This window comes from Melitaea cinxia, chromosome 2, assembly GCF_905220565.1.
Source record: "Melitaea cinxia chromosome 2, ilMelCinx1.1, whole genome shotgun sequence".
NCBI classification, from domain to species: Eukaryota; Metazoa; Arthropoda; class Insecta; order Lepidoptera; family Nymphalidae; genus Melitaea; species Melitaea cinxia.
The window spans coordinates 42,386-114,474 of record NC_059395.1 but is presented as its reverse complement, the minus strand read 5'-3'; the positions used below and the strand labels follow the sequence as shown (position 1 = coordinate 114,474).

At 46.1% G+C, this 72,089-nt stretch overlaps 2 protein-coding genes across 2 annotated transcripts; both read left to right on the top strand.

The window, feature by feature from the left end:
• Positions 1-21,246: 21,246 nt before the first annotated feature.
• On the top strand, positions 21,247-27,954 carry LOC123659548 (thialysine N-epsilon-acetyltransferase-like). The gene is made up of 4 exons (XM_045594760.1): positions 21,247-21,459; positions 26,816-26,867; positions 27,176-27,381; positions 27,651-27,954. The coding sequence occupies exons 1-4, from the start codon at positions 21,361-21,363 to the stop codon at positions 27,825-27,827; spliced, it is 534 nt and encodes a 177-aa protein (XP_045450716.1). The 5' UTR covers positions 21,247-21,360; the 3' UTR covers positions 27,828-27,954.
• A 6,024-nt stretch (positions 27,955-33,978) lies between these two features.
• LOC123666764 lies at positions 33,979-41,504 on the top strand. The gene is made up of 14 exons (XM_045600821.1): positions 33,979-34,648; positions 35,003-36,207; positions 36,285-36,402; positions 36,542-36,835; positions 37,189-37,344; positions 37,426-37,597; positions 37,674-37,814; positions 37,893-38,085; positions 38,275-38,539; positions 38,684-38,861; positions 40,265-40,407; positions 40,595-40,724; positions 41,047-41,104; positions 41,210-41,504. The coding sequence occupies exons 1-14, from the start codon at positions 33,979-33,981 to the stop codon at positions 41,261-41,263; spliced, it is 3,777 nt and encodes a 1,258-aa protein (XP_045456777.1). The 3' UTR covers positions 41,264-41,504.
• Positions 41,505-72,089: the final 30,585 nt, after the last annotated feature.

Sequence of the window (72,089 nt, the reverse complement as noted above, 5' to 3'; positions counted from 1 at the left end):
ACGAAACCACTGAAGACCCGAAAAGATCACCCCCTCGTTACGTAAGCGCGTTATCTTGTGACCTCCCGACGTAAACACTTCTTATCTCAACGCTACTTTTTAACGACGCTACGATGGAACTGGACTCAGATAACATTATTAGAGATGGCTCATTATTACCATTCATGAACACTAATCTATACGCGAACGCATCGCTGATTGCTAGATATTCAGCGCTTGAGGTTGACCGGTATCGCCGATGTACAGATCATCGTTATGTGTTACAGCGCTGATTGTGGTCGTGGTGTGTCATCTGAGCGAGTTTACTATACGTATACTCTTCACGGATGGCATCGCCTCGACAAAAGTTATTCCGAACACTTGCAAGTAAACTGCGCTTCATATATTCGGTACACTGAGCAGTGTGGCTTTGTCGCACCGAAGACGTTGCTGCTCGTCTTCGGCCTGTGTAGTTCAAAGCCAGCAGTTGGATGGTTATCCCGCCTTCGGTCGGCTTTTTAGGTTCCAAGGTGGTATTGGAACTGAGTTATCCCTTAGCCGCCTCTTCCGACACCCACGGGAAGAGAGGGGGTGGCTATATTCTTTAATACCGTAACCACACAGCAGCAGTGGTGACTATGGGCAAAACACATGAGTTCACGCCATTTTTGGCGCTAACTTGTAGAGGCCTATGTGCAGCAGTGGACTTTATTAGGCTGAAGTGATGAGCAGTGGTAGGTTTTGCCAACAAAAGACTCAATATAAATTCATATTCAGTTAATTGAGGGAGGCTTTGCGGATTTTCTTTTAAATAAACTTCAAAGCATGGTTCAACAAAGAAGGAGAAGACGAAATAATACAAAATGATGTGACCTCGACAATTGTATTTAAAATCATGGGTTGAGCATCTTTGTAATATTAAAAGATATGTATAGAATTAGATATTAAAGATATAAAGGGCTGGTGCATTATTGCCTTGAGAATCGAGGTAGCGAGTCAATCAAATACTGCTAGTAGTCTTGGCACTATTCCATTCCTTTTTTAAGTTTTAAGTGAGAAGAATAAAGAAAATTTGCTTTGCAAGCTTTACATTTGCAATAATTTTAAAATTGTCAAAAACTTAAACAATATTTACAGCAAACAGGATAACTTTAAAACACTAGATGAGGCCAGCTTTTTGTTGAAAACAAACCAGGAACAAATTCTAATTTCACATCTTTGTACTTAGATTTAAAAAACAAAACTTTATTTAATTTATTTATTTATTTTGGGAGGAACAACAGCTGAGAAATACAATGTACAAAATTATATAGAAATAAAAAGCTACCAATAGTTCCCCACTGGTAGTCGCAGAATATTAAAAAGAAAACTTACGCTACATATAAGCCGTAGTAACAAAAACACGAATAGATTACAAAATGTGGTTAGTGGAATGACTTAAGCAAACAGAGTTAGGTGCAGTCCAACTTTAGATACAATTATAAAACTATATTCATAAAAAAATATAAAACTATACAATTACTTATGAAAGAAAGAATTACTGATTAGGTTTCTTGCAGCCGCACAGCTAGTGTTAAATAGATCTAAGTCAAATTTTTTAGAATATGCATTAAATTGACTACCCGCCTGCCAGACAAATGAGTTCTGCGTATAGTTTGTGGAAACTAGTGGTGTGTGTACTAACGGGTTATTGCGAAAAAGTTTAGTAGGTACTCCTATGGAAACTTTGGCTAAAAGATCAGGGCAATCTATTAAGTTACTTGTAATTTTTAAAAGATAGATTAAGTCACTAAGTTCACATCTTAGTTCAAGGGGGAGAATATGAAAATTTTTGCAAAGTTGTAGATAGTTTATCGAGTTATATGGTTGATTTGATTTGAAACAAATGAATTTAATAAAAAAAAAATTGTATGTTCTCAAGACGCGCGATGTATGTACCGCACTTGGGGTTCCAGGCCTCGGAGGCGTACTCCAGATGACTTCGGACTAGTGAGCAGCAATATTTTTATAGTTTTGATTTCTTCTGAAAATCTTATCCGACTGAAAAGACTTTCTTAGTTTTTTTGCTAACCGTTTAAAGGATTATTATATTGATTGATATTTTTAGAAGTATTATGTTATGAAAAGCATAAGTTCAATCAAATCTGAGCTTTAGACAAGGTTTTTATTAACTGTTGTGAAACGAACTGTCTGATTGAAAACCAAAAATGTAACCAACGAACAATGCGTCATTATGATTAGCTCAAAGGTTTTAGAAACTTAATTTAGAAGTAGCAACTTCTTTTAGTAACTCTTTGTACACTTCCTAGAAGATACATGGAAGTGACCGCTTTGAAGCGATACCTACGCCAGCCTTTGTAGACCTTTTTTATTTGTAACAATCATTGTCCTTTTTCAGTGTTGTGCAACTTCGGCGATTTGTAAGCAAATATGAACAAAGAAAGACGGATATGATAAAAAGGGAAAGTTTTTTTTTACACTTTTTTTAGTTATAACTAAAATAGTGACGGATACTCGTTAATAACTTTTTTATTGCTGTCACAACAATAAAAATGAATAGTAATAAAACGCTAAGAATAAAAAAACTTTTTCTAACAAGTGAATAACTTTTCTACGACCCTTCTGAAACTAACTATTAAAACCGTCATATAAGAAAGAACTTCAACAGCATTATTAAATAAAAACACCGCCAATAAGTATGTAATATTAATACCAAGGTATTTTAAATAAATATGCCTGAATGTTTTAAAATGTGTTAATATAATCTAAATATTGTAATTATAGAGGCACGAATTAATATTTAATTGAAACATAATAATGTAGATAACATATGTCCTAGATAGATGAAAGAAGAATATGTTTGATGGTCTCGTCACTTAAATAACCATATGCGAATACCTGTAAATGGCTTAGTCGAAATGTTTGATTTGTACTCATATAATGTCTTATGTGCTATTGGTGTTCCAAATAAAAATAAAATAAAATAAATGGAATAGAGGAACATAAGAATGATACGAAGTTTCTCTACGTTCTAGTTTTGATCATTACAATGATCAAAACGAACATAAGTAAATAAAACTGGCTCCGACCGCGTGTCACAGTTTCCAACTTCTACGTTTTATTAATGATGGAGGAATGCGCATACATTGTTTACGAACCGTACATAACATCGGTACGTGCTGCGCGGTGGAAATGTTTGCCGTGGAAAATGTGTAGTTGCTGTTTGTGAGAACAGCGCGTTACGTAACGTATTCATAGTCGGAAACATTTTCATACTACGAAGCTGTGTGTTTCTGTAAGTGTAGTAAGACAACATTGGTAATTTTAAATTGTTACACTTTAGATAAAATGAGAATAAAAGAAAGTTATTTTGATATGAGAAGCGAATGCACATTAACATCGTTCGTCAGGAGCCATACCCGATGAGATGTATCGACGAGTGCTAGCGCTGGCCGCCGCAGCTATTGCGTATTGTGTTATCTCTTGGTCGCTGAACATTGTGTGGCGCACGTTCTTCGCAGGAACCGCGCTCGTGTCCGCCGCGATCACGTACCGGCTGAGGCAACGTGTTGCAACAGCCTCCGTGACCGTGACGACGCTACTCGCTACCGCATCATTTTGATCGAATTTAACAATTGTATATTTGTTTTATTCGCCGTCAAGACCGGCTCCGAGGTCGGTCGCAAGAATGGAAGAGCGCTGGTAGTGTAACAGTGGCGGATAGCGGTGGTCGCTCGCGATGCGGGTCGCGAGGCGCGGCGTAGCGCGGGGGTGCGGGCCGCGGGGCGGGGGTCAGCGCGGGCGCGCTTATCGCTCGCTCCCCTCTCCTCCCCACCCCCCACGTCCCCGCGCCCCCGCGCCGCTCCGCGCGGCCGCTGCCTGCGCCGGCGCCGAGTTAAAAGTGAATCAGGTCGACGGTCGACATTTATTTCTACTTGTGTCATAAATTTATTATTTTATATAAAGTACCAACTTAGTACTAATAATTATGTACATCGCACAACACTACGACGCAAATTCAACTAAAACTCTTCTTTCTGTAGCCTTACATCTGAGAGTCAGAAGCGACATTGTTATGACACTAAATTATATGACAGGTGCTTGTAGATAATTATCAGATAATTTTATACGCTATAATCTTTGTCGTTATTCATGCACGATAGCAATTTCTTTTATTTTCCTCAACTTGAACAAAAACTCAGCGAATTTTTAAATAAAAAAATTGCACCCGTTTAATATCGTTACAGCACCGAACAAGTCAGTTATCTCTAAGGTTTAAATACTCCTCACGTGAAATTAGAACAAAAATCGTAAGAACCTTCGACGGTTCTGTTATTTAGGTATTTTCGCAGTGCCATGTTTAATTACCTACGCATTTATTTAAATTATTAACTTTAGAAAATATTGAACGCCTGAATCACAATAATTTAGTTATTTCTACGTGACACATGCATGAAATAACAATAATTACTACTTCTTACGTGACATCGCCTTTACAATTGACTTGTTCGTTACATCTTGCTAAACAGTAATACAGAGGCGTGACAAGAAGTTTATATGTATATATATATATATATATATATCGAGAGGTATAGAAGATCATATTCCGCGTCCCTTCGTCTGTGTGTAAAGAACTCAAAGCACACGTCTGCGACACACATAACACTCATTAACTACACTTTAACAACCGTTAACGACTGACTGCGTGATCCAATACTAAATATTTACTATTTGGTTTAAAAAAATAAAACAAATATTAAATACTAATTAATAACTGCTCTACAGATTTATAAATCAAAATTGTTAAAAATAAAAAACGAAAACGGCGTGAGGGGTCTATGGAACGCCGGTTGGAAGGAATATATCCTAAGGGACTCCTCAGACAGTCCTCCTGTGACCATGGTACAGTATCCGAAACGTCGGTCATCTAAAAAACCCTAATAAACCGCGATAAAATCCGAAAAAGTAGTTTCATTATAATGAGTGAAATTCGCGTAAACGTTAGAAAACAATAGAATTAAATTGAAAAATTTCTAATGAAATATTTTGATTTCTATGTAATGATTGAATTTAAAGCGTAAATAAAGGCTGTACGTAAATAGCACAAAGCTGTACATGGAATAAATAAATAAAATTAAAATAAAAACAATGATAAGTTAAACACTAAACGATAGAGGAAAATTAAGTTAATAACAAATATTTATTTACTATAAAAACTAGCTTTTACCCGCGATATCGCTCGCATTGATTTTTTTTTTTTTATAAAATGTATCCTAATCTAATACTTCCAAGAATATGTGTACATTTAATGATGATCGGTTGAGTAGTTTTCGCGTGAAAGCGTAACAAACAAACTTACATTCATACTTATAATATTAGTAGAGATAAACAAAAGTTAAGATATATTTAATAATCATTAATATAATAAATAAATAACCTAACTTGATGCTAACTTGATAGCAACAATGTCGAGAGTCGGTTTTGTTACGCTTTTTTCGATCTCGCTCCCATCCCGCTCAGTGCGAGTACATCGCGATAAGGGATTTCGTTAGCATTTCGTTTTCATTTATAACATGCTGGTCAAAAACTTTGAAAATGAAATAAAATTTGTTAGTGAGTAATTTTCTACGACACTGAGATAGAAGTGAGTGGACGGGTGAGTAGAACTGGTCTGTAGCGTGAGTTAGTGACGTCGGAAGATTCGATTCAGTTGCAATAACACTGCAACTTAAGCAGATATGGACGGTATTATTCGAATAATAACATCCTATTTATGTTAGTTTTAAAATTTATTTTTTATCATACCAACTTTTTACGCCTATTTTAAATTTGTTACTTATAATCAAAGTGCAATCAATCCTTACCAAATTCTTTATTTATTTATTTATTTTACACTTTATTGTACACCACAAATATATTACAAACAAAGCATAAAGATAGTTAAAGACAATGGGCGGACTTATGGCTAATGAGCCATTTTTTCCAGACAACCCATTACCGAAATTACCGAAAATATTCTTGGTAATCTGGTAAGGATTGATTGTAGGCACTTCTAATTGTATTGTATTATTGGGCTGAAAGGAGATACTTAGCACTACAACTTTAAACCGACGAGACATGTTTATTAGAAACATAGTTCACAGGCAGTAATAGCGCGGTTTCTATTCTGCAACTTCCGATACCTCGGCGTCGTGCCACATTACTCGCGGTAAATCTCGTGGAACAAAAAGTGTTCATACTGACCGCGGAAGTTTAAAATTGTGTGTACGGTGAAGTAGTGACCGGGAATGCGCAGCTATAGGTGCGCTCCTACGGAGTAAGAGTATGAATGAAGTGTAACCGGAGCCGGCGGCTGCGTCGCCTACTCGGAAACCTGAGCGACAACTGATGCTCTGGGAATTGCGCGCAGACGCAACTCGCGCCGGACAACTGACTCGCCTATAAGCTGACGACAACTCAAAAGGCGGATGAATACTTCTCGATATAAAGTTGCAAATAAACGGCTTCAATGCAATCATTCAAATTCGTAATTTTATGAGAATATTTGTTACTTTTTTGAGCAAAAGTTTTATAGTTTGAAACGAGTGCAGCCGCTTTCCCACGGTATCGGAATGAACGCGGGTGAAACCGCGGTGTGAAGCTAGCCATGTTTTGATAGATTTAGAACGACAGATTATCGCTGACTCGCTGTTGCACGGCGCGGAGCTGGATCAGCTGACTGCTGACACCTCAGGACACAAGCGAGGTGTACTCGTCTGTCAACTGACAATAAATATTTCTTGTGCCTTGCCCTAGGTTTTAAAGAAAATATTTTAAACTGAGGCTTTAGCGTATGACTTTCTTAAGTGGAAAGTTAGGATGTTTCTAGAACACATTTTGGTTAAAAAATTCAAGTCTAGAATGTCAAAAATAAAGATGGATAAAATATAAATATTGACATTAACAAGCAGCGCAGGCGATGGTTATTTATTTCATTACATATGTATTTATGCAGCTTATCTGCAGTTGCCCCTCGTGACCTGTCCAATTAAATCAGTTATATGACGTAGTTACAATAAAAAATCATTAATTTTGAAACAAACACTCGCGGTTATTATGTAGGTACTGCGTTAGTTTATTTTAAACAAATTGAAAATACCTACTTACCTTCCTTTAGACTATCGTAGCATTATATAAAAATTACAATATTAAAAGTTGAGGTCTTGCGAAAATTCTAAACAATGTAAGCATTTGATTATTTTCCTAAGGAAAAATAAAAAGTCGAGATTGCTAACACATCTTTACTTTTAGCCACTGTCTGCATTTGTATTACGTTTGGCATTTTTATTTTCACTGTAATCGCAGTCAAAGCAGTAAAGCTCCACGAAAGACAGTTGTCATAGCGGGAGTATTTAGGACGTGTTGAGATAGAGGCGTGGCTCTACATTGGATCTGACAACTTTTTGTCAATACGGCTCGCATATGGTTTCGTCTGGGCAACATTTGAAAAATGTTGTTGGTGGTATTATCTATTTTCTAACGTTTAAGTTATGCTCTGACGACGGGTATGCTTAGTGGGCACACAGCCCTGGCTGTATGTACCGAGGCCATACAGTAGTTTGTTGTGGTGAGAGTACTGTGTGTGTGGTACACTGCCAGACCGCCGACACAGCAAGTTTGGTATCCCACAGGCACTGTTGAGCTTGAAGCTTTACATATATTATACAGCGATATTTTATTATCAAAGTTTTAAGTTACTACAATAACCCAATAAATAAATAATAAAAAGTGCCTACATATTAATGTTTTACACGAATATATTTTAATATTCTAATAAATCTATTTAAAACATAAATCATATGACTTTGGTATGTAGGCGCGTACTCTCTGAATAGTAACATTTTGTACTGAGGACTAACCACAACATGGACCCTTAAGGTTTTATATACCTACGTACTAGCACACCCCGCAAACGTTGTTTTACCATATACATATGTTATTAACCCCCTTAAACCCCCTCTTATAACTTAGGGGTATGAAAAATCGATGTTGGCCAATTCTCAGACCTACCCGATATGCGCACAAAATTTCATATTTTATCCAGCCGTGTCGGAGGAGTATGGTAACTAACATTGTGACACGAGAATTTTATAAATAAGATGTAGTAGGCATTCTAGCTGCGTCACCTGCTACTGCTGGTACTGCGGTCACCAACCCGCCTGCCCAGCGTGGTGACTATGGGCAAAACACATGAGTTCACGTTATTTTTGACGTAAACTTGTGGAGGCCTATGTCCAGCAGTGGACTGTATAGGCTGTAATGATGATGATGAGGCATTCTAGCTATAATATTATGGAAAGGGATATGATCGCCATAATTTTCAATTAAGAATATAATAAACTCCTCAACTGCCAGCGGAATAAACATTCTGTGTCGGTGGTCCGGACATTATTTATGACTACTAACTTGACTTGTCGTTCATATCAAAGTTTTTAAGGAATGCTCTTTCACATTTTTCTAAAAATGTTCGATGTTCCGGACAGTATATTCTATAAAAAAACAGGTAGGATTACAGCGTGCTACTACTTGCTCACTGTCAAACGTTCCAAACTACTTCAAACCCAATTGAGAGCCTTCAAACTCCGTCCTTTGTTTGGTAATGTAAGCGATCACACTCCTATAAGTACGCAGACAAAGGAAACCCCTGTCACTCAACAATAATATTATGACGAGTGATTTCTGTTTGTTGTTTCCGGTTTCTGCAAAAACTGCTAATTCGATTGTCCCGCAACAACAGATAATAATATAAATAGGCTCGGTCGCAAGTGTGGCTGTTTGTTTTACGAGATATTACTCTTTGTACTGACGTCGCTTAAGAGACACTTGTCTAAAAATAAAAATAATGAGTTATGATGAAATTGAAGGATGTTTACTGTATCATATTCAAAACAGGCTGAACTTAACCGACGCAGCTATTCGTCGAACTTTTGTGATGATCGTACCGCGTACTGTAACAGCGGCATCTGTGTTTACACCATCGATGCCTTAGTTACTGACTTACAATCATTATATTTTAGATTATTTCTATATTTTTATTAATTATATTATAAAATTATAATAATAATATAATAAAATATAAATAATTTAAATTATCATTAATAAATTGAATTCTATTTGCCGTTTTCTATGTTTAACTTCGTAAAACGAGATTGTGAAATACCCGTGAGTTCGCGACATTTCGTTGATATTATCTAGATGGTTAAATGACAGGTGATATCCACATCCCGTCGCGAAAGGCCGTCATCACAGCTTATACAGCGATGACGTCAGCACGTTCACTTGATACAGCGGCAGGGCTATACATACTACACGGGTATACGATATACGTGGGCTCTATGTGACTACATAGACGATACATTAAGTTCGCTAAACTGCTGCGCCTTGAAAGTGCAAGTCAAGTGTGATCGGTATTGCAGCCAACACATAGAGGTCTTACATTGGTATCTTACACCTTATAAGTTTTAGCATCGTATGTTGGATAAATATAACTCAAATAGGAATAGTAAGTATAGTAGGTAATTAGAAGAATCGTTACAAATGAGAAGTGACGTTTATTTGTCATTACGTGACGTGGACCTGTGCACGTTCCGCTTATTATACATTAAACGTCATTAGCGGCTGAAATGTTAAGTGATAGTGAACGTAGGATACCATTGATGCAGCGTCAATATGGAAACAATGGTTTAAAGAAGTTTTCTATTTAAACATCATGAATTATCGAGTGTACACGTACAAAATGTAACAGTTACTTCCCTAATATATTATAGTAGTATAGTATAGACGAGCTATATTGCTCAGGCTGCGGCGGTTATCAAACTGAACGTACGTTTTATGCGTGAGCGCCGTCCAAGCGCAGCTGCGGCCAGCGAGTGCGAGCCGCGCCGCTATCAGCCGCGGCAGCCGACGCTCCGCGCTCCGAGCTCATCTGCTGCAGTCCGCACAGTCACATTCTACGGAACATCTCACCTCACACGCGCCGGTCGCCGGAAAACATTCGGAGTCGGCCCTTTTTCCATTCCATTGATTCCCTGGCATATTTCCTATCGTGAGTCCTCCGCGCACGTTGTTAACGCAATTAAATAGGCATTAGCGCGATAACGCGGTGCGCGTGCAGGTGCAGCGCACAACCGGGTCAGCGGTCGCCGGTCGGCGGTCAACACTCGCTAACAATAACAAGGAAGCTCGTAACGCAGGCGCGCGGCCCGCGAGCAGCGCGCGCGGCCGCCTACTGCCGCGCGCTGACTTTGAGCGATTTCGCTTTATCTAATCGCCGGATGATAAGCGCTGCGACTCCCGCGTGTCAGTCCACGCGCCGCGCGCTGCACTGCTGGACTCCGCGAGAGCGAGCGAGCGGGCCCGGCTCCTGGGGGAGCTGGACACGTCTGCACCGCTCTAGTGCGCAGCGCACACCTACGGTACACCTGTGCGCTCGCGCTGTACGGAAGCTCAAATCGCACTCATATTAGAGTCTGATGAGCGCGGGGAACAGATGACTGCGACGGAGTGATAAGGGTGTTGGACAGTGACACCGTGAGATGCACGCAAACGAACTCTTCCGTTATGAACAAAAATATTGTCTTACAATTTCATGCTCGGCGTAACTTACGTTGACTAAAGTACACACATACTTAGTAAATATAATTTTTCTTTTTAATTCGTCTCGTTCGGAAACAAACATCTACGTGACGACCTCGCAAAGGAATTGTTTTTTTTTTTTAGATTTGTGTCATGGTTATCGTGTTTTTAATTGGCTCGTTATGTTAGTAAATGGGTTAGTAGTAACGATTGACGTGCATGGAGAACCGCAGCGGGCGCACGCGTGGAGTGAAGTGCGGGTACTCACCGAAATGATACTCAGTCTTGGTGGTGGCCATCGCGGTGTGGCTGGGGGCGGCTGAGCGGGGTCCGGCGGCGCGGCCGAGTGGCGCATGTCCGGCGGCACAGAGCGGTGCGCGCGCGGCGGAGGACGGCGCGCGAGTCCCGCCGCCCAGCGCGGCTCCTCGCCCGCCTCGCCGCCGCGGCACCACGCCCGGCGACACCCAGAGATCCACCGCACTGAGACTACGGGTCGCCGGTTGCGGATAACGCTATTTGACAGATAACGGTATCCAGAAGATTAAAGTTTCTGATATATAATATTTATTTTATGAATAATAGATATAAACTATCATTACATAGTATAAAACAAAGTCGCTCCCCGCTGTCTGTATGCTTAGATCTTTAAAACTACGCAACGAGTTTTGATGCTGTTTTCTTTAGTAAATAGAGTGATTCCAGAGGAAGGTTTATATGTATAATAAATGCATAATATAGTAGAGAAACACTGATACTTTTTGCAACCGTGCGAAGCCGGGGCGGGTGGCTAGTATTAATATAATTAAACTTTATTTATGAGATTTTTCTCTTCGTAAATATGAATCTAAAAGTTATAGTTTATTAATTGGAGAGAACCATCGGGTCCTAATGGCCTCTTGTATCTTCTGCTGTAAAGGTTTATTTATAACTTATTTGCAGGATAAACTACTGGGGGAACAGGCACCTCTTGTTTTAATACGTTTTATTTCGTTTAGTTACTAGCACAACCCTCCCTAGAATTTAGGTTTATTGAAACTATTACGTGCTTACAACCTTGTACGTATTCGTAAATGATAAACTTCTGGTAATAATTTTAAAAAATGTTTTCCACGCCTCAAAACTGCTGCTCTACTCTGCTCGAGATCGATCTTCCCGTATGTGACTCTAGTTTAAAAATCCTATCGCATAGGCTTTGTAGTCACGGACCGCATCCAGACGCTAATGAAGTAAACAGATGTTACTAGTCACAGCTCCCCGATCTATATATTTGCGAGTCGGTGTTCCACAAGGCTTTATTTTTGCCTCTTTTTTATTTTTTACTCTCGTGTTTCTTACTCATGGAAATTTTATTTCATAACGTGTCAAAAATAAATAAAAGCAACTGAAACTCAACAGTCCTTTGTAGAATGAAATTCCTGTGCTGGAGCCTGGAAGTCCGAAATCACACTCAGTATCAATACAAAGGTCACGTGTCATGAACCATCATTGAGGCAGGGCACAGCAGGATAAGATCCTGCTCAAAATCTGGAGCAGCCCGACTGGGCAAGAGCCTCAACCTTATAGAAAATCATAGCTAAATATTTATACTCCAGTCACCTTGACCTCGAGACTGCCTTGGATGCAAGAGTTGCGTATGCAGTTAACCCTTTAACATCTAAGGTTCTTCATGTCCGCATCTCAAAGCTTTTGTGTTTGTCAAGATAGTGATGGCCAGTTTATCTACTTATATATATAAAAATTTCGTGTCACGATGTATGTGGGCGATAAACTCCCAAACAACTGAACAAATTTTTATCAACTTTTGTAAGCATCTGTAATTTGGTCCAACTTGGGAGATAGGGTATGTTTTATCTCAATTGGACCCGATAGGTGGCGCTGTTATCATTATGTAACTCCGAAACTACTGAACCAATTTTTATCAAATTTTGTAAGCATCTGTAATTTGGTCCAACTTGGGAGATAGGGTAGTTTTTATCTCAATTATTGATCTCAATATTTGTTATTGCAAATTAAATGTTTACTATACGACTTTAGTATTTATCGGTTAGTTCTATTAAATCCTAATAGATGGCGGTTTGGTATTCAGGTAGTGGGTTGGTCAGCTTATCTCCATATAAAAAGATCGGGCAGATGATATTTATTTAGTCCTTGTGCTTGAGAAGCATGCTGCGGTCACCGGCCGTAACTGTAACCTTCCTCCAATTGGCCCAAGCAGCGATGACCTGAACTCTATGCTCCGGGACTATTTTATGACGGACCCAAGTTACCTGGCTGGTAACGGCGGTTCAGGATAAAACCAAAATCAAAAACAGCTTTATTCAAATAGGCTCCAAAAGCACTTTCGAATCGTCATTTTACAAATTAAAACTTTAAAAATAAATTATTATATTTGTAGAAGTAAAGCTACCACCGATTTGGAATATAGATTCTGTACAGAAGAATTGGAAAGAAACACCGCAGCTACTCTTTTGAAAAATAATATATAAACTGTGTTTTAGTACAAAATTAGTAACATGTTGCATAAAATACAGCGTCACTAAGTCCACACATGTTTATCAACTATGCAGGATTACTGCACCGAGTAATAAGCTTTATCTATAATTTTTTATTAATAAAAACTTTAAATTTTTGTTGAGACAATTCCAAAATTGTTTGTGAGATTTTATTATACATGCGAATACCATAACCCAGAAAGGAGACGTTTACTTTGCGCAGTCAGAAACTTGCAGTTACAATTTTGTTATTCCTTCTCGTGTTTACAATGCGATTGCGATATCTGGTGAATATATCTCTACCTTTTGGAAAACATCCCGTATGGAGACTCGAGCTTCAAGATCGTAAATACCGCGAATAGCCCTTTTTTGCAGGATAAATATAGTTTCAATATCTGCAGCATTACCCCACAGTAACAGGCCGTAAGACATAACACCATGGAAATAGCTAAAATATATTTAGCGTGCAGTTGCAACGTTGGTCAGATGTCGTACTTTTCTAACTTCTTTTTTGAGTTCAAATGTATCCCTAAGAAAACTGTAGTATCAGTGACAATAAGCCTCTCGTTATTTATCATAAAATTATAATATGGATACTTCACATTAGGTAACGAAAACACAAAGCACTTGGTTTTTTTGGCGTTCAAAACCAACTTGTTTATTTTAAACCAATCTTGAATTCGCGACAAAGAAGTGTTCACGTCATTATAATTAACTTTTTTCCTATTAACTTTAAATATAAGAGATGTGTCATCTGCATATTTGCACTATACGCCCATACTACACATTGTGCACTATATCACAAATATATTTAACATAAAATGGCAGGTCATTTCTATATATTAAAAAAAGAAATGGATCTAGAATCGACCCTTGTGCAACGCCCATTTTTAGCACAGATCCAGAAGACTTCGTTCCGTTTATTAATACGTGTTGAATTCTATTAGATAAGTATGAAGCAATTAGATTAAGAGCTTTACCATTAACGCCGTAATACTCAAGTTTACTTAATAAGATCCCGTGGTCCACGCAATCAAATGATAGGTTACAAAATACACCAATAGCATTTTGTGATCTTTCCCAAGCGTCATATGTATGGGTGTGGCGTAGCGTGGCGTGTGGCTACAGCTGGAGAATATCATAACGGATCAGAAAAATACAATTCATGTTTAGTAAAAGTATCATGGTTTTTTAGTTATCGGCCATTTTTTAAAAATCTATAAAAATGACACCCTTGCTCACTAATTTTAGTGCCACAGTCGCAAAAATATGAATTATCACTATCAGATTTTTATTTGTTAAACTTGAATAGTTGTATTATCAAATGTATCATGTCATTTTTGTTCTCCTGCCTATTTTATTTTTAAAAATGCTACCGAAAATTTTTTTTCTTTCAATCTTTTTTCTTTATGTTTGATCGCTCATATCGTAAAAAAAATGTATGGGGACTTGACTGACCAACTTATAAATTATTAGCCTATTTAATCGAGAATGTAAAAAGATATAACACACGGTATTTGATCCTTTGATTTCAAAGAATTTTTATAATTTACAAAAAATAGAGCCCATTTATTGTTTTAATCACAGGTTTTATTTAAAAAAATTTAACACTATTTTATTAATTTATGAATTAAATTTAAAGGAGTTGAAAGAAAAGAAGGTTGTCTTTGTACAGTTTATTCTTTGCTTTTACAACAAGTGTTCAAAATGACCACCACGAGCTCTAATGCAGGCCCTGCACCTTCTAATAAAAGATTGTTTTATTCGTTGCGCGTGGCCCGCCTCCTTAATTTCTTGAGCAGCGGCAAATATTCTTTCGCGCAAATCTTCCACTGATGTCACTGCTTTGTTATAAACTTTCTCCTTTATACAACCCCAGTAAAAAAATTCCAGAGGGTTAAGGTCTGGTGATCTTGGAGGCCAAAAAAAATATCCCAAACGGCCAATCCATCGTTGAGGGAATGTCGCGTCTAAATATTCGCGAACGCTACGGGCATAATGCGCAGGACAGCCATCGTGCTGAAACCACATGTCCCCAAAAGCCCAGGGACATCATTTTGTAAAAAATGTAAGTAACTCTCGGCGGTTAACGTGCCTGGTAGCTCGAACGGGCCGATAACTTCTCCATTAAGGATCCCAGACCACAGATTTATTTTGAATTGTTACTGGGATCTATCTTCTCTAACCAAATGTGGGTTAGTCAGCTGCCAACTGTGCAAATTATGCATATTAAAATAGCCATCTTGTCTACAAGAAGATTCGTCACTCCATAGTATTTAGTCAAAAAAATTTGGTTCGTTTCTTATTTTTCGTAATATTCTTCGACAAAATGCTAATCTTAAAGGGTAGTCCCTGGGCAGAAGACTTTGTACACGTTTATAATGAAAGGGGTGAAGCTTCTCGCGTTTTAAAATCCTGTTTACAGTTCTTGTTGACATGCCAATGCGACTTGATATTTTTCGCACGGAGTTGGTAGGATCAGCTTCAACCTCAGCAAGGACTATGTCGTCGTCGTGCTGGCGTGTGGCGTCGGAGCAGGTAATAAAGCGGGTACAAAAAGTTGGGTTTTTTTTTTACTGGGGTTGTATAAAAGAGAAAGTGTATAAAAAACCAGTGACATCAGTGGAAGATTTACGCGAACGAATAAAACAATCGTTTATTAAAAGGCGCAGGGCCTGCATTAGAGCTCGGGGTGGTCATTTTGAACACTTGTTGTAAAAGCAAAGAATAAACTGTACAAAGACAACCTTCTTTTCTTTCAACTCCTTTAAATTTAATTCATAAATTAATAAAATAGTGTTAAATTTTTTTAAATAAAACCTGTGATTAAAACAATAAATGGGCTCTATTTTTTGTAAATTATAAAAATTCTTTGAAATCAAAGGATCAAATACCGTGTGTTATACCTTTTTACAATCTCGATTAAATAGGCTAATAATTTATAAGTTGGTCAGTCAAGTCCCCATACATTTTTTTTATGATATGAGCGATCAAACATAAAGAAAAAAGATTTGAAAGAAAAAAAAATTTCGGTAGCATTTTTAAAAATAAAATAGGCAGAAGAACAAAAATGACATGATACATTTGATAATACAACTATTCAAGTTTAACAAATAAAAATATGATAGTGATAATTCATATTTTTGCGACTGTGACACTGAAATTAGTGAGCAAGGGTGTCATTTTTATAGATTTTTAAAAAATGGCCGATAACTAAAAAACCATGATACTATTACTAAACATGAATTGTATTTTTCTGATCCGTAATTATATTCTCCAGCTGCAGGTGAAGGATTATCCATTAACTACGCCACATCCTGTATATGTTTGAGAAGTGCCACACCAGCATCTGTCGTAGAGCGACCTCTAGTGAAACCATATTGTTCACTGTGAAAGCTTCCATTAACTTTAACATGGAAATGAAGTTGATTTAGGATAATTTTTTCAAACATTTTACTTAAGGACGGTAGGATTGAAATGGGTCTATAATTACGGGGATCACTTCGACTTCCCTTTTTTATAATTGTGTTTGCTCGCAAACGAAAAAAAACCGACTTCAATTACATCGACGAGTAATACAACGTAGATCGACGAAAAAATAGTCAAGTAACTACGCGTTATCAAAGATTACTCAAAAAGTAGTTATCAGATCTCAATAAAATTTATATGTGACCACTTGACAAACATCGGCTTTCGATTAAATTTAAAATTATTAAAATCGGTACACCCAGTAAAAAGTTTTTTTTGGATTTTCAAGAGTTTCCCTCGATTTCTCTGGTATCCCATCATCAGATCCTGGTGTCCTTATCATGATACTAAACTAAGGATATCTTCTTTCCAACAAAAAAAGAATTATTAAAATCGGTACACCCAGTAAACAGCTATTGCGGATTTTCAAGAGTTTCCCTCGATTTCTCTAGGATCCCATCATCAGATCCTGGTTTCCTTATCATGCTACTAAACTTGGAATATTTCCTTTCCAACAAAAAAATAATTATCAAAATCGTTTCATCCAGTAGAAAGTTATGCGGTATAATACAACGTAGGTCGACGAAAAAAGCGTCAAGTAAAAACGCATTATTAGATATAGCTCGAAAAGTACTTGTTAGATCTCAAATAAATTTAAATGGGACCAATTGGCACACACCACCTTTCGATTAAAAAAACATTTGTCGAAATCGGTCCACACGGTCAAAAGTTCTGATGTAACATACATAAAAAAAAAATACAGTCGAATTGAGAACCTCCTCCTTTTTTGGAAGTCGATTAAAAAACGAATGATTAAAACTTTTTTGTTGGAAAGGAGATATCCTTAGTTTAGTACCATAATAAGAAAACCAGGATCTGATGATGGGATCCCAGAGAAATCGAGGGAAACTCTTGAAAATCCGCAATAACTTTTTACTGGGTGTACCGATTTTGATAATTCTTTTTTTGTTGGAAAGAAGATATCTCTAGTTTAGTACCATGATAAGGAAACCAGGATCTGATGATGGGATCCTAGAGAAATCGAGGGAAACTCTTGAAAATCCTCAATAACTTTTTACTGGGTGTACCGATTTTAATAATTTTTAATTTAATCGAAAGCTGATGTTTATCATGTGGTCACATATAAATTTTATTGAGATCTGATCACTACTTTTTGAGTAATCTTTGATAACGCGTAGTTACTTGACTATTTTTTCGTCGATCGACGTTGTATTACTCGTCAATGTAATTGAAGTCGGTTTTTTTTTTCGTTTGCGAGCAAACACTGTTATTTAATATTAAGACTCTTAAATGCTTTTAGAATATCTAAAGAATCAACTTGCGAGAATGAAAAATCAACATTACATTTGCTTACGTTATTTTTAATAAGTTGGGTAGAATCAGTTGAAGATGAATTTAGTCGAGAAGTTAAGTCAACGGGTATTTTATCGAAAAAGGCTTCAAAGACGTTTGCCAACTTGTCATCCGAGCTTACAACAGCACCATTTATATTTAATTCAATTAGTATAGTTTGCTGATTACGATTCCCACAGATACTATTGATTATATTCCATGTGCATTTAATTTTATCATCAGAATTAATAATTTTATCTTTGATATATTTTGATTTAGCAGCCATACTAATAGTTTTAAAACTCTTAGAATATTTTCTTACATAATTCAAAAATCTATAAAAATCTATAAAAATATAGTGCTCGAGTAGAATTTTCCCAGTCGTGGTACGTCTTAAGGTTTACGCAACGCTTCTGATAAATACTGAGAATCAATTCATTCGACAAAAAGAGCTAACAGTGACATTTATGGTCGTGGACTTAGTCTCCTTACGTACGAGATATTTATTTTTTAATAAGATAGGCATAGAAACCATTGCGTCACAACTCACAGTGTAATAAAATTAATATTGTGTATAATCAGAATTATTTTGACGCAAAACAAAAACAGTAATGAACGCAGAGTAAACACGAAACGAAATAACAAAATATTTACCCCGAAGTTCCGACTGCCAAAATAACGGTTATTTTAAAAAGTATTTAGCAGCTAAAGGATATTATACGGTTGGAAATTATTTAAATTATAAAGATGCGTGTTGAACCTCAAACTGCAACCATGGTTGTCTGGAGAGACTTAAAATTAGTGTGTTTTGCGTAGGTTTTTTTTTTTTTATAAAATTTACTTACTATAAGTATCCAGCTACCCAGTACCTATAATCTTAAAAATTATTCATTTGAATATTTTAGTTTTTGAATAAATTATATCGTCTGTGATACTGCAATACCTACCATGTAGGTACCCAACCAACAGAGGCAAACGGCACGTCGTGAAGAACTTTACAAGAGAGGGATAAGACTTGATATTTCCTTTATTTCTACGTCGAATTTACCTCATATGGATCATTACTCGTTAAGCCTTCGATGAATTAATTTATGGATTAAAAAGACACTTTCACGGCATGGCATCCTCAAAAATTTAACGATGGAATGAGCGAGGAATGATCCCTATTCCTGCAACTTACACGTCATTGTTAAAAGGATGAAATAAACGCTTAAACATGACTATTAAAATTCATTATTGGTAAGGATATTTTTTATAATTAACATTCTGACAACTTAGTACATGTAGCTGATAAAATACCTCGAGCAATTAGTGTACGGTAATCAGAACGTTTATAATTATTTTTTTCCACAAAACTGAGAAACTGCTAAACAATAAATTAATTGTATTAAATTCTTGCAACTGATAACACGTGGTGTCGGCTATTTACGTCCGAAATGTTTTTCCCTACTAATATGTAAAAAAGCTTTTGACTTTTAGCTAACGACACATGCCCGACTTAAAAATACTATTGCGACTTCGATTCTATACCAATTCAACGTATTTTTTTCAGTTTGAATGGGCAATAATAATTTGGACAACAAAGTCACATATTTTTTATTGAATTTAATTTAAAATGAAGGAAAATCAGCGTTGTAATTAATTTTTCGATTAGACTTTTCTATAGAATTTTTTTCGTCGTCCATATCATGATCTAATGCTGACTGCTTTACGTTTGACAATAAAATTTAACTACGGCCACAAAATAACGAGTTACATGCAGAACCCGTATCTATTTATATACCTACATAATTTTTAGAATTAGTACTCACTATTTTCTTCAAAGCCCAAAAAAGTCATTAAAACTAAAAAATAAATATTACAAGATATTAAGGATCTGTTTTATATAGGTACAATTACTATTAGAATTAAAATAAAAAATAACCGCTACACAAAAATTCTAATCGGTCACAAAAACAGAACTGTGTACCAATATATAGGTATACTTGATCGAAGCTATGAGAATGATGCACGCTACAAGCTTAAATTTCCAAAATATTTGTAAAATATAAATTATAATTAAACTTATCGAAAACTTTTATATATCCTCACCTAACGAAATGGCAAATTATTTTTATAACATTAGTTAATGTTAAAGCCTTTTAACGAAGAATTTATTTGAACTTTGTAGTGTGTGACCAGTTTTATTTGAGCTTCTACTGCCATCTGTTACGTGACGTCGAACTAATACGTTGTGAGACCGTCCGCTTCACAAGCAGTTAGTTATAGCACGTTACTCGCTTAGTTCTGCCTGTTGCAATAATTCACTGGCAGATGGAGTTTATATGCAGAATTAAGGTTACATTGAACTGATCTTTTTAATGAATATATTTATTTTTAACCGACTTCCAAAAAAGGAGGAGGTTCTCAATTCGACTGTATTTTTTTTTTTTTTATGTATGTTACATCAGAACTTTTGCCCGTGTGGACCGATTTCGCCAAATTTTGTTTTAATCGAAAGGTGGTGTGTGCCAATTGGTCCCATTTAAATTTATTTGAGATCTAACAACTACTTTTCGAGCTATATCTAATAATGTGTTTTTACTTGACGCTTTTTTCGTCGACCTACGTTGTATTATACCGCATAACTTTCTACTGGATGTACCGATTTTGATAATTCTTTTTTTGTTAGAAAGGGGATATCCCTAGTTTGGTACCGTGATAAGAAAACTAGGATCTGATGATGGGATCCCAGAGGAATCGAGGGAAACTCTCGAAAATCCGTAATAACTTTTTACTGGGTGTACCGATTTTGATAATTTTTAATTTAATCGAAAGCTGATGTTTATCATGTGGTCACATATAAATTTTATTGAGATCTGATAACTACTTTTTGAGTAATCTTTAATAACGCGTAGTTGCTTGACTATTTTTTCATCGATCTACGTTGTATTACTTGTCGATGTAATTGAAGTCGGTTTTTTTTTCGTTTGCGAGCAAACACAATTATTTTTATCAATTTTACACTGTACTTTGATGAAGTAGTTATCAAATATATATGCATTCATAAATATCTTTTTTTATTTGGCTGTTTAAGTTACAATCGACAGTTTAAATACAGTTGTTTTAATACAAACAATTTAATATTCTAAGTAGACATAATGTTTTATTTTAGATGATAAAGGTCGACTTTTGATTGAGATTGTGCTCCTTTTAAAGAATTTGTTGTTATTATTGTGATTTTATTGTATGTTATAAATGAAATAAACTGAATAAAAAATTTTTGATTAGTTGTTCAAGACAAAATCATGAACAGCGCCATCTGTGTGTATAACGAAGAAGTATACAAATGAATACATTCGACATTTGTCGCTCCAGTTGCATCGTCAATCGTGCCCGTGGAGGCCAACTGTGATAATAAGCACGTTGCTTTGAAGCCTATTCGCATTGTTGTAACTGTAAATTAACATCCGCAATGTCTTCAACGGCTTGCGAGGCAACAGAGGGCGTGGCGTCGATCCATGTGCGGGCGATGCGGCGCGAGGACGCGGCCGTCGTGCACGAAATGATACACGTGGGTGACGAGTGCTAAATTGCTAATAAATGTCCCGTCTCCGTGAATCGTGACGTGAGTCCTACACTACGCACAATGTATGTACGTTTATACGTACGTCATTAGTTCATAAAAACTATAACATCGAAATCACCTTGACGTGGAAAGGAATGTACAGTATACGTGCATAAAATAAATAAAGCAACAAATAATTAAATTAATTATACGACGGTACGTAGCTGTAATATTTTACGCTCGTATACTGTACATTCCTGACCACTTCAATGTGATTACGATATTTTTGTTTTTATGAACTAATAACGCACGCACAAACGCACAACTTTACACACTGCGGTAGACTATCCGCATGCATTTCTATGACGTGCGCGATAGACCTTGATGATAATATTATAATAATAAATACTTACAGAGAGAGCTTAATCCGGCTCTAGGAAACTTTATTAACCGACTTCCAAAAAAGCAGGAGGTTCTCAATTCGAGTGTATTTTTTTTATGTATGTTACTTCAGAACTTTTGACTGGGTGGACCGACTTCGACAATTTTTTTTTAAATCGAAAGGTGGTGCGTGTCATTTGGTCCAATTTAAATTTATTTGAGATGTAACAACAACTTTTTGAGTTATATCAAATAATGCGTTTTTACTTGACTATTTTTTCGTCGACCTACGTTGAATATACCGCATAACTGTTTATTGGGTGTACCGATTTTGATGATTTTTAATTTAATCGAAAGCTAATGTTTATCATATGGTCAAATTTAAATTACATTGAGATCTGATAACAACTTTTTGTAATCTTTGATAACACGTAGGTATTTACCTGACTATTTTTTTCGTCTATCTACGTTGTATTACTTGTCGATGTAATTGAAGTCGGTTTTTTTTCGTTTGCTAGCAAATACAATTATGTTATATATCTATACATCTATACATATGTATAATAAAATGGTAGGAAAGTCAAAACTGTACATTGAATATTTTTTTAAAAGAATACTTGGGGTGTGATCTACAATCGATACCGAAGCCAAAAATATGGTTTTTAGAATTATTGTCTGTTTGTCTGTATGTATGTCCGGGATAAACTCAAAAGTACTGCATGGATTTACTTCAAATTTGGCACGAATATTATTAAGAAGTCGGGTCAACATATAGGCTACATTATTTATTGCTTTATTTCTTCCACGCATTCTGTAACAACGCGTAATCTAACAACGCATATTTGAATGTTGTTGTTATTATGTTAATAATAACCATGCTATAAGCTAGCTTCACACTATAAATATCACGCAATATAAGTAACTTAGGCCGATAATTATAATTAAATGAATATAAGTAGTATCAAGAAAATTTTAAAGCAGCGCCACCTATGAGATTACAAAAACATCATCATCAATCCCTTTTTGGATATAAATAATTTAAATTTGATCATGTAGGCAAGGTTAATAGTTGTTTTTAAAAGTCATAGGTGAAGATGTGCATTTTCTTCTTAAAATTGTATCGTTAATTCGTTTCAGAGATGAGCAACACAATTTTAAAAAAATGTGTTTATATAAGTTTAAACCGCTTCATCTATGTCTTATAAAATTCATCGAGTTTGTCTGTATCTAATAATAATCGAACCGAAACCGAACTCAAAAAGAACTGCATAAATTTAAAACAAAATTTAAACTCGAAAACGACACGCTATTGCTGTAAGCAATTTGAGCTCAATAACGAAGAAAGAGGAAAATTAAGCATGCCATACACATATATCATAAATATAAGACATGCTTATATTTTTTACAGTACAGAATAAATAGTAATAGAGTTAGTACAAAATAAACATTGACTGTTAATATTTTTGTTCGGTATTTATTGGTTTTATTATTGCTTCTTAATTGATATATTTTCATGTCTCATATAAACTTAATTGAGATGTGGAACTAGCTTGGTTTTTTTTACTCACACACAGCCATTTATTTTTTATGTTAAAATCGTGTAAAGTCATAACTTAAATGTGTTATAATTTTTTACCATATAAAAATGTTTCCTTTGTGCTAAGTAGATGGCGTTGGCGTTAAATTAGATCGCGCTATGGTTTCGTTCACGAAAAGATCTTATGCAGACGTCGCCGCCTTAACCTGGGATTACTTGCGTTGCTATAACTTATCGTGTGTTTGGTCGAAGTTTAACGTGAAAGCATTTTCCTGAAGTAAATAAATGTTACTTATAGCCATGCGAAGTTTATATCACTGAAAAGAAAAGAGAGATATATATCATTTTGATCTTAGGATATATATCACTCATTTAGCTCTTCAGCTCATTTAGCTCAGTGAAATAATTTTATAAAGCAACCAAAATGCAAATATCACTCATTTAGCTCTTCAGCTCATTTAGCTCAGTGAAATAATTTTATAAAGCAACCAAAATGCAACCTTATGTGGTTGGAAAAAAATACTTTTTCGCTTGTTCAAAGCAAGACGATTGAGTCTATGACCTTGTGAAATATGAATCGAAAAGATACAGAGCCATAACTAACTATCTCTCTCTTTCGCATGATAAACGCCATCGTCCGATCGAGTGGCTCACTAGCTCAGTCTCGTTTACTCCCGCTCAGTACGTCAGTCTCTCGAAAATGAATCATAAGACTAGTGAGCTGGAGATATATTTGAAACGTAAGTGAGCTGATGAGAGATTAGCTCACTTGAAAAGATATGTTTCATTTGTATCACTCACTCATGAGTTACACAAGTCTAGTTACTTAAAATTAACTTCACTCGTACTACTGCTTAGCTATCGTTCATTTATTCATTATCTGTGTAAATTCTCTGTATAAATTATTTTCTGTTATTTTAAACGGTATAATCGTAGGTATTTTTGGTGCTGTATAGCGTTCACGCAGACGACGTCGCGGGCAGCAGCTAGAATGTCTATACAATTACTCTTTGTTAGATGATCATTTGAGATTGTGCTCCTTTTAAAACTAAATTGCTTTTAGTTTTATGTGTTCGCTTTTCCGTAGGTCTAGATTCCAAGACTGATTATGATTTTATTTGGATATTTTAAGTGCTATAATATAGTAAAGACTCGTGGAGTTATAAGATGAGTCTCTGACACAAGTTTAACAATCCTCGCTGTCGGCGTCCGGCTGTTCTTGAAACTTTTGAAACTAGGGCGAATTTTTAGCACCTCGAAAGAATGGCGATAAAATGAGGAGCTTCTCAATTCGCATGTATATGTTTTTATGTGTGTTACCCATAGATTAACAAACAAACGGTTTCGTTTATTAATGAAGTGCTACCTATGTCGAAACTTTTTACTGGGTGAAGCGATTTCAATGATTATTTTTTTTAATCGAAAGAAGATGCTTGTGATGTGGTCACGTATCAATTTGATTGAGATCTCAAGTTTTATTTTTTGAATTATCTCTAATAATACGAATTAACTTGACTATTTTTTCGTCGACCAACGTGGTATTACTGGTCAATGTAATTGAAGTCGGTTTTTTTCGTTTGCGAGCAAATACAGTTTCATTCATTCATTCATTACAGCCTATACAGTCCACTGCTGGACATAGGCCTCCACAAGTTTACGCCAAAAATAACGTGAACTCATGTGTTTTGCCCATAGTCACCACGCTGGGCAGGCGGGTTGGTGACCGCAGTACTGGCTTTGTCGCACCGAAGACGCTGCTGCCCGTCTTCGGCCTGTGTATTTCAAAGCCAGCAGCTGGATGGTTATCCCGCCATCGGTCGGCTTCTTAAGTTCCAAGGTGGTTGTGGAACCTTGTTATCCCTTAGTCGCCTCTTACGACACCCACGGGAATACAGTTACTTAAGATTAATTAAGTGACTCTTGCATATAGTTACTGGAATATAAATGGTTATAACTACGTAACGGTATATTTATATTTTTTAAACTTGATAATTTACGGCACACCCAAAATTTCAGATTTTTTTTCGCAATTTGCCTTTTCCGCAGTTTGTCAGTTATATAAATACTTTTCATTTTACACACGCAATTTAATTGCAATAGATTCAAACTTAGTTTAAAAAAAATCTCAACTATAATTAGTCTACTAGATGTGGACATAGCACGCATTAGTGCAAAATCGCAAGTTAGGAATATAAAAGTACTAAAACACATGCAATAAAAAAAAAAACAAAGTAAACATTTCAATAATATAATATCGTACAAAGTAAACGGGCAACCGAGTAACAAATAGGCAGAGGCCTGTAAGTGAACAATTAATCCGGCCCTAGTTTATTGACAGATAAATTTCACTCATGCATGAAATTGCTCGCTGCTCGTGTGTTCATGTAACAAACATAAAATATTATCTGTAGGAAAAAAGAGTGTGCTTAGACCGCACGGCTCAAGTAAAACTTCTTTATACGATAGGCCTGCACTGTCTTAGATATACGAAACGTAAATGGATATGAGAGAAATAGAGAAAGAAAATGTGTGCTCGCACCTCTCTCGTTTACTCCGTTTGCCTCACCCAATCACACTTTTCGTAACGCTCTCGTCACGCATCCACTAGGTTACTAGTTTTACTTCAGAAACAAATCTATGCGAGTACATAAACGTTATTTTCAATAAAGCATTAACAATAAGAGCTCGTTCGCAAACAAGTAAAAAAAATAATAGTTCCATCGAGTTCAAACAACTCCTAGAACAGTAACGCCTAGTCATACAAAAGGTATACTTCATATACCTAATACACGAATGAAACTGTTTCTCTTTTGTAATATAGGCATGTGTTGAACATTAAAAGCCTGATGGGATCACTATAGTTAGAAGCCACAGCTTCAATTATAAATGATCAAAGAGACGTCATCTAGGTCGCTCATGACCTCGCTGGCGGGTACACTCAGTTTCAACGACCTAAACCACCGAGCCCCCACCGTTCCGTTCGGGAGGCATTTACTCGGAACTTGTCTATTAGTGTTTTAGCGCTCACGTGGAGAAGCTTTGAACTGAATTGATCGAAGCTTTTGGATGGGTTTCTATGAATCTGTTCATTAGAAAAAAAAACATTTTTGATCGCCCAAATTAAAAAAAACTTAGGATAATTTTTTCGTAATTTTTAATCCCGCATAGAATACTACCGAATCTGATCTTAGGGCACTTTTCGGTTATTTGGAGTACTAAAATCATCTAAACAATTCATTTTGCTTTTCGAGAACGTCTATAAATAATTTTTGTATGCTTTTGGAACTTTCACTGTTCCTAACTACCTAAATATAATAAGAAATAAGGATACTTGAAATGTTGTTAAAGTACGCATTGGACACGATCAGGTCGCGGGCAGTGAAACAAACCTCAAATGTTCATTCCGCGACAGCGCGCAATGTTGACACGCGTGACCTGTTTCAGGAGCTCGCCGCCTTCGAGGGCGTGCCCGACGGGCCGCGGCTCAGCGTGCAGGGTGAGCAAGTCTCAGTACTAGCACTTACGTTCTGACACGAGACCGCGCGTCTTACTTTTTAACGCCCCTCGAAAACGGGTGATGTTTTTTAAATGAATTTGGTTTTGTTTTATTACGATTAAGTAAAATCTTCAACAATGGTAAAGTACCTTCATGAGAAACGCTTCATTTAGTCAGTAAGTTCGTTTCTCTGTACGACTGAAATTATTTAGTGCTTCAAGAAAAATCTGCTCTTAATCGAAATCGGATCAGCTTTAGTTTAAGTAATACGTATGTAACTGTTTCAAAATACACTGTCATAAATCCAGATTTACTGGAAGACGGTTTCGAGAGCTCACCGCCGTGGTTCTTCGGCCTCATAGCGGAGAGGGCGGGCCGGGTGGTGGGGCACGCCATGTGCAACCGCGCCTACTCCAGCTGGACGCGGCGCGCCTTCTACCTGGAGGACCTGTACGTGCGGCCCGAGGCGCGCCGGGCGGGCGTCGCGCTGCGCCTGCTGGAGGAGCTGTGTAAGGTAAGGAAGCTATGACTGTGGCAGCGCTCTCGGTGTGTCGGGTAGGGAAAGTCCACAAGGCAAGCAAATACACACGATTTTACTAAGGTACACACAGCAAAAAAATATCTGTCTGTCTGTATGAGTGTACCCGATCTTAAAAGATCACAGCTATAACTCTGCTCCCGAGTAATGTTGCGAGTCTGTGGTGTGGGAGGTAGCCGGAGCTCCCGGGGAGGGTCGGCGCTGGCAATGCTCCTGGTGTCAGAAGCCAGTGTGAATGTTCGCAGATGGCGGTGGCGGAGGGCGTGCACCGCGTGGACTGGCACGTGCTGGAGAGCAACGCGGGCGCGCTGGCCTTCTACGGGCGGCTGGGCGCGCGCGACCTGGGCGTGTCGGAGCGCCGCGCCGCGCTGCGCCTCGACCGCGACCGCATCGAGGCCGTCGCCGCTGGACGGCTGCTCTAGCGCTGCGGGACGCCCTCACGCGCTCAGTTATATCTAAATACTCACGACTGTCTCTTAATCAATGACACCACCAAGTAATGAAATTTAAGAGCACTATTTTAATAAATAAAAGTTCTTTTGTTTTTTATTCTTTTTTTTGGACTCTAGACATACTTGTATGTAATTAGATACCAATTATATGCTGTTCTTAGAGACTCAAGTAAGTTCAAAGAAGTTCTTTGTAGTTATTTTAAACATAACTCTTTAATGAATAGAATATACATAATGTGTACCTAGAATACGTTAACATTATTACATTATTGTCTGATGTTTGAAATGAATCCCAAATAATTGTAAAAAAAAAGTAATTATCACCAACATCAGCCGAGAAAATAATTAAATTTACTTTTAAAACAACAATTTTAGAAATAAAGATATATTGTTGAGATCCACTCTGGAAACTCTTAAACAATGTTCGCGATCATAACTCGACGAAAGGAGTGTTCAGAGTACGAAGCTTTTAAAATAAAGCGACGACCAACAGAGCGGGAGAAAATTAAAATAAAAGTTTAAAATGTAAGACTCGACTGAGCGAAGAATCCTAAAAGCAGAAACAAGCTCGGGTTTGACGTGAAGCTATCCCTCGCTATAATATAAAATCGGTTACAGATAGGTAGACAACCGATCTGATATTATAGCAGGTGCGTGTAAACGCGTAAACACTGGCGACGGACTCTGGTTCGATTCCCGCTCGGGATGAGTATTTGTATTAGTACAAATATTTGCTTCCGGTCTGGGCGTCTGTTTTGTTGATCTCCCCACCGTACTTTGGAGAGGACGTTAAGCTGTAGGTCTGGTTTATTACGAGTATTATTAACATTATAGACATCTTTTTTTTAAACAACTAGATCGCCAAACGCTCGGCTCCGCTCACCTTACTCACCACAGGAACACAACACTGCTTGAAAACAGTATTATTTAGCTGTATTCTTCTGTAAGGTGGTACGACTGCGGTAGTACACGCTAGTCGTGCATTTCCTGCTGTGCCCTACCTCGGTCTACTATAGATCATTGTTCTAGTAGAACAACATGGCGGATTAAGCTTTTAACTGAGGTAGTGCACAGCAGAAATTTCCTGCTCAAAATATGGAGCAGCCCGACTGGGGTACCTCGAGCTTACAGAAGATCACAGCAAAATAATACTGTTTTCAAGCAGTATTGTGTTCCTGTTGGTGAGTAAGGTGACCAGAGCTCCTGGGGGGATTGGGAATTGGGTCGGCAACGCGCTTGCGATGCTTCTGGTGTTGCAGGCGTCTATAAGCTACGGTAATCGCTTACCATCAGGTGAGCCGTACGCTTGTTTGCCGACCTAGTGACATAAAAAAAAAGCCACGATCCTTCGCTAATATGGACAGAGGCCTGTGCTGAGCAGTAGAATGTTACAGGCTGAATAAATAAATATGGGTAGCGTTTATTTTTGTATCTATAATATAATATATATAAAAGCGAAAGGTCACTCACTCATCACGAAATCTCCGAAACTATAACACCTACAAACTTGAAATTTAGCAGGTAGGTTCCTTATAAGACGTAGGCATCCGCTAAGAACGGATTTTACGAAACTCGACCCCTAAGGGGGTAAAACGGGGGTTGGAAGTTTGTATGAAAGTCCTATGTTTTTGAAGTAAGAGACTTGAAATTTAAAATGTAAGCTCTATAGATGGTGAAAAGGTGTCCAAATAATGTATCTTTAGAAATTAACTCCCTTTTGGGGTTAAAACGGGGGATGGTAGGCTGACTCACTCATCGCGAAATCTCCGAAACTATAATAGCTACAAACTTGAAATTTGGCAGGAAGGCTCCTTATAGAGCGTAGACATTTGCTAAGAACGGATTTTACAAAATTCGACCCTTAAAGGGGTTAAACGGGGGTTGGAAGTTTGTGTGAAAGTCCCATGTTTTTGAAGTAAGAGACTTGAAATTTAAATTGTATGCCTTATAGATGATGCGAAGGTGTCCAAATAATGTATCTTTAAAAATCAACTCCCTTTTGGGGTTAAAACGGGGGATGGTAGGTTTACTCAGTCATTACGAAATCTTCGAAACTATAACACCTACAAATTTGAAATTTGGCAGATAGGTGTTCCTTATAGAGCGTAGACATCCGCTAAGAACTGATTTTACGAAACTCGACCCCTAAGGGGATAAAACGAGGGGTGGAAGTTTGTATGAAAGTCTTATGTTTTTGAAGTAAGATACTTGAAATTTAAAATGTATGCTCTATAGATGGTAGAAAGGTGACCAAATAATGTATCTTTAGAAAATAACTCTTTTTTGGGGTTAAAACGGGGAATGGTAGATTGACTCACTCGTCACGAAATCTCCGGAACTATAACAGCTATAAACTTGAAATTTAGCAGGTAGGTTCCTTATAAGACGTAGGCATCCGCTAAGAACGGATTTTACGAAACTCGACCCCTAAGGGGGTAAAACGGGGGTTGGAAGTTTGTATGAAAGTCCTATGTTTTTGAAGTAAGAGACTTGAAATTTAAAATATATGCTCTATAGATGGTGAGGAGGTGTCCAAATAATGCATCGTAATCTATATATAAAACAGAAAGGTCACTAACTCACTCATCACAAGAACTCAAAAACCGCTGGATGGTCTATCCATCCAGGTTGGACAAAGACAAAATTTGGCAGGGAGGTAGATTATAGTTAGCAGACGTTCGCTAAGAACGGATTTTATGATATTCCACTGCTAAGGGGCTTTAATTGGGGTTGATAGTTTGTATGAAACATATACAGCCTGAAAATAAATTAAAAAATGTGATGTATAGACAGGTTTTATAAAAAATAACTATTAAATTATAAAAATAGTGCCTTTTAAAAAGTTACTCAGTCAAACATAGTCTCCAAAAGTGTATGTGATCGATTCGCTCAAAATCTGCTGAACGGATTTTCATGCGGTTTCACCATTGGAGAGAGGGCTCCACCATTGGCCAGACGAAGGTTTAGGGAACGGCTAAGCCGATTTTGATAAGAGTTTCACTGGAAGTTTGCCAGGAAAACTTTGTGACACACTGATTTCAACGCGGGCGAAGCCGCGGGCACAGCTAGTAGCTTATAAAGTCGTTATAAGGCCACCGCTTTCTTAATAAAAATAAAGATAAACTACATCACAACACACTTAAAAACTTTCATCTCGTTTCAGTCCCTCAGGAGTAAAACTTGAGTCCTTCCTAATTGAGTTTTAAAGTTATAAAAGGGTATCGTGTGACAAATTTTATGTAGTTTCTTCAGTTAATCCATGGTTTATAGTCATGCATGGTTTTACGTCAAATGCGTAACCTTAAACAAGAAGGAGCATCGCGAAGTTTCTGAAGATCTGTTGTAACGGAACGTTACATGACTTCATGTTTATTCGCACTAATTATTATTTTATTAATATTATTTTAAAGCATATTTGGAAAATCCAATATATATTTACAAAACTAATTTACTAAAAATATGTAAAAATCTTAGTTACTAATATTATAATTATAAATTTTCATCTAATCACATAATTATCATCATCATCATCATCACATCAGCCTCCACTACTGGACATAGGTTTCTACAAGTTCGAGCCAAAAATGGCGTGAATTCATGTGTTTTATCCATAGTAGTATAGAAGATGCTACTGCCCGTCTTCGGCCTGTGTATTTCAAAGCCTTTCGAGCGTTGGATGGTTATCCCGCCATCGGTCGGCTTTTTAAGTTCGTGGTAGTGGAACTGTGCTATCCCTTAGTCGCCTCTTACGACACCCACGGGAAGAGAGGGACTATATTCTTTAATACCGCAACCACACAGCAAAAATAAAAAAACGACTTCAATTAGGTACATCGACAACACACGTCAGTCGTCAACACACAAACAACACACGTACAACGTCGGTAGACGAAAAAATAGTCGAGTAAATACGCGTTATCAAAGATTACTGAAATTTTTTTAATCAGGTCTCGATGAAATTTAAATGTGATTACATGATAAATATCAGCTTTTGATTAAATTAAAAATTATCAAAATCGGTACACCAGTAGAAAGTTATGCGGTATAATACAACGTAGGTCGACGAAAAAATAGTCAAGTAAACAAGTTGATTACTTCGTTGTGTGGGAATGAATCTGACATACATTTGGAAAATCTGGGTAGTAATTAATACCCGCTATCTTAGTTTCCGTCAGTGGAGCAGCCAGCCTATCGCGATGTATGAAATTGATCGCAGAAGGATGTGTCCTTGTAGATGTCTTACATTCATGATAAAATCATGTAAATTATATAATATAATAGGACCTACAATACCTGTTTTCATATAATATTCAAATACACAATCAATTTTATTAAAATCTTATGGCAAAACAAACTGAAATAGTTGTGAAAAAGATTAATCATTTTATTTTATTTTTATTTTATTTTGATTTTATTTTGATTTATTTGGAAAACAGACAGTGTACGGAGACTTAGTTTAAAGCTAATTACATAAAAAAGAAAATAAAAATACACCATTTAAAAGTTTTCACATACGTATTCATATTCATATTTCATATATCATACTGGTATTTTGTTGCAAATGTTAACACTAACCCAATTCTTTATGCTCTACGAGTGTGAGTGGTTACAAGCTATCATTTAAGTTTTAATGGCTTCAATGTAAAGCAATATAAATTTAAAAAATTAATTATTTAACGTATCGTTGCCAGGTGTACCGCAATAAAAGCTAGTCTTAAATAAAGCAAGCTCTTACCCTTAAGTTTACAGTGTAACAGAATATTATTCTTAAAAAACGTAAGGTAATCGTTTCTCAATAACCAGATATTAATATCATAAAAGAAAATAAAATCAAAAACAAAATCATCGCAGAGTTTTTACCAAATAGTGATATTTAAATTAAACTTATATTCACTTAATTAGTTTAATAATTAAACTAAAAATTATTCACGTATGTATAAATACTGCACATTTACAAAGACGAACACTTTTACTAGAGCTTTCGAACATTACGTAAACACGGCAGTACGAAGTACGACAAGTTGTTTAGGGATAATATAACTTTCGACCGTCCGGGCTCCGGGCGACGAGGGCAACGAGGAAACAGACAAAGAAGGAAATGAGTTATTTTTCTCTTTACGTAAGCAATTTTTAATATTGTTTTTAATTTTCCGAAGAAAATGACAGTATCTGTATGGTTTGTTTAACTAATTGTAAGTTGGAAATAATTGATTCAAAACTACTCAAGTGTCCGTCATTATCAGTGTTTAGAGAGTAGTGGTAGTGTGCGGGCTGGCGGCGCGGCGGCATCGGCAGTGCGCAGGCGCGCGGCAGCGAGCGCGGCCCAGCCTCAGTAGCCGGCGACCGGGCGACATGGCGCCCAGCGTGGGCCCGCGCTGATGCCGGCCGTTGCCGCGAAACTTCACTACTACAAGCTCTCTCCCGAGGTCTAGTGACTCGGCTTCGCGGGTCTGCCTTGCGTCTCTTTAATTACTGCTTTGTAACGTTTTCCATCTTTTTCCTTTAAGACTAGATGTCTGAGCTTACGTACAACGTGTTGCACGACCTACTTCCTCGTTCGAACTTATCGACTGGTAAACAAGTGCAATATTTATTAATTGTAAAAATAATAACATATCTTCTTAGAAATTTGTTTTAATTACATATATTAAAAGATAAAAAAAATGTTTGAAACTGTTAAGTTACACATGCTTACAAAAACATACTGTTATTAAATGCACTCTGATGCTTAATAAATCTAATTTTACTCTCAAACAAGTCTGTTGTGATATGAGATTTAAGAAATACTTAACTCATAAATACTTATAATAGTTTAAAATTATATTCATGAAAAAGACGGAAGTAGTAAATAAATAACAATAGCTGATTCATGTAAACATTTCTATAAAGTAGAGTAAAACTGTCTATTCTAATTACTTATTGTTACTATGTTCGGAATATTTATAAAACAAGAATTAACAATTAATTGAAAGTAAACATTAATAAGTATAAAGCAGAGCGCGCGGGTCAGTTATCGATCAGCTTATTCACGGAACAGGAGTCAGCTGTTTGATCGCACGCGGCCAGGCGAGCGCTAAGTGCGGCGGAGCGCGGGGCATGGCGGGCGGCCCGTGACCGCGCCATGCGCGACCTGCTGCTGGCCGCGGCCGTCTCCGCCCTCGCCCTCGTCGCCGCCCTGCCCCTCCGAGCCCTCGGGTCTACCACCACGTCCCTTCTCCTCGTGGCGCAGTCTGCCTGTCAGATGATGGACGCGGAGTTCTTCTCCCAGAATCATCTCGAACGCTACGTCGCAACCGTTACGCGTTTCTCGAACATTTCTCATCCATATCGTCTTCTTAATTACGAAGGTAATTGTAATAAGAAAACTCAAATGAGAACTAGTCTTAAAAAATCGTTTAAAAATTACGTACTTCTCGTCGTAGAGACCTGCGGCGGCGACTGGAAGACTATGGTGACTCGTCGCGCTCTGAGCACTCTCGGCGCGGGGGGCGGAGTGGTGGTCGTCGGCAGTTCCGCGGCGACGGTGTGCAGCGGCGTGTCCCTCGCGGCGCGCGCGCTGCACCGGCCGGAGCCCGCGAAGTGCAGCGAGCCCCACGCGCGCGCAGCAGCGGTGCTCCAGCTGGCGCGGCGGCTGCGCTGGCGCCGAGCTCTGCTGTGGCTCACCGGCGACGGCCAGCGGACCGGCGAGTGCTCAGCGGCTCTATTAGACGTTGAGCGAGCTCTCCTCGCGGCTGGGCTCCTCGTGAGACGCGGGCCCACAGATACGGCAGCCGATACTTTTCGTGCGCACGGTAACTCACTCATTACTACACATATTCCGTTAGTTATTATGAGCAATACTGTTATAAAAATGTTTTCTATATTTATAACAAAAGTATGTATGACATTCTTTCAAGTAGCACGCTCTTTCAACTATCTGAATACATTTTAACGATTTAGTCCACATATGTATAAACAAACAAAACAATGTGCTACTGCTATCAGTAATAATGTGGAGTTGCTTTGCGGCAATCAAATTCATATTCAATTATATTCGTAATCCTAATCATCATTTACTTAACAGACACTTGACTTAACGGAAAACACTTAAGATTTTCCTCTATTTTTTTCGCTGAACTATTACTATAGTATTTTGTTTATTTCAGTGATAATACTTTGCGATTTGCCTATAAACGAAACGAAGGTGACAGAATACTTATTCGAGACAGATATATTGTTCTTGCATCTAGTAGATTCTACCACGTTTAAAATATCAGACAAAAGAAACAAAATGATGCCGAAAAGAGAAAATATTAATGTACAAATAAATTCGTCGTCAACTCCGAAAACAGTACTGTCCGATCTATTATCAGATTATTTTGATTTCTTTTATAAAACTTTGTCACCGAAGCCAGCAACTGTTGCTCACTCCAGTGAATTAAATTCATTTACTGCTAAACAAACGAGGTCTTCACAACAAACTGTAACGCATCATTCAATAGAAGTCGAAAAATTAAAGCTACATAATATTACGAGAATGAAACGAAAATTATACAACAACAGATGGCTTGAAGACACGGAACATTTTAATCATCGATTGAAGCGCAACGTGGAGCATGTTATGTACACTGGATATTTCGATTCAATTCTTGCGATCTTAAATCTAGTAAAAAACGTTCGTTTGCTAGTTCTCAGTGACGACGTCACCGAAGTCGAACCGACGACTGAAGCTCTGTATAATGAGCTTCTCGAAGCTACTTTATCATACTTCGAAGCGGAATATACGAGGTCACAACATGCTTCTAATTCTTTTTTCTTGTATAAAAGTGAAGTTTCAAATAACCGTATGACTTGGAAACATGTCGCAACAATGTCCACTTCATCAGAGAGGTCACTAAATCCATACGACGAGTGGGCATCAACTGTTGTAATAGATTTAGACGGAGAGAACGAGCTCAAACTTTGGAGTACAACCAGCAACCGAGAGGAAGTACAAGAGTTGAATGCTGTGAATGGTATGGAAATGGCTCAGTTAGCTGGTGTACTGCTATGCTTAGCGTGTACTATAACTTGTGCTTTAGCCGTAGCGGCCGCATACGTGAGACGCGTATCTAAGCGACAAACACCAAGAAGACCTCGAGCTGTTTCTGTTCTTGCCCCTACTGATTTCCAGTTTCCAGCTGATGAACATCGTCGCGTAGGTGAAGGAATGGAAACCATGCTCTCTTGGCTTCAACAATTTCATGAATTTGGTGGTCCGGAACCAGAAAAACCAGATTTACTCAAGAGACCAGAACCACTCATTCAATCTGCTCCTTCGTCAACTTGCAGTGTCACCCGCCTAACCGCTGACAATCGCACCAGATACAAGGTATGGTTTTGGTCAAATTCTTTTATAAGTGATTCAGAGGCATTCGAGTCGAATGACGACGTTTTATCTACATTTAGGGTGATCCAGTTCACATGAAATATTTACCTGCTTCGTCTCTGGAACTACGTCGCAAAACAAGTGACATATTGCTTGTGATGCAAAGTCTCCGTCACGAAAATTTGAACCCTTTCATTGGTAAGTGACATTGTTATAAAGTAAATTACACTTGATATATTTATAGGCAAACAACAATATAATCCAAAAGTATATTACAAAACAAACAATACATACATTATTGCACCTTAGCTTTGCTTAACTAACGATGTGCATTTAGGTTGCTTGACGGAAATTCGACCTGCACTGGTATTCGAAGCATGCGGCCGCGGCTCGCTGGAGGACGTGCTGGTGGCCGACGACATCCGCCTGGACTGGACCTTTCGGCTCTCGCTGCTCACTGACTTAGTCCGCGGCATGCGCTACTTGCATACTTCGCCTTTGCGAGTGCACGCTCGACTCTCGTCGCGGAACTGCGTCGTTGACTCTCGCTGGGTGTTGCGCATTACTGACTATGGCCTGCCTGCATTCACTTCCGCTCAGTCTCTCCCTTATCCACCTCGCACTGCACGGGGTTAGTTGGCATTTACGAATTACTATTTTACTAAATAAATTTCTATTTTGCAAAATTACAAAAAAAACAAAAAAAAAAAAAACACTAGGGATAACCCATTTCGTTGTGACTTACTACGTACATACATGTTTGGAGTAGATTATGAATCATGTCTTATTTGTCGCTGTTACACAGACTTGCGCATGTGAATGTATTTAAAGATGTCTACTATATGTTAGTTGTTCGATACGCGTCTCACGTATACTCGTAATATGTATTTTTGAACTTAACACAAAACAATTTAGAATGGAATTTCAACATACGAGTAAGATCTTAAACGTATTAATATTGAATTTGTTAAATGCTTTCTTTAGATTTGCTGTGGACTGCTCCGGAGATACTTCGTGAAACAAGCTCGGCGACGGTCCCGGGCGGCACGCCGGCGGGCGATGTGTTCTCCTTTGCTATAATTATGCAGGAAGTCATCGTCCGTGGCGAACCTTACTGTATGTTGTCTCTTACTCCTGAAGGTAAGGTAACAGTTTGAAAGATAGGCTTTGTACATTGACACATAGATACCATACGTCTTATTCATTTTAAATTTTCTTCAGAGATAGTGGATAAGTTGAAACACCCACCACCTTTAATTCGACCGTCAGTGTCAATGAGCGCCGCTCCGCCAGAAGCAGTAAGCGTCATGCGGCAATGTTGGAGCGAGCAGCCGGATCTGCGTCCAGATTTTAATCGTATCTACGATGTGTTTCGTCACATGCACAGAGGACGGTAAAGTACTTTTAGATTAACAAAAGTCATAGTCATATATGTTCGATACTTTGCTGAAATGTACTTCTATTTGCAGGAAAATTAACATAGTCGATTCTATGTTTGAAATGTTGGAAAAGTATAGCAATAATTTAGAAGAATTAATAAAAGATAGGACTGAGCAACTCGACATGGAAAAGAAGAAGACTGAACAGCTCCTTAACAGGATGTTGCCGAGGTGACTTGAGTTCCGTTTGTGTTCGTTTGCCCCGAGAGTATATTCGTTGCAAATATTAAATATTTGAAATGAACACAGATCAGTGGCGGAGCGACTGATGTTCGGTCTGCGCGTCGAGCCCGAGGAGTTCGAGGAGGTGTCCATCTACTTCAGCGACATCGTGGGCTTCACGGCACTTGCCGCACGCTCCACGCCCGTGCAGGTGGTGGATCTGCTCAACGACCTCTACACGACCTTCGACGCGGCCATCGAGCAGTATCGAGTCTACAAGGTATGGCGATGTGACATGAAGGTGAATTATTTGTTATGAGGTTTTTAAACAAAAACGTCCTAAATTTAAATATGTCTTAGTTTTAATATTGTTATTAATTACTATTAATTTTAATTGTTACTTTTTGTTCAGTTAGTTAATTACTTTTTTAATATTTATTAGTTTTTTTTTTCATGTCACTCTCAATAGGTAGAGACGATTGGCGACGCTTACATGGTAGTCGGCGGGCTACCTATCCGGTGCAGCGACCACGCGGAGAACGTGGCCACGATGGCCCTGCACTTGCTGCACTTAGCCGGGCGCTTCCGCATCCGCCACCTGCCGGGCTCGCCCCTGCACCTGCGCATCGGCCTGCACACGGGGGCGTGCTGCGCCGGCGTGGTCGGCCTCACGATGCCGCGCTACTGCCTGTTCGGCGACACAGTCAACACTGCCTCTCGCATGGAGTCCACGGGTTCGTATCCTTTACGAATATTTCTCATTTTTTTCGTGTTTTCTCTCAGCCTAAATATATTTTATTTTGTCACATTCACTCATTTTTGTAAAGTTTGTGTACTGGATTGGCTCGTTAACTTAGACCAGGATGTGATGGCCGCAGGAGCAGCGTGGCGCATCCAGGTGTCGGCAACGACCGCGGAGCGGCTGGTGGCGGCGGGCGGCTACCGGCTGCGCTCGCGCGGCCTGACGCAGATCAAGGGCAAGGGCGCCATGCATACCTACTGGCTCCTCGGCAAGGATGGGTTCGACAAACCATTACCCACGCCGCCTCCTCTCGAGTGAGTGTGGTTGTTTCCTATCACTAGGCACTAAGAACTACATATGTTAACCATTAAAAGAATGAAGAAGTAACTGAAAGAAAAAAAGAAACACGATTATTTGGGACATCACACAAATCACAGACAGTTTTTACACAAAAAGAATAACAGCAGTAATATAGACTACAAGGAAAAACAAAAAAAGAAACAAAAAATAAGTCAATAGTATCAAAAAACAAATCAAAAAAATTAAATATCTAAAATTTCCAAAAAGTAAAAAAATACTAATATCTGTATCAAATAAGTATATTATTTATTATATAAGTACAAATACCGTTCTCCGCTAAATGCTGTGTACCAAAAAGAAAACGAAGATCAACACTGATTTTCAGTGATACAGTGATATTTCAGTATTTTGACGAGCACAAGTATTATTCCATTATTCTAGCAATATATATTACACATACACTACATATACATACAATTCCGTATTAAAATATATAGGAAATAATACTAATAATAATGTAAAATGGAACGAAAAAAATATTATAGTAACAACAGACAATATATATTTAATAATAACTGTGTATTTTAACTTTTACATATAATCACTACATAGTATAAAACAAAGTCGCTTTCTCTGTCCCTGCACATGTATGTACGCTTAAATCTTTAAAACTACGCAACAGATTTTGATGCGGTTCTTTTTAATAGATAGATTGATTCAAGAGGAAGGTTTATATGTATAATAACATCCATTAAATAGTGGAAAAATACTGTTATTTTTGAGATTTCTAATGTTATGTCGTAAATAATTATTTTTTTTCGCTTAAATTGCAAACGCAGGCTGAACCCTACGAGATTTATCAAAATAATGTACTAAGTATTGTACACATTGAAAAGGTCTACAGAAAACTCCGCGATGGTATATACCTATCTCTTATGGATATACCACAATAACATTTTTTTGTCATTTACTTTTTACGACAAATAATAGCTAATTTTCGAAGCGATTTTAACCAATACAGCATTAATCCTTATCCAATTAAATACCTTAAATGTATTTTTTATTTAATGTAGATCTATATGGCCCTTTACAGCATATGATTTAAATGAATATTTTCGAAGATATTACAGATTTAAAAATCGCGGTACGTAGCGTTTGCGGCGGTTCCGGCCGGCTTTTACTCTAAGTTAACGCGTGCGGGCCACGGGCAGTAATGAATAAATCAAAACTACTGGATCGATTTTAATCATTTTTTCAGTGAATGACATAGGCTATAATTATATTTTATACCCGTGCGAAGCCGGAGCGGGTCGCTAGTATTTTAATAATTTCGCTATTGAAAAAAAAACGTAGCTAATAAGCCCTTTGGGTATGGGTAGAAATAGAATTATATAACGCCCTGTTGTTTATTTTACAGGTCTGAAGAGGTGTTGTTTGAGGCGGACAGTGAAAACGACACGGAGACCAGCGATCAATCCATCGAAAGAGACAGAAAATCTTCCGCCGTACAGTCTGTAGAGCGTCAGCGCTCCGACCCCTCGCCCACTGCCGATAAGTTTTGTAAGCATCTATCGCAGAACTCGCAACACACTAGATAACAATAATAATGTAAAGTTTTGCCGCAGGAATCGCAGGATATACATATTTCAATTCATATCATCTAGCGTCGTTTCTCTTAACTGTATGAGAGGTGACTAGGCAACTACTTAAATATATTGGTATAAACACAGTCGCTTTCAACTTGCAGCGTGGCAACGTTCGGGCGCCGTGTCGGCGGAGAGCAGTCCCCCGCCGCCCTCGTTACCGCGGTGTCGCTACTTGCGCTCTTCCGTGTCGACGGTCGCCGGCCTTCTCGACACTCCGCGTCTCACAGATCGGTAAAACTACAATTTCATTCTTGCGATTTACTATTAGGTCCTGAACGGATGGTACGTTAATGTATCGTAAGTTACATTAGGTTTGATGACGCGGTAGCGCAATAGTCACAGCAATGTCTCACGGCTGTTGCGATGGCGGTCGAGGGTTCGATCCCGAACACGGTATACATTTATTTGGTTATACTGATTTTTGCCGTTGTCTGGGTACTCGTGTGTTGCCTTGAAATACAGGAGTAAATTCCAGTGGGGGTCATTGTTAGTTCTATATTTATCATTTAAATATCATAGTTCACACCCATGTATTGACACCTGTCGCTGCCAGCTGGGCGTCGTCGGGCGCGCGCGTGCTGCGGCGCCAGTGGTCGCTGGAGCGCGGCGACGCGCTGGCGGCGGCGGCGGCGCGCTCGCCCGCCCGCCCCGCGCGCGCCGCCCCCGCGCCGCCCGCCGAGCCGCTGGCGCTGCGCGCCCCGCCCGCGCGCCCGCCGCCGCCGCGCTACCGCACGCGCCGCGACGCCGCGCCCGACGCGTCCGACCGGTAGCGCGCCGCTGCGTCTCCGCAACCCTCCCCGACAATAATTTTCGTCCTCGAGCCCGGGCTGCGCTCGATGACTTCCGACTGTCCTTCGTAGCTACTGTGAACGTTGTGATCGTCTAGAAAGTGTAGACTTACTTGCGTCGAAAATATTTTTATTACGAGTCTTCGATTCAAATATCCCTTTATCTTGGATAAAATTATTTATTTTTTAAATGTTTTCAGTGATAATAAATCATTTATCTTTGCAACTTGTTTTATTTGTATCGTCAGAGGGTTAAGGGCGTCACACACGGTAAAGATACTATAATATTTTATCTTAGATATCTTAGATACCTGGATTTAAACTATTATAGACTTATAGTATGTTAAGGTATCACACACGGTTAAGTTACGATAATATATCCGTTCGAATCATTCTCTCGTCACTAGAGAAGGCCACACGTATCTTTCTTCACTGCATATATGTATATGATATTCAATAAGAGACGATCAGACTTCATAAACAAAAAAGTCTTAAAATCATTGAAATTTCAAAAGCAATCATTGGAATTATTAGATCTATTAGTTTATAACGTCTAGTTTCTGCATAACAAATTTTAATTATACCTACTATCTAATTCACACACTTAGGTATTGATTTCTAATGTTTACGCGAGTTTTGTACAGTCTGACCTTGACTGGATATTCTGTTTTGCGAACTTTTAAATGCATAAATTAAGCAATAGACATATGGTAGACAAAACGCTTGCGACGCTGCTGGTGGTGCAGGCTGTAATCTACGGAAATCGCTAGCCTGGTTCCAATATTTGTTAAAAAGTCTTAAAAAATCTTCACAAGACTTTTAAAAGTGTAAGTCCGAAAGTCTGAAATTTTAGAAATCGTACATATTAAAAATAGCATGGTGTCTCTGGTGGTCTCCTGTCAAAGATTTTCATTGTAATATGAAACTTTGAATAGTTACGGGTTTCTGTAAAGAACTCACTATAGATGGCGCCACGGTTCGCTTGAACCGAATATAAAAATCATCATATGCATTTGCATCAGTGCTATTTTTAATATGTACGATTTTATTTTTGTGTTACCCACACATTAGGAATTCTAAACATTTTGAATATCATATCAAAAATTGACCGCTCCAGCGGGGTTCGAACCCGCGTCTCCGTCTGACTGTGTCGGCGCTCTAGCCAATTAAGCTATGGAACGATGTACCCGCCAGAGCGAAATTATTGATTATATGCGAATTAATTGATTATATGTTTGTATGTTATGTATTTACTAAATACGTTAATTAATTAGTTAATTGACTAAAATACGTCAATAATTTAAACATTACATATTCAATTTAATTCTTTATATACCTACGTTTGTGTGTATATATGTTTGAACGAATAGGTAAGTAGCTAAAAAGTTCGCGCTCAAATAATTTAAATAGACTAAAAAAAGCACCGCAGAATTACAAAATAAATAAATTTCTTAAATATAAGTAGCCTAAGTTACTCCTTATTACATTCAGCTATCTGCCCAGCCGTTTCAGAGATTAGCCGAAACAAAGACAGACAAGCAAAAATTGTAAAAAATGTTATTTTAGTATTTGTACCTTGTATACGCCCATATGCATTCAGTAAAAAGAGGTTATTTTAATATCACAAATAGACACTCCAATTTTATTTATTTTATTTGTTTTGTTTTTTATTTATTTCCCGACGGTGACGCCACCCGCTCGATGCGACCTTCGCTTCGCGCCCCCCGCTGTTGCTGTTTTCGTTACCTATAACGTTAACAGTAGCAATTAACAGTAATGATATAAATTAGTAACGTTAAATGAGTTTTTACCAGTAAAAAATATAACGGTAAAATGGGTGAAAAATATCGTTTTCTCAAATATTGTTACTCCAAAAATAATTTTTAACAAAAAAAAACCGACTTCAAAAAGGAAACTAAAAAGTGAAAAATAAATTTACTTAGTACAAAGTAATTCGTATTTTGATTTAGTTAATCAGAAATGATTAAATAAATATTTTATAATTTTGAAGTCGGTGCCAAGTAAAACAATAACTACTCTAGTATCTACTCGTAAGTTGTATTCGGTTTTCTTTCATAATTTGTTTCAGTGACTATTAGGTTGAATACTGTTATTATTCTGTTATTGTTTTGACATATCTAATAATATTTTTTGTACTTGTTTGTTGCGTGTGTGTTGTTTGTATTTGTTATTGTAGCCAGGTTGTTGTAGTATTTACTGTGCACCAACTTCAAAATTATAAAATATTTATTTAATCATTTCTGATTAACTAAATCAAAATAAGAATTACTTTGTACTAAGTAAATTTATTTTTCACTTTTTAGTTTCCTTTTTGAAGTCGGTTTTTTTCTGTTAAAAATTATTTTATTAACCGACTTCCAAAAAAGGAGGAGGTTCTCAATTCGACTGTATTTTTTTTTTTTTTTTTTTTTTTTTTTTTTTTATGTATGTTACATCAGAACTTTTGACCGGGTAGACCGATTTCGACAAATTTTGTTTTAATCGAAAGGTGGTGTGTGCCAATTGGTCCCATTTAAATTTATTTGAGATCTAACAACTACTTTTCGAGTTATATCTAATAATGCGTTTTTACTTGACGCTTTTTTCGTCGACCTACGTTGTATTATACCGCATAACTTTCTACTGGATGTACCGATTTTGATAATTCTTTTTTTGTTGGAAAGGGGATATCCCTAGTTTGGTACCGTGATAAGGAAACCAGGATCTGATGATGGGATCCCAGAGAAATCGAGGGAAACTCTCGAAAATCCGTAATAACTTTTTACTGAGTGTACCGATTTTGATAATTTTTAATTTAATCGAAAGCTGATGTTTATCATGTGGTCACATATAAATTTTATCGAGATCTGATAACTACTTTTTGAGTAATCTTTGATAACGCGTAGTTGCTTGACTATTTTTTCGTCGATCTACGTTGTATTACTTGTCGATGTAATTGAAGTCGGTTTTTTTTCGTTTGCGTGCAAACACAATTATTTTACAATTTTTAGTGATGGGTAGACCTAAAAAGGATGCTTTTTCTCTTATGTCGGGGGTCCGGAAACATACACAATACACAAGCACAAACACCCAGATCATGACAAACATCTATATGGCCAATACAAATGTCTGTCGTGCGCGGGGATTGAACCCACTAACGCCAGCGCAACAGCCGGTGCTGTGACCGCTGCGCTAATGCGTCGACATACTATGAGTAAAGTTTGCTATCAGGTGTTTTTTTTTTACGTCAAATAGGCAGGCATTTGACCACAATCTCACCTGATGTTAAGTGACGATGCGGTCGAAGGTGGAGCATGCCTGCCTAATAACAGCCTATTCACTCTGGTCTTGAAGGCACCCAGATTGTATCGTTCGGGAAACACAGATGCGGGCAACGAGTTCCATTCCTTAGTTGTGCGCATCAGGAAAGTAGTGCCAAAGCGTTTTGTGCGCGTAGGTGGCATATCAATGACATAAGGATGGAACGATCGACCGCGCCTAGTGTCCCGATGGCGGAAGGTTGTTGGGGGAATTAGATCGTGTAATTCCTTCGCACACTCACCGAAATATATTTTGTAGAACACCGACAGACGAGCTACCCTACGCCGATGATCGAGACTCTGCAACTTGGTGTACGTAATAACAACCGGGACTGACAGCCTAGCGTGTTCTCCGAGGCTAGGTTGGGAGAACCACAAGGATTAACAACTAGACCGAAAATAAATATTTGTATAAACATAAATATCCACTCCGAGCGGGAATAGAACCCGCGACCGTCGGTGTTTAGGCGCCGCCGACATGGCACATGCACCATTATATCAAAGCGGTCGTCAAACAGCAAAAGGTAACTGCTGTAAATTGTTGAAAAATTCCCTCTAGTGTTTATGGCCTCCATCATCAAACCTGGTCCTTCGAAACAGATGATCACACAGCAGGTAATTGCTATAAATCGTTGAAAAGTTCCCTCGAATATCTTTCGTCTCCATCATCAGACTGTAATGGCACTTATAACTCATACAGGTGCAAAGTTCTCATCAATAGAAACGAATTAAGTTCAAAAAGAAGGTAATTGCTATAAATTGTTGAAGAGTTCCCTCGACTATCTTTCTTCGCCATCATCAGATCGACTCCAGACCTTTATTAAATAGTAGTGCTTTATAGTACTTAATGAAAACATGATTAAATTTACTAGTCACCCTTACGATTTTTGAAGGTTTCCCCCGATTTCTCTGGGATCCCATCATCAGATCCTGGTTTCCTTATTGTGGTACCAAACCATAATAAGGAAATCTCCTCTTCAAACCATAATGAGGAAATCTCCTTTCCAACAAAAAAAGAATTATCAAAATCGGTTTATAAACGAAGAAGTTATCTCCGAACATACATAAAAAATATATATATACCTATATACGGTCGAATTGAGTAACCTACTCCTTTTTTTGAAGTCGGTCAAAAATAACGTTATGCCGACCTTGGCAAATTACCGTTACCGAATTTTTACCGGTATTCCAAGCCCTAAACAAAAGTCCCTAAATTGGAAACAAAACCGCTTAAACCAAAAATTGAAATTATTTAAAAATCAGTCGGATTAAGGTTTTTCTTATAAGATTTTATTTTTCAAAGGATTTTAAAATTGTAAATATTTTTTTTATACTTTCCCTTTTCTTCTTATACTTTATTTAGTAAGGAATTATAGGTATATTATAAATTGCCAAAATATTTTAGTAAATTTAGAATTGAGGAATTTCTTTCAATTGTTTTTTATATTAAAAATATATTATGTTCTGACAAATTAAAAATTCCCAAGAAAATACCCTAAAAAAATGTACCCCTTAAAAGTTTTCCAAAACATTCCCGCTATTTTCAAAATATCCCTATATTTAGGGGAAAATCCCCCAAGTTGGCATCACTGCATTCGATACTTCATTCGCATTGTTACGCTCGTGTGGCGAGGGAAAGAACCAATTTGAAAAACGTGTACGAGTAACGGTTTCAGCGCGTTGTGTAATTGGCTAATAATAATTTGAGCAATCTTAATTATGACAGTCTTACTCCTGTGCCTTATAATGACCGTTAGTCATTAGACGTTATTCTTCCGGACGCTTTTTGTTTATGTATTCTCTAGTAAATATCGTAAAAATAATCGTAGTTATTAACGATATGTGACTTAATAGAATGTTATTCAGACAATTTTTTTTTACGTCTAAGAATTTGTGTGTAAAGTGAAGTGAAATGTTTCGTGAAAATGACTGTATGTAAGTCGAATTGTTTGAACTCTGGTTGAAACTACGTAATTGAGATTAAATACGCCTGCTGCTTGCAGTTGGTCTCAACGACGCAGCAAAATAATGCGATGCCATCAGGTCAGTGGTCGTTATACACTAATGTTTTGGCTATCTATACACAATCGGGATCTAATTTATGGGGTTTGGGGGAGAGGTGGGGCGCTAGATTATAGGTATAGAAATTCGCGAAGCCGAATCGGAGTACCCCATTGTTCACGTGGTCTTGGTCTGCCCTACACCTAGTGTTTTTTTAAGCCGGAGGCGCGGAGGGAGCGCATCCCTCGCCCGCCGCGCGAACGCGCGTGAACGAATGCGTAGAGGAGTGGCTGAGGCAGCCTCCGCTGCGGAACGGAGCATGAGTGAGCGTGCTTTCGCACGCGCGGAAGGGCTGCACTTCCCGCAGCGCCGGAGTCAAGCGTTATTCTATCCTCAAAGGTGTTAGGTTATTTTTTTTTTGTAACGAAAATATAATTAGATCCCGATTGTCTATAGAGTTACCGTTTGTTTAGATTATTAATAATAAATTTCAAAGCAAATCTTGGAAGAAATCGCCGAGTATAATGTATCCCCCAATAATAAATTGAAGCATAGACCTTACATCCCCGCAAAATGTTCCTTGTTGTCGTTGTACTCGTCTATTGGATCGTCATAAGATGAATAAATAATATAAAGCGTGTAAATAATAAGCTAATATAAAACGTGTAAATATACACGCTTTATATTAGCTTCACCTGTATGTTTGTAGCCGACTCCTTTGGACTTCATTTTGACATTAATTCTTGACTTCATTTGACAAGAAAGTTTGTCGAAATCGGTCCACCCAGTCAAAAGGTCTGAAGGAACATATATAAAAAAATACAGTTGAATTGAGAAACTCCTCCTTTTTTGGAAGTCGGTTAGGACAAAGGCCTCCAGCTTACACCAAAAATAAAACCTATTAAAACTAAACTATAAAACGAATATTTTATAGTTTAGTTTTAATAGGTTTTATTTTGAAGGTTCGATCTTCTACTACTGTAATATAAACTCTTTGTAATTAAAAATTATTTTCTACTTTTTAGAACGATTAGTTATAAGAACGTGTTCTTTTTTCTTTTTATCTATAATTTTTAACGATTTTAATGTATTCACGATCAACCTATTTAACGAGTACAGTAAGAAATTCCTTCTAGAGTGCTAGGCTTGAAGATTTATATGTTATCAGTGCCATCTACCGTCCGTACTATGAGTAAATATCTTACATTTAAAAATAATGAAATATATATGTAAATAAATAAATATATATGGTAATTACCATTGTATGTTTTTAATAATTGGTAAACTTTGTTTGAATATACATAAATATGCTCAATGTGCTATACTTAGACTAAATAATAGTCTAACAAAATTAAAAACAATATTAATTGTTATCCTCATGGTGCATATCGTGTCAGGCAAACAAAGTCTACATCTGTAAATATATATGTATATAACTATATATTATATATTATGTAAATGTTTACGAATGCTATTTTATTGTACCACAGTTTGTTCTAACTTGGGCTATCAGACACCTTTAAACAGTATCATAAGATCCCACTGCATTATTTAAAAACACCTGGACATAGATATTTTTTTTAATAACAAAATTTTTTTAATTTAAAATAATGATTAAATTGTATTTATCAACAAAGTGATCGATTGCTTTTTTTTCATTTATGTTTTATTTTTTATTATTTGTACAAATTATTTCTCTTTTATTTCTCTATAATTCTTTGATTACTTTTGTTTTCATCTTTAATTATAGTTAATTTAATTGTAAAACACTCTCTTAAGTTCTTGTCATTTGTATGTTATTTATATTATGTTATAAGTGTATGCTAGTTAAAGGTAATTATCACCTATAATTAAAGTTACACTCAGACTCTACGGTTATTGTATATGTACTTAAAATACGGTGTGTACTTTGTTGGTGTTCTATAAAAAAAAAAAAAAAAACTGCACCAGTAACATGTATACACTAATTTGTATTGTGATCGATATTTAAAGAAAGAACTAATTAAACATAAAAATCAGTTTGTCGTCTTCATACTAGATGGCAGTGGTTGTACTTTAAATCGCGCTAACGTTGTGATAATCTTTAAACATATCATAAGCGATGGTTCAGTTTTCCGGTGTTTCCGGTGTTTCGGGTGTTTCGGGTGTTTCGGGTAGGTTTCGGTTAGGTTTCGGTTAGGTTTCGGTTAGGTTTCGGTTAGGTTTCGGTTAGGTTTCGGTTAGGTTTCGGTTAGGTTTCGGTTAGGTTTCGGTTAGGTTTCGGTTAGGTTTCGGTTAGGTTTCGGTTAGGTTTCGGTTAGGTTTCGGTTAGGTTTCGGTTAGGTTTCGGTTAGGTTTCGGTTAGGTTTCGGTTAGGTTTCGGTTAGGTTTCGGTTAGGTTTCGGTTAGGTTTCGGTTAGGTTTCGGTTAGGTTTCGGTTAGGTTTCGGTTAGGTTTCGGTTAGGTTTCGGTTAGGTTTCGGTTAGGTTTCGGTTAGGTTTCGGTTAGGTTTCGGTTAGGTTTCGGTTAGGTTTCGGTTAGGTTTCGGTTAGGTTTCGGTTAGGTTTCGGTTAGGTTTCGGTTAGGTTTCGGTTAGGTTTCGGTTAGGTTTCGGTTAGGTTTCGGTTAGGTTTCGGTTAGGTTTCGGTTAGGTTTCGGTTAGGTTTCGGTTAGGTTTCGGTTAGGTTTCGGTTAGGTTTCGGTTAGGTTTCGGTTAGGTTTCGGTTAGGTTTCGGTTAGGTTTCGGTTAGGTTAGGTTAGGTTAGGTTAGGTTAGGGGTGCTTGTCGGTGACCTCCTCGTGGTGTATCCTGGGCAACGTGGCGGGCAGCAGTATCACAATCGCGGCACTACTGCCCGTCGCGGCTGACGACCGACGCGTGGGGATGCATTCCGGCGCTCTACTTTAGAGTTGTCCCGTGAGTGCATCAGGTGGCACAGCGCTCGCGCACTGTGTCACCACGGGGGGTGGATGGGTTCGGCGTGCGCTTACCCCGCCGTCGGACAGAGTGGGCAGGAGTCCTGTTCGCTCACCGTCCTATTATCGTAATCCCGTTTGTGGTGTCGTGGTCATGTCTCGCGGCCACGAACGGGACCGAGGGTCTTGCCTTAACCGGCCGGACCGCGAGGAAGAAAACCTCTATAAGAAATTACCCCGAATCCCAAGCGGCGACGCAGCGCGAGGGGATGCATGGCTGATGGGAAGTTCAGTCTCTACTGCGATCCCCTGCTCTGTAGCCCCGCCGAGGCCAGAGTGGGGTTACGCGAGGCTTGCCCAGGTACAGGGGGTGTTACCTCGGGCTGACCACCCTTTCCCCCATACTCGTGGGAACAAAATGGATACAAATGAAAAAATTTATTCAGATAGTGATGTAGTGGAGTACGCGTCGGAGGGGCAGACTGCTCTTGACTCTGATGACAGTCTGCCGATTAGTAGGAGGGCCCGATCTGTCGGGAAACGGCCCCGACTGCACTTGGCCTCGTTGTCGCCAACATCTGACGACGAGAGTCATCTGCCGCTGACTGCGCTAGCTCGCAAGCGCAGCAGCCAAAGAGAAGCGGCCTCGCGCGAGAAAGCGCTTGAGGCAGAGGTCTTGGAGGCAGAGGAAGGACGCCGGGCAATGGGTGTGGATGTAGGCGACGTCCGCACTGTCGAAGCCTTGGGCGTGCAAGTCGCGAAGGACGTCGACATTATATTAAAAGTGGCGACGAGATCGACGAACCTGAAGGGGACCTTCGTAAAGGCCTTGAAGAACGCGGCCTCTTCGATCAGCATTGCGGTGGAGTCTCTTAAAGAGCGTACCGCCTCAGACGAGGTCCGCAAACTCCAAGCGGAGAACACTCGGCTGAGGAGGGATGTTGAAGAATTGAAGTTGCAGATGGCGGAACTGGCCAAAAATCGGCCCTTACAACCTGTCTCTGGTTCAGCACAGGACACACAGAGTGAGACGGACAGAGAGGATCGGATGCGAGCGTCCTTGCTCTCTTCGATCAAGGAGATGCTCGACACCCGCCTCGCAGACATCGAGGAGAGGCTGCCGCCGGCGAAGACAGTCCGTCCGCCGCTAGCAGCAGATACTACAGGGGTTGCGTTGCAGGCGCCACCACCAGCGAAGAAGAAAAAGGTGGCGCGAAAGGCGAAAGCCGCCACGGTCTCCACGGCCCCTGTGACGGCTGTTGGCGATGCGACGGCGACCCGACCTCGTGACGACGAATGGGTCGCCGTTGTCAAAAAGAAAAAGAAGAAGAAGGGCAAGGACAAACCTCCTGCGTCGGGTGTCGCTGCTGCGAAGTCACCGCAGCAGCGAAAGAACAGAAAGAAGAAGGCGAAATCCCGTCCTCCCAGGTTGGTGGCCCCCCGTAGGCCCGCAGTGATTATGACACTGGAGCCAGAAGCAGAGGAACAGGGGGTCACCTACAGCCACTTACTCAAGCGGGCTGCGGAAACGCTAAATTTGGCTGACCTGGGAATAAGTGAAGGGTTGACCGTGCGCACTGCCGCAACCGGAGGCAGGCTGTTGGAGCTGGCGAAAGGCCAGACTTCGGAAGCGGCACAGCGTCTGGCGCAGGAGCTTGACCGCGTCCTCGAAGGCACGGCGAGAGTCGTCCAGCCCATAAAGCTCGCGAGTCTTCGAGTTTCTGGACTGGATGACTCTGTCACTAAACAAATGGTGGCAGAGGCGGCAGCCAAGGCTACCAAATGTGACGTCAGCGTCATTAAAACTGGCGAAGTAACGACGGGACCAGGAGGGATGGGCGCCTCAATATTAAGGTGTCCGATCCCTGCCACGAAGGCTCTGGCACAGGCCGGCAGACTCCTTGTCGGCTGGAGCTCTGCCAGAGTTACACTACTGGAGCAGCGCCCGTTGCGCTGCTTCAAATGTATGGGCATAGGGCACACCCGCCCAACATGTCCCTTCGCGGTGGACCGGAGTGGTCTGTGCTACCGGTGCGGCAAGGAGGGGCATATTGCCAAAAACTGCACTGGGGCTCCTAGTTGTGCTGTATGCACCAGCGCCGGAAAACCGGCTGCGCATATAATGGGAGGGCGGGTTTGTCGTCCCCCAAAGGTCCGGCGAATGGCGGTGAGGCGTGGCCCCCCCCCCAAATAGTCGAAAAGCTGCGGAGGAGGCTGCGGCGATGTCGTCGTAGCCTCCTCCCCAACTCCCTGGAGTTATAGAGCGCTCTCGTGCCCGTGAGCGCTCTACAAGCGAAGGCGACCGCGCAGCACTCGCGGTCATACGTCGGGGCGTCACGGACAATACTTATTAGTGGTACCGTGGCGCCCCACTAGGACGACGAGGGCACCGTTGGTTTTTAGTGGGTAGTCCGGCATTGCACCTACCGCCGGGAGCCCTACACTCCCGCTGCCGAGCTTTCGGTGGCGGGGTCAGTGCGTAAATGCATTTTCCAACGTAAAAAAAAAAAAAAAAAAAAAAAAAAAAAAAAAAAAAAAAAAAAAAAAAAAAAAAAAAAAAAAAAAAAGGTATGGTTAGGTTAGGTTAGGTTAGGTTAGGTTAGGTTAGGTTAGGTTAGGTTGGCCGCCCGGGCCTTTGGAGCCTAGGCCCCAGACTTAGGTCTGGGACCTAGGCTCCAAGGGGAGGAGTTCCTGGACTTCTACCTGGGCGCGTCCCCCGTTTGGCGGATAGGGGAGTGTCGCCGCAGTCGCGAATGACTGCAGGCGGTAGGGGTCTACGGACCCCCGCGGACCAACACCAGGCGAGGCGTCCGGGTCCCGCTCTGGTCTTGTACTGGAGTGGTCCTGTGATCGCACATTGCGCCACGAGGGAGCGCGGAGTTTGCGTGGAATGGCCTAGCCTTTCACGCGGCGCCGGAAGAGAGGGCGCGGAGTGGGATGTGGACCTTGGCGGTCCCCCCGGCACTAGAGGGCGGGGTGAGCGTTGTTTATTTATTCATTTATTTATTTATTATTTTTATTTATTTATTTTATCATCATCGCTCGCCCCCCTTGGTGATTTGGTGAGTGTGGCGCTGCGAAGGCGCGGAGAAGCGGGGTGGGGATTTTCCCCCCCGCTCCAAGTGGACGGGCGACCTCGGCGGCGGTGACCCCGCCGTCGGGTAGAGTGGGCGGGTTTCCCGTCCGCTCTACGCCTCATAATCTCGTAACCCCGTGCGAGGTGTCGTGGTCATGTCTCGCGGCTTCGTGCGGGACCGAGGGGTCTTGCCTTAACCGGCCGGATCTAGAGGAAGAAGACCTCTATAAAAATTACCCCGAATCCTAAGCGGCGACACAGCGCGAAGGGATGCGTGGCCGATGGGAGGTTCGGTCTAACTGTGTCATCCCCTTAAACATGGATACGTGCATTGAAACATTATTAACCCAGGAGGGTACCGGCGCCTCAGGCAATGGAGAATCCCTTCGCGCTTCGGCGCGCAGCCCTGTCGAATCTGGGATGGGCAAATCACGTGTTTGTGTTTCGGAGCTTTCCGGTTCCGACGAGAGGCCCGAGAAGGGCGGAGTTGAGGTAGTGCCCGAGAAGGGCGGAGTGGACGTAGTGCCCGAGAAGGGCGGTGAAGACGTTGGGCCCGAGAAGGGCGGAGTTACAGGCGGGGCGAGACAGCCGCGAGTTGTCCTCACGCGTGTGGATAGCGTCGGCTCTCTCTCCTCGGTCGACGGGAGGTTTTGGGGGGCGGGATCAGATTCCGACGACAACATGTCGTTGGGATCTTCCCGCCGCCGAAAGCCTCAGTTTAGGAAAAGAATCCTGTCTCCGGGCTCCTCGGAGGAGGAAAATGAGAGGAAAAGGGCGACGCCTGGCAGAGGCCGAGGTCGACCGGCTACAACCGGCCAATACGTCGGACTGGCCGAAGCCAAACGTCGCCTTAACGACGAAAAGGAGCGGGAACGTAAAATCCAGGCGGAGAGCGAGGTGGCCGATATGGCGCGGGCGGTCCAATCCAGGACAAGCTCGCGTCAGTCGGACATGTCGCTCAGCGACGACGCCGGAAGAAGTGGAGACGCGCTTTCTCGAGCGGAAGGTTACCTTGAGCTTCTGCAAAAGGTGACCGGAAGCTCGAGAAACCTTAAGGGCACTTACATCAAGGCCCTTAAACAAGTGCGTAAAGGTATGAAGGAGGTGGTGGAGGAACTCGCCAATCGCAACGCGACTGACGAGGTCGTCCACCTCAGGGCGTTGGTTGCCGAACTCCGAAAGGAGAAGGAGGAGTGGAGGGCAAAATTTAACACCCTTGAAGAAAAAATGGAGAGGTTCATGCTGTCGCAGACTGCGGCGCATAAATCTCTGCGTCCCGACGACTGGGACGAACGTGAACGCTCTCTCGCGTCCAAACTGAGCGACATGCTCAACGCCTCGATCGACGCCAAGATCGAGGCGTTGAGCGACCGGCTCTTACCGGCCAAAGCGCAGCGTGTCGCTCTGGCCCCAGCTTCCGAGCCGGCCAACCAGGCGGCGGTCACGACGTTGACGCCGCCAGCGAATCCGGCTCCGAAGAGGGGGAAGCCAAACGGACGGGAGAAAAAGAAAAAGAAGGGTAAGACCGCGAACGCGGTCGAGACTCCGGCGGCAGCGCCGGAACCTGCTGCGAAACCGGCACCCGCGACTCCTGCCGCGCGGGAGACCTGGTCTACCGTCCTCGGACGGAAGGCCGGGAAGCCAGGCAAGGCTGCGGCTGCGGCTGCTTCGAAAGAAGCGAAGCCGAAAAAGAAGTTGCGGGCGCCGTCTTCGGCGGCGATTTCGATAACGCTGCAGCCGGAGGCGAAGGACAGAGGCGTCACGTACGCCTCTGTAATCAAGGAGGCCCGCAGCAGGATAGACCTCGATGGTCTGGGAATCCAAACGCTCAAGATCCGAACGGGCGCGACGGGTTCCCGGATCATCGAGGTCCCTGGAGCGGAGAAAGGCGAGAAGGCCGACCTTCTCGCCTCGAAATTGCGGGAAGTCCTCGGCACGGAAGACGTCAGAGTGCAGCGGCCTTCGAAGAGGGTCGAGCTGCGGGTCATGGGGCTCGACGACTCCGTCACCGCCGAGGAGGTCACCCGAGCACTGGCCGCGGAGGGTGGGTGTCAGCCGGACGACGTGAAGGCTGGCTCCCTCGCCCCCAACGGCTCGCTCTGGGTGAGCTGCCCGGTGGTCGCGGCGCGAAAAGTCGCCCGTGAAGGACGATTGCGCGTCGGCTGGACCACGGCGAGGGTCCGGCTGCTCGAACCGAGGCCGCTGAGGTGCTTCCGGTGCCAGGAGACGGGGCACGTCGGCGCGAAGTGCACTCGCGAAGTGGACCGCAGCGGCGCCTGCTACCGCTGTGGCGAGTCGGGCCACAGACTTCGCGAGTGCAAAGCCGAGCCTAAGTGCGCCATATGTGCGGCGGCGGACCGGCCCGCCAACCACAAAATTGGTGACAGGAGGTGCCCCGACTACAAAAAGAAAAAGGGAAAGACCAACAAGAGTGGCAGGCGCAAAGACAGGCCCGTAAAGGCTACCATCGTCGACGCGCCAGCTGCTAAGCCAGTGGAGGATTTAATGGACGCCGATAATTAATGGCGTCCATTAAGTTCTTGCAGGCCAATCTGAACCACTGTGCCAGAGCTCAAGATCTGCTGATCGAGAGCATGGCACAGTGGGGCATTAAGATTGCGATAGTGGCGGAGCCCTACGCGGTCCCCGATCGCGGCGATTGGCTGGGCGACCTGGACGGGTCGGTCGCGGTGATCGCTCCGGCCTCTGCGGGCTTCGTGGACGTCCGGAGGGGGAGCGGATACGCACTCGGTACGATGGACGGAGTGGCCGTCATCGGCGTGTACGCTCCCCCGAGCCGGAGTCTCGCCGACTTCGAGGCAATGCTCGCGGAGATCGGGGCGTCGATCGCTCGGCGGCCGCACCGTGCCGTTCTGGTCGCCGGCGACTTCAACGCCAGGTCGGTGACCTGGGGGGCTCCGGCGACTGACGCGAGGGGCGCGATCATGGAGGAATGGGCGGTGGCAACGGGCCTCACGTTGCTGAACCGGGGCACGAGGAACACCTGCGTGCGAAGGAGCGGTGGGTCCATTGTGGACGTGACTTTCGCGTCCCGAAACCTCCACAACCGCGTCCGGGGTTGGAGAGTCTTGACCGACGTCGAGACCCTCTCCGACCACCGGTACATTCGGTTCGACGTCTCCTCGTCGCGTTCGAACGCGTCCGACTCGAGCGTCCCGATCGGCACCGGCCCGCGCTGGGTGCTGAGTCGGATGGATGCGGAGATCGCCGTGGAGGCTGCGATAGTGGAGGAATGGATCCGCCGACCTTCGGAACCGGCCCTTTCCGTCGACGAGGAAGCAGAGGGCATCCGCGAGTCGCTGGCGCGGATCTGCGACGCGGCGATGCCGAGGGCGAAGCCGTTCCCGCCGAGGCGGCACTTGTACTGGTGGCGTCCGGAGCTCCGCGACTTGCGCGAAGCCTGCGTGAGATCGCGCCGCCGATTCACCAACTACAGGCGGAGGCGAAGAAGGGACCAGGCCGCAGAGGACGGCCTGTACGACTCCTACCGGTCCGCCTGCAAAGCGCTGCAGGCGGGCATTGCACGCGCTAAGGAATCGTGCTGGGACGAGTGGCTGCGAACTCTGGACAGAGACCCGTGGGGCAGACCGTACCGGGCGGTGCGGAAGAAGCTCCGTCCGTGGGCACCCCCTCTGACCACGAGTCTGCAGCCGCAAATCTTGCAGCGCGTAGTCGAGTCCCTCTTCCCTCATAGGAACGAGTGGAGCCCACCGGCTATGGGCGTCGCGGAGCCGCGTCTCGCGGAGAGCGGGATCCCCCCTGTGACCGAGGCGGAGCTCGGTGCGGCCGTCGCGAGGCTCAAATCGAAGCGCACCGCCCCGGGCCCGGACGGCGTGCCGGGAAAGGTGCTGAGCCTCGCGACGGGTAGCATGGGTGGCAGAATTCGGGCCCTGTTCGACAGGTGCCTGGAGCAGGGCCGGTTTCCCCAGGTGTGGAAGACGGGCAGGCTCGTCCTGCTGAAGAAGGACGGACGATCGGCCGAACAGCCTTCGGCCTATCGACCGATCGTGCTCCTCGACGAGATCAGTAAGGTGTTCGAGCGCGTCCTGGCGACTCGAATTCTCGAGTCGATGAACCCGGGATTGCACGAGGCGCAGTATGGATTTCGTCGGGGCCGGTCGACCGTCGCGGCCATCGCCCACCTCAGGGACCTCGCCGAGTCGGCGGTCTCCCGGGGTGGAGTGTTGTGGGCGGTCTCGCTGGACGTGACCAACGCGTTCAACTCTCTGCCCTGGGAGACGGTGAGGGTGGCAATGGGATACCACGGTATCCCGCGCTACTTGCGTAGGCTCATCGGAGCTTACTTTGCGGGAAGGGCGGTAGAGTTCCCGATAGGCGGCGGCGGTCTGTCGAGGCGGTCCATGTCGTGCGGCGTTCCGCAGGGTTCGGTCCTCGGACCGCTCCTGTGGAACATCGGCTACGACTGGGTGCTCCGCGGTGCCACGTTGCCGGGAGTGTCGGTCATCTGCTACGCAGACGACACTCTCGTCACCGTTCGCGCCGGCGGGCACCGCGAGGCGGGCCTCCTCGCCACGGCCGGCGTCGCGCAGGTGGTGGCCAGGATTCGGGCTCTCGGGCTGGAGGTCGCCTTGCAGAAGACGGAGGTCCTGGCCTTTCACGGGCCGAGGGCCGCTCCTCCGCCCGGGACGTCGATAGTCGTCGGGGGTACTTCGATCGCCGTCGGGTCGACGATGAAGTACCTGGGCATCGTTCTCGACGGTCGCTGGAAGTTCGACGAACACTTCCGGCGGCTGACCCCGAAGCTTCTGGCCGCCACCGGAGCGCTCGGGAGTCTACTGCCCAACCTAGAAGGGCCCGCCGACAAATGCAGACGCCTCTTCGTGGGCGTCGTGCGTTCGATGGCGTTGTATGGCGCTCCGATTTGGGCGGGCGCTCTCTGCGCGCGGAACGTGTCGCTGATTCGCAGGCCGCACCGCGCTATCGCGCTGCGGGCTGCGAGGGCGTACCGCACGGTGTCCTACACCGCATCGTGTCTCCTCGCCGGCAGCCCCCCGTGGGAACTGGAGGCCGAAGCTCTCGCGTCGGTCTTCTGGCGCGTGACGGAAGCGCGCCTGAGGGAGGAACCGCCTCGTCCGCAAGAGGTCGTGCGATGGAGGAGAGAAGCTCGCGATGGCCTCTTCCGGAAGTGGTCGGAGAATCTCGAGGACCCGAACGTAATTGCGAGTCGGGGGCTGGTGGCGGCGATTCGGCCCGTTCTGCGCGGCTGGGTCGATAGGCGACACGGTGCGATGTCGTTCCACTTGGCGCAGATGCTGACCGGGCACGGCTGCTTCGGTCGCTATCTGTGCCGAGCGCTGGGGCGGGAGCCGACGTCGGAATGTCACCATTGCGACGCCGGCGCCGAGGACACGGCGGAGCACACGCGCGCGGTCTGCCCGGCGTGGTGCGAAGAGCGCGCCGCCCTGTCGGCGGCCATCGGAGCGGATCTCTCGCTGCCGGCCGTGGTCTCGGCCATGGTCGGCAGCGAGGAGAACTGGAGCGCCGTCTCCTCCTTCTGCAGCGCCGTGATGCTGCGGAAGGAGGCGGCGGAGCGGGAGCGGGAACGGGATCCGAACTCGCTTCCGTCTCGTCGCGGTAGACGCGGTCGGCGGCGCAGGGCCTACCTGGCCAACCTGCAGCCGCCGCCCCCGTAGTTTGGATCAGCGGGCGATAGGTCGGGGGATCTATCGACCGCATCGCACGATCCTGAGGAGGACGGAGAGAGGCGATCTTATGTGTTCAAGGGATCCTCTCTCGGGTCGCTGTCGCTTTTGCGGCGACGACGACGGGCCCTAGTCTGGGCAGGCGCCGGCGGGATCGCGAAAGAGCTTTGTGTCCTCGCGATCTCGCCACAAGCGCATAGGCGGAACACACGTGTGGTTTTTGTTCAGTAAGAGTCTGACTCCCCTCCGAGCCCCCCCAACCGGAGGGTGTCCATGAAGGATTTTCCACACGTAAAAAAAAAAAAAAAAAAAAGGTTAGGTTGGCCGACCGGCCCCAGGCCCCAGACCTAGGTCTGGGAGGAGTTCCTGGTCTTCTACCTGGGCGCGTCCCCCGTTTGGCGGATAGGGGAGTGCCGCCTGCGTTGCCGCGATACGCAGGCGGTAGGGGTCCTCGGACCCCCGCGGACCAAAACCAGGGGGTAGGGCGCGAAAGCGCATCGGAGTGCCGGGGCGCTCCGGGAGGTGGACGGGGTGGCCGGGTTCGCTCGCTCGCCCTGAGGCGCTGAGGCGCGGGGTGCTGGCCGGGTTGTGCTGGCTCCCTGGAGCTTGCTCGGTTGCTGGTGCAACCCGGCGGACGTGTTGCGTGAGAGTCGGGCTGTGCTGACTCCCTGGAGCTTTGGCTCGGTTGTCGGTGCAGTTCGGCGGAGCCGTAGGGTGGTTGCCGGGTCGCGCTGGGCTCCCTGGAGCTTGCTCGGTTGTTCGGTGCGATCCTGGCGTTGGAGGTGGGGCTTTTCGCCTAGCCGGGAGGGACAGGGCGGGTGAGTCCGGGCGGTCTGGCTCGCTCGTCCTGTGGCGCTGGGGCGCGGTGTGCTGGCCGGGTTGTGCTGGCTCCCTTGAGCTTGCTCGGTTGCTGGTGCAATCCGGCGGACCAGTTGCGGGAGGGCCGGGCTGTGCTGGCTCCCTTGAGTCTTTGCTCGGTTGTCGGTGCAGTCTGGCGGACCCGTGGGGTAGTTGCGGGTTCGAGCTTGGCTCACTCGCTGGGGTGGCACTGCGATGCGGTGCGGGGAGAGTAGGACAGGGCGAGCGAGCGAACTCGTTGTAGTGGGCGAGTTCGCTCGCTCGCCCCGTGGCGCGCATGCGCGCGGGTAGGTGCACTCCGGGTACTGCTCTGCCCAGAGCGGACTTGTGAGTGCAGGCGCCGTGAGGGCGCGGAGACGTGGGGGTTGGTTTTATCTTCCCCTGCGCTGGGGACGGGGTGGGTGGGCTCGCTTGCCCGCCTCGGGGGGGTTGGTGCTTAGGCGCTTTCCCTTGCGCCGTTCCGGCCTGTGTTGACTCACGTTGGCACTGTCCGGGCGGTGCGGGGCAGCCTGAGCGCCAGGCAGAGGGCGGTCGGGTTTTCGGCCAACCTCTTCCCGGGTTGGTGCGTGCGGTGCCACCGCGCGCCACCCACTAGGAACGGGATGGGCCCGCAAGGGCAACGCCGCCGGAGTTTGCAGAAGAATTTCATTGATTCCTGCGACTTCGGCAACGGCGAGGGAGTGGCGCCGCTGGTTTTTACTGAGTAGTCTGGCATGCCGGGAGTCTCAGACTCCCGTCGCCTTCGGGCGGCGGGGGTGCGTAAATGCATTTTCCAGCGTAAAAAAAAAAAAAAAAAAAAAAAAAAGGTTGGCCGACCGGCCCGCCAACCACAGAATTGGCGACAGGAGGTGCCCCGACTACAACAAGGGAAAGAAAAAGACCAACAAGAGTGGCAGGCGCAAAGACAGGCCCGTAAAGGCTGCCATCGTCGACGCGCCGGCTGCTAAGCCAGTGGAGGATTTAATGGACGCCGATAATTAATGGCGTCCATTAAGTTCTTGCAGGCCAATGTGAACCACTGTGCCAGAGCTCAAGATCTGCTGATCGAGAGCATGGCACAGTGGGGCATTAAGATCGCGATAGTGGCGGAGCCCTACGCGGTCCCCGATCGCGGCGATTGGCTGGGCGACCTGGACGGGTCGGTCGCGGTGATCGCTCCGGCCTCTGCGGGCTTCGTGGACGTCCGGAGGGGGAGCGGATACGCACTCGGTACGATGGACGGAGTGGCCGTCATCGGCGTGTACGCTCCCCCGAGCCGGAGTCTCGCCGACTTCGAGGCAATGCTCGCGGAGATCGGGGCGTCGATCGCTCGGCGGCCGCACCGTGCCGTTCTGGTCGCCGGCGACTTCAACGCCAGGTCGGTGACCTGGGGGGCTCCGGCGACTGACGCGAGGGGCGCGATCATGGAGGAATGGGCGGTGGCAACGGGCCTCACGTTGCTGAACCGGGGCACGAGGAACACCTGCGTGCGAAGGAGCGGTGGGTCCATTGTGGACGTGACTTTCGCGTCCCGAAACCTCCACAACCGCGTCCGGGGTTGGAGAGTCTTGACCGACGTCGAGACCCTCTCCGACCACCGGTACATTCGGTTCGACGTCTCCTCGTCGAGTTCGAACGCGTCCGACTCGAGCGTTCCGATCGGTACCGGCCCGCGCTGGGTGCTGAGTCGGATGGATGCGGAGATCGCCGTGGAGGCTGCGATAGTGGAGGAATGGATCCGCCGACCTTCGGAACCGGCCCTTTCCGTCGACGAGGAAGCAGAGGGCATCCGCGAATCGCTTGCGCGGATCTGCGACGCGGCGATGCCGAGGGCGAAGCCGTTCCCGCCGAGGCGGCACTTGTACTGGTGGCGTCCGGAGCTCCGCGACTTGCGCGAAGCCTGCGTGAGATCGCGCCGCCGATTCACCAACTACAGGCGGAGGCGAAGAAGGGACCAGGCCGCAGAGGACGGCCTGTACGACTCCTACCGGTCCGCCTGCAAAGCGCTGCAGGCGGGCATTGCACGCGCTAAGGAATCGTGCTGGGACGAGTGGCTGCGAACTCTGGACAGAGACCCGTGGGGCAGACCGTACCGGGCGGTGCGGAAGAAGCTCCGTCCGTGGGCACCCCCTCTGACCACGAGTTTGCGGCCGCAAATCTTGCAGCGCGTAGTCGAGTCCCTCTTCCCTCATAGGAACGAGTGGAGCCCACCGGCTATGGGTGTCGCGGAGCCGCGTCTCGCGGAGAGCGGGATCCCCCCTGTGACCGAGGCGGAGCTCGGTGCGGCCGTCGCGAGGCTCAAATCGAAGCGCACCGCCCCGGGCCCGGACGGCGTGCCGGGAAGGGTGCTGAGCCTCGCGACGGGTAGCATGGGTGGCAGAATTCGGGCCCTGTTCGACAGGTGCCTGGAGCAGGGCCGGTTTCCCCAGGTGTGGAAGACGGGCAGGCTCGTCCTGCTGAAGAAGGACGGACGGTCGGCCGAACAGCCTTCGGCCTATCGACCGATCGTGCTCCTCGACGAGATCAGTAAGGTGTTCGAGCGCGTCCTGGCGACTCGAATTCTCGAGTCGATGAACCCGGGACTGCACGAGGCACAGTATGGGTTTCGTCGGGGGCGGTCGACCGTCGCGGCCATCGCCCACCTCAGGGACCTCGCCGAGTCGGCGGTCTCCCGGGGTGGAGTGTTGTGGGCGGTCTCGCTGGACGTGACCAACGCGTTCAACTCTCTGCCCTGGGAGACGGTGAGGGTGGCGCTGGGATACCACGGTATCCCGCGCTACTTGCGTAGGCTCATCGGAGCTTACTTTGCGGGAAGGGCAGTAGAGTTCCCGATAGGCGGCGGCGGTCTGTCGAGGCGGTCCATGTCGTGCGGCGTTCCGCAGGGTTCGGTCCTCGGACCGCTCCTGTGGAACATCGGCTACGACTGGGTGCTCCGCGGTGCCACGTTGCCGGGAGTGTCGGTCATCTGCTACGCAGACGACACTCTCGTCACCGTTCGCGCCGGCGGGCACCGCGAGGCGGGCCGCCTCGCCACGGCCGGCGTCGCGCAAGTGGTGGCCAGAATTCGGGCTCTCGGGCTGGAGGTCGCCTTGCAGAAGACGGAGGTCCTGGCCTTTCACGGGCCGAGGGCCGCTCCTCCGCCCGGGACGTCGATAGTCGTCGGGGGTACTTCGATCGCCGTCGGGTCGACGATGAAGTACCTGGGCATCGTTCTCGACGGTCGCTGGAAGTTCGACGAACACTTTCGGCGGCTGACCCCGAAGCTTCTGGCCGCCGCCGGAGCGCTCGGGAGTCTACTGCCCAACCTAGAAGGGCCCGCCGACAAATGCAGACGCCTCTTCGTGGGCGTCGTGCGTTCGATGGCGTTGTATGGCGCTCCGATTTGGGCGGGCGCTCTCTGCGCGCGGAACGTGTCGCTGATTCGCAGGCCGCACCGCGCTATCGCGCTGCGGGCTGCGAGGGCGTACCGCACGGTGTCCTACACCGCATCGTGTCTCCTCGCCGGCAGCCCCCCGTGGGAACTGGAGGCCGAAGCTCTCGCGTCGGTCTTCTGGCGCGTGACGGAAGCGCGCCTGAGGGAGGAACCGCCTCGTCCGCAAGAGGTCGTGCGATGGAGGAGAGAAGCTCGCGACGGCCTCTTCCGGAAGTGGTCGGAGAATCTCGAGGACCCGAACGTAATTACGAGTCGGGGGCTGGTGGCGGCGATTCGGCCCGTTCTGCGCGGCTGGGTCGATAGGCGACACGGTGCGATGTCGTTCCACTTGGCGCAGATGCTGACCGGGCACGGCTGCTTCGGTCGCTATCTGTGCCGAGCGCTGGGGCGGGAGCCGACGTCGGAATGTCACCATTGCGACGCCGGCGCCGAGGACACGGCGGAGCACACGCGCGCGGTCTGCCCGGCGTGGTGCGAAGAGCGCGCCGCCCTGTCGGCGGCCATCGGAGCGGATCTCTCGCTGCCGGCCGTGGTCTCGGCCATGGTCGGCAGCGAGGAGAACTGGAGCGCCGTCTCCTCCTTCTGCAGCGCCGTGATGCTGCGGAAGGAGGCGGCGGAGCGGGAGCGGGAACGGGATCCGAACTCGCTTCCGTCTCGTCGCGGTAGACGCGGTCGGCGGCGCAGGGCCTACCTGGCCAACCTGCAGCCGCCGCCCCCGTAGTTTGGATCAGCGGGCGATAGGTCGGGGGATCTATCGACCGCATCGCACGATCCCGAGGAGGACGGAGAGAGGCGATCTTATGTGTTCAAGGGATCCTCTCTCGGGTCGCTGTCGCTTTTGCGGCGACGACGACGGGCCCTAGTCTGGGCAGGCGCCGGCGGGATCGCGAAAGAGCTTTGTGTCCTCGCGATCTCGCCACAAGCGCATAGGCGGAACACACGTGTGGTTTTTGTTCAGTAAGAGTCTGACTCCCCTCCGAGCCCCCCCAACCGGAGGGTGTCCATGAAGGATTTTCCACACGTAAAAAAAAAAAAAAAAAAAAAAAAAGGTTAGGTTAGGTTAGGTTAGGTTCCCAGGCCCCAGACCTAGGTCTGGGAGGAGTTCCTGGTCTTCTACCTGGGCGCGTCCCCCGGGTGGCGGATAGGGGAGTGCCGCCTGCGTTACTAGCGAGACGCGGGCGGTAGGGGTCCTCGGACCCCCGCGGACCAAAACCAGGGAGGAGGGCGCGAAAGCGCATTGAAGTGCCGGGGCCTTTGGGTCGCGCTTCGGGAGGCGCGAAAGCGCATAGGGGTGTCGAGGCCGTGTGGCGCGCTCCTAGGGAAGGGAAGGTCCTCTGGGCTGGTCCTGGATCACCGGAAGCGTTGTCTTTCGCTCCAGGGGCGGGTCTCGGTCCTGGATTAACTCCGGGGCCGAGGTCGGGTCTCGGTTCCGGATCACCGGGGGCGGGTTTGGTGACTTATGGGGGTCTGCGACTCGTCTTTCGGCCCGGGACGGGACGGGTCTCGGACTCGGATCACCGGGGGCGGGTCTTGCGGACTGACGGTCTTGCCGACTCGTTCCTCGCTCCGAGAATGGGGCTCAGTAAGCCCGTCTTTCGGTTCAGAGGTCGTGCGCGGTGCGGGATGGCACGTAGGTTGCCGTCGGTGAGGGTTTGGCGCTGCGACGCGGCGCGGGGAGGACGTGCGTAGGCGCGTTTGGAGTGCCGGGGCCTTTGGGTCGCGCTCCGGGAGGCGCGAAAGCGCTTAGGGGTGTCGAGGCCGTTGGGCACGCTCCTAAGGAAGGGAAGGTCCTCTGGGCTGGTCCTGGATCACCGGAAACGTTGTCTTCCGCTCCAGGGGCGGGTCTCGGTCCTGGATTAACTCCGGGGCCGGGGTCGGGTCTCGGTCCCGGATCACCGGGGGCGGGTTTGTGGACTTATGGGGGTCTGCGGCTCGTCTTTCGGCCCGGGACGGGACGGGTCTCGGACTTGGATCACCGGGGGCGGGTCTTGCGGACTGACGGTCTTGCCGACTCGTTCCTCGCTCCGAGAAGGGGGCCCGGAAAGCCCGTCTTTCGGTTCAGAGGTCGTGCGCGGTGCGGGGTGGCACGTAGGTTGCCGTCGGTGAGGGTATGGCACTGCGACGCGGTGCGGGGAGTGGGGTGGGCGGGTTCGCTCGCCCGCCCTAAGGCGTGCGGGGGCGCTCTCTCGCGCCGAGGCTGCGGTCGGCTGGAGGGCCTTGACTGCGGCCACCCTGGCCTTTGTCGGCTTCGTCGGGCTGACATTGTCCGCCCCGGGCTAGGTGCCTGGCGAGCCGTAACGCCGGGCTAGGCCTGGGGCGCCGGGGCGGCGCGGGATTGTACCCACAGGCGCGATGCGGGCGGGGGGTGTCCCCCTGCCCGCGGGGGTGCCACGCGGGCGATGGGTCGGGGGATTCGTCGTCCGACTTGCACGGCTCCCCAAGGAGGGGAGGGCGCGCTTCGTGTTCGAGTGCGTCCTCCGAGGTGCTTTGCACCGCGGTGGGCCCGAAAGGGCAAGCGCCGGCGGGGTTGCGAATGAGCTGACAAGCGTCCTTGTGACCCCGCCACATTGGCGTACGGCAGAACACACGTGGCGGTTTTTATTCAGTAAGAGTCTGAATCCCCTCCGAGCCCCCCCTACCGGAGGGTGTCCATGACGGATTTTCCCCACGTTAAAAAAAAAAAAAAAAAAGGTTAGGTTAGGTTAGGTTGGTTAGGTTAGGTTAGGTTAGGTTAGGTTAGGTTAGGTTAGGTTAGGTTAGACCCTCAGTCCGGCACCACGGCTTGCAGAACACCTGAGGCGAGAGCGGGATGCCGCGATCGCGGAGTGGGTTGTGAGGCTCGAGCGTCCGAGTGCGGGGCACCGGACGATCGATGCGGTTCGGCCGGTTCTTCGGCAGTGGTTGGACAGACGACATGGCGTCCTAACCTTCCGCGCCACGCAGGTCCTCTCGGGGCACGGTTGCTTCGGGGGGTACCTGTGTCGGGTCGCCGGGAGGGAGCCCTCTCCTCGCTGCCACCACTGCCAGGATTGTGACGACGAGTCGGCGCAACACGTGTTGGAAGAGTGTCCGGCGTGGGCGGAGGAGCGCGAAGAGCTCCGAAGCGTAGTTGGGCCGGACCTCTCGCTGCCGGCCGTGATTTCTGCCATGACTGGCAGCGAAAGGTGCTGGGACGCCGTCCTCGCGTACTGTGAGCGGGTGATGGCGCAGAAGGAGGCGGCGGAGCGGGTGAGGGAGGACACCACCGACCTCCCCCTCCGCCGCAAAAGGACCGGGCGTCGGAGGCTGGCGCACGATAACCGCCTCCCTCCCTAGACGCTAGGCAGACCAAAATCTGCCGGGTAGGCGCGCGCGGTGTCCCCCGCGCGCCACCTCCTCCACGAGGACAGGAAAGGGCCTGACGAGGCACGCCGCCGGGGTTTGCAGAAGAATTCGGATTCCTGCGACTCCGGCACGGGCGACGAAGGTGGACACCGTTGGTTTTTAGTGGGTAGGTTAGGTTCCCGGCCCAGGCCTTTGGAGCCCAGGACTTAGGTCTGGGACCTGGGCTCCAAGGGGAGGAGTTGCTGGACTTCTACTGGGCGCGTCCCCCGGGTGGCGGATAGGGGAAGCCGCCTGCGGTTTCACGACTGCGGGCGGTAGGGGTCTTCGGACCCCCGCGGACCAAAACCAGACGAGGCGCTACCGGGACCAGAGCGGCACTCAGGTGCCGTTCTGGTCTTGTGAGCGCGGGTGTGTTGGCGCGGAGGCGCGGAGGTGTGCGTGGCGCTGAGACGGCGCGGAGACGTGGGGGCGGGTTTTTCCTTTCCCCACACGGTGGACGGGGCGGGCGGGTTAGCCGTGGGCTCGCCCGCCCTGTAGCGTTTAGGCGCGGTGTGCGGTGTGCTGGCTGGGTTGTACTGGCTCCCTGGAGCTTTGCTCGGTTGCTGGTGCAATCCGGCAGACCGGATGCGTGAGGGCCGGGCTGTGCTGGCTCCCTGGAGCTTTGGCTCGGTTGTCGGTGCAGTTCGGCGGACCCGTGGGGTAGTTGCCGGGTCGCGCTGGGCTCCCTGGAGCTTGCTCGGTTGTTCGGTGCGATCCGGCGTTGGAGGTGAGGCTTTCGCCTAGCCGGGAGGGGCAGGACGGGTGGGTCCGGGGGGCCTGGCTCGCCCGTCCTGTAGCGCAGGGGCGCGGTGTGCTGGCCGGGTTGTGCTGGCTCCCTGGAGCTTTGCTCGGTTGCTGGTGCAATCCGGCAGACCGGATGCGTGAGGGCCGGGCTGTGCTGGCTCCCTGGAGCTTTGACTCGGTTGTCGGTGCAGTTCGGCGGACCCGTGGGGTAGTTGCCGGGTCGCGCTGGGCTCCCTGGAGCTTGCTCGGTTGTTCGGTGCGATCCGGCGTTGGAGGACGGGCGGTCCTGCCCCCCAACGCTACTTGCCGGCGTTGGAGGTCAGGACTGCCTGGCTTGGAGAGGGGACGCTCCTGGACATGTGTCCCCATTCTGCAGACGGTAGACTGGTCTGGTTGAGCGTCCCCTGCGTGGGGTGGCCGGCTGGAGGGACAACAAGACCTTCGGCTGGCTTGAGACCGCACGCGCGAGACGTGGGAGCGCTCTCGGTGCCCGAGAGTGCTCCACAACAGGAGGCGGCCTGTCCTGCACCCGCAGGCAGGCCCACCGTCCGGGGCGTCGTGGCGAATACTCTTAAGTGGTCCCGTGGCGCCCCACCAGGACGACGAGGACCAGGACTGCGGCGCATAAATCTCTGCGTCCCGACGACTGGGACGAACGTGAACGCTCTCTCGCGTCCAAACTGAGCGACATGCTCAACGCCTCGATCGACGCCAAGATCGAGGCGTTGAGCGACCGGCTCTTACCGGCCAAAGCGCAGCGTGTCGCTCTGGACGCGAGGAAGGACAGAGAGGCCCCAGCTTCCGAGCCGGCCGACCAGGCGGTGGTCACGACGTTGACCCCGCCAGCGAATCCGGCTCCGAAGAGGGGGAAGCCAAACGGACGGGAGAGAAAGAAAAAGAAGGGTAAGACCGCGAACGCCGTCGAGACTCCGGCGGCAGTGCCGAAACCTGCTGCGAAACCGGCGCCCGCGACTCCTGCCGCGCGGGAGACCTGGTCTACCGTCCTCGGACGGAAGGCCGGAAAGCCAGGCAAGGCTGCGGCTGCGGCTGCTTCGAAAGAAGCGAAGCCGAAAAAGAAGTTGCGGGCGCCGTCTTCGGCGGCGATTTCGATAACGCTGCAGCCGGAGGCGAAGGACAGAGGCGTCACGTACGCCTCTGTAATCAAGGAGGCCCGCAGCAGGATAGACCTCGATGGTCTGGGAATCCAAACGCTCAAGATCCGAACGGGCGCGACGGGTTCCCGGATCATCGAGGTCCCTGGAGCGGAGAAAGGCGAGAAGGCCGACCTTCTCGCCTCGAAATTGCGGGAAGTCCTCGGCACGGAAGACGTCAGAGTGCAGCGGCCTTCGAAGAGGGTCGAGCTGCGGGTCATGGGGCTCGACGACTCCATCACCGCCGAGGAGGTCACCCGAGCACTGGCCGCGGAGGGTGGGTGTCAGCCGGACGACGTGAAGGCTGGCTCCCTCGCCCCCAACGGCTCGCTCTGGGTGAGCTGCCCGGTGGTCGCGGCGCGAAAAGTCGCCCGTGAAGGACGATTGCGCGTCGGCTGGACCACGGCGAGGGTCCGGCTGCTCGAACCGAGGCCGCTGAGGTGCTTCCGGTGCCAGGAGACGGGGCACGTCGGCGCGAAGTGCACTCGCGAAGTGGACCGCAGCGGCGCCTGCTACCGCTGTGGCGAGTCGGGCCACAGACTTCGCGAGTGCAAAGCCGAGCCGAAGTGCGCCATATGTGCGGCGGCGGACCGGCCCGCCAACCACAAAATTGGCGACAGGAGGTGCCCCGACTACAAAAAGAAAAAGGGAAAGACCAACAAGAGTGGCAGGCGCAAAGACAGGCCCGTAAAGGCTACCATCGTCGACGCGCCGGCTGCTAAGCCAGTGGAGGATTTAATGGACGCCGATAATTAATGGCGTCCATTAAGTTCTTGCAGGCCAATCTGAACCACTGTGCCAGAGCTCAAGATCTGCTGATCGAGAGCATGGCACAGTGGGGCATTAAGATTGCGATAGTGGCGGAGCCCTACGCGGTCCCCGATCGCGGCGATTGGCTGGGCGACCTGGACGGGTCGGTCGCGGTGATCGCTCCGGCCTCTGCGGGCTTCGTGGACGTCCGGAGGGGGAGCGGATACGCACTCGGTACGATGGACGGAGTGGCCGTCATCGGCGTGTACGCTCCCCCTAGCCGGAGTCTCGCCGACTTCGAGGCAATGCTCGCGGAGATCGGGGCGTCGATCGCTCGGCGGCCGCACCGTGCCGTTCTGGTCGCCGGCGACTTCAACGCCAGGTCGGTGACCTGGGGGGCTCCGGCGACTGACGCGAGGGGCGCGATCATGGAGGAATGGGCGGTGGCAACGGGCCTCACGTTGCTGAACCGGGGCACGAGGAACACCTGCGTGCGAAGGAGCGGTGGGTCCATTGTGGACGTGACTTTCGCGTCCCGAAACCTCCACAACCGCGTCCGGGGTTGGAGAGTCTTGACCGACGTCGAGACCCTCTCCGACCACCGGTACATTCGGTTCGACGTCTCCTCGTCGCGTTCGAACGCGTCCGACTCGAGCGTCCCGATCGGCACCGGCCCGCGCTGGGTGCTGAGTCGGATGGATGCGGAGATCGCCGTGGAGGCTGCGATAGTGGAGGAATGGATCCGCCGACCTTCGGAACCGGCCCTTTCCGTCGACGAGGAAGCAGAGGGCATCCGCGAATCGCTAGCGCGGATCTGCGACGCGGCGATGCCGAGGGCGAAGCCGTTCCCGCCGAGGTGGCACTTGTACTGGTGGCGTCCGGAGCTCCGCGACTTACGCGAAGCCTGCGTGAGATCGCGCCGCCGATTCACCAACTACAGGCGGAGGCGAAGAAGGGACCAGGCCGCAGAGGACGGCCTGTACGACTCCTACCGGTCCGCCTGCAAAGCGCTGCAGGCGGGCATTGCACGCGCTAAGGAATCGTGCTGGGACGAGTGGCTGCGAACTCTGGACAGAGACCCGTGGGGCAGGCCGTACCGGGCGGTGCGGAAGAAGCTCCGTCCGTGGGCACCCCCTCTGACCACGAGTCTGCAGCCGCAAATCTTGCAGCGCGTAGTCGAGTCCCTCTTCCCTCATAGGAACGAGTGGAGCCCACCGGCTATGGGCGTCGCGGAGCCGCGTCTCGCGGAGAGCGGGATCCCCCCTGTGACCGAGGCGGAGCTCGGTGCGGCCGTCGCGAGGCTCAAATCTAAGCGCACCGCCCCGGGCCCGGACGGCGTGCCGGGAAAGGTGCTGAGCCTCGCGACGGGTAGCATGGGTGGCAGAATTCGGGCCCTGTTCGACAGGTGCCTGGAGCAGGGCCGGTTTCCCCAGGTGTGGAAGACGGGCAGGCTCGTCCTGCTGAAGAAGGATGGACGGTCGGCCGAACAGCCTTCGGCCTATCGACCGATCGTGCTCCTCGACGAGATCAGTAAGGTGTTCGAGCGCGTCCTGGCGACTCGAATTCTCGAGTCGATGAACCCGGGATTGCACGAGGCGCAGTATGGGTTTCGTCGGGGGCGGTCGACCGTCGCGGCCATCGCCCACCTCAGGGACCTCGCCGAATCGGCGGTCTCCCGGGGTGGAGTGTTGTGGGCGGTCTCGCTGGACGTGACCAACGCGTTCAACTCTCTGCCCTGGGAGACGGTGAGGGAGGCGCTGGGATACCACGGTATCCCGCGCTACTTGCGTAGGCTCATCGGAGCTTACTTTGCGGGAAGGGCAGTAGAGTTCCCGATAGGCGGCGGCGGTCTGTCGAGGCGGTCCATGTCGTGCGGCGTTCCGCAGGGTTCGGTCCTCGGACCGCTCCTGTGGAACATCGGCTACGACTGGGTGCTCCGCGGTGCCACGTTGCCGGGAGTGTCGGTCATCTGCTACGCAGACGACACTCTCGTCACCGTTCGCGCCGGGGGGCACCGCGAGGCGGGCCGCCTCGCCACGGCCGGCGTCGCGCAGGTGGTGGCCAGAATTCGGGCTCTCGGGCTGGAGGTCGCCTTGCAGAAGACGGAGGTCCTGGCCTTTCACGGGCCGAGGGCCGCTCCTCCGCCCGGGACGTCGATAGTCGTCGGGGGTACTTCGATCGCCGTCGGGTCGACGATGAAGTACCTGGGCATCGTTCTCGACGGTCGCTGGAAGTTCGACGAACACTTCCGGCGGCTGACCCCGAAGCTTCTGGCCGCCGCCGGAGCGCTCGGGAGTCTACTGCCCAACCTAGAAGGGCCCGCCGACAAATGCAGACGCCTCTTCGTGGGCGTCGTGCGTTCGATGGCGTTGTATGGCGCTCCGATTTGGGCGGGCGCTCTCTGCGCGCGGAACGTGTCGCTGATTCGCAGGCCGCACCGCGCTATCGCGCTGCGGGCTGCGAGGGCGTACCGCACGGTGTCCTACACCGCATCGTGTCTCCTCGCCGGCAGCCCCCCGTGGGAACTGGAGGCCGAAGCTCTCGCGTCGGTCTTCTGGCGCGTGACGGAAGCGCGCCTGAGGGAGGAACCGCCTCGTCCGCAAGAGGTCGTGCGATGGAGGAGAGAAGCTCGCGACGGCCTCTTCCGGAAGTGGTCGGAGAATCTCGAGGACCCGAACGTAATTACGAGTCGGGGGCTGGTGGCGGCGATTCGGCCCGTTCTGCGCGGCTGGGTCGATAGGCGACACGGTGCGATGTCGTTCCACTTGGCGCAGATGCTGACCGGGCACGGCTGCTTCGGTCGCTATCTGTGCCGAGCGCTGGGGCGGGAGCCGACGTCGGAATGTCACCATTGCGACGCCGGCGCCGAGGACACGGCGGAGCACACGCGCGCGGTCTGCCCGGCGTGGTGCGAAGAGCGCGCCGCCCTGTCGGCGGCCATCGGAGCGGATCTCTCGCTGCCGGCCGTGGTCTCGGCCATGGTCGGCAGCGAGGAGAACTGGAGCGCCGTCTCCTCCTTCTGCAGCGCCGTGATGCTGCGGAAGGAGGCGGCGGAGCGGGAGCGGGAACGGGATCCGAACTCGCTTCCGTCTCGTCGCGGTAGACGCGGTCGGCGGCGCAGGGCCTACCTGGCCAACCTGCAGCCGCCGCCCCCGTAGTTTGGATCAGCGGGCGATAGGTCGGGGGATCTATCGACCGCATCGCACGATCCCGAGGAGGACGGAGAGAGGCGATCTTATGTGTTCAAGGGATCCTCTCTCGGGTCGCTGTCGCTTTTGCGGCGACGACGACGGGCCCTAGTCTGGGCAGGCGCCGGCGGGATCGCGAAAGAGCTTTGTGTCCTCGCGATCTCGCCACAAGCGCATAGGCGGAACACACGTGTGGTTTTTGTTCAGTAAGAGTCTGGCTCCCCTCCGAGCCCCCCCAACCGGAGGGTGTCCATGAAGGATTTTCCACACGTTAAAAAAAAAAAAAAAAAAAAAAAAAAGGTTCCCGGGCCTTTGGAGCCTGGGCCCCAGACTTAGGTCTGGGACCTAGGCTCCAAGGGGAGGAGTT

What these genes read in the sequence shown, in the direction of transcription:
- LOC123659548 (XM_045594760.1), top strand. Translation starts at nt 21,361, where the DNA reads ATGTCTTCAACGGCTTGCGAGGCAACAGAGGGCGTGGCGTCGATCCAT. An exon ending in TCGTGCACGAAATGATACAC is followed by an intron (nt 21,460 to 26,815) that starts GTGGGTGACGAG and finishes GACCTGTTTCAG; the next exon opens with GAGCTCGCCGCCTTCGAGGG. An exon ending in TGCTGGAGGAGCTGTGTAAG is followed by an intron (nt 27,382 to 27,650) that starts GTAAGGAAGCTA and finishes GAATGTTCGCAG; the next exon opens with ATGGCGGTGGCGGAGGGCGT.
- LOC123666764 (XM_045600821.1), top strand. Translation starts at nt 33,979, where the DNA reads ATGCGCGACCTGCTGCTGGCCGCGGCCGTCTCCGCCCTCGCCCTCGTC. An exon ending in CCCACGCCGCCTCCTCTCGA is followed by an intron (nt 38,862 to 40,264) that starts GTGAGTGTGGTT and finishes TTTATTTTACAG; the next exon opens with GTCTGAAGAGGTGTTGTTTG. An exon ending in ACTCCGCGTCTCACAGATCG is followed by an intron (nt 40,725 to 41,046) that starts GTAAAACTACAA and finishes TGTCGCTGCCAG; the next exon opens with CTGGGCGTCGTCGGGCGCGC.